Source organism: Apostichopus japonicus, chromosome 9 (genome assembly GCF_037975245.1).
Source record: "Apostichopus japonicus isolate 1M-3 chromosome 9, ASM3797524v1, whole genome shotgun sequence".
Lineage (NCBI taxonomy): Eukaryota > Metazoa > Echinodermata > Holothuroidea > Aspidochirotida > Stichopodidae > Apostichopus > Apostichopus japonicus.
In genome coordinates, this window is record NC_092569.1 from 15,872,209 (window position 1) to 15,944,297 (window position 72,089).

Here is a 72,089-nt window from a genome sequence, read left to right on the forward strand (position 1 = left end):
GGATAGCCTGTCATGTGATTTCCTCGAAACCATTGTGGAAAAATGAGTAGTAAAATGAATAGATAACTTTTTTTTATGAGAAACTCAAATCAACTGGATGAAACGAGCACTTGGTAGTATCTGAAAAAAAATATATGAAATTATGTACCATCCTCGAGGATTTTAACCTCTCAAGAAAACTTTAATGGGTTATAATAATTGGTCAAATGTGAGTCACAGATTGAGAAACAATAAATCTTCATAAATCTTCAGATACATTGTTGAAAATTCCTTTATTTGCAATAAGTATCTAAACTAATTAACCTTTCAAATGCAATGAATATGAATAAACAACTGGAACAGGATCATATATGTGTCTTTAATAGGTTCATTGTGTTTATATCCCTAAAGTATAGTAACCAGCGGGGCGAGTTTTGGAAGCTCGCCCCCCCCCCCTTCAGTCAAATGTCTCGCCCCCCCCCCCCCTCCAATGACATTGGTGGCCAAAGAAAATATTGGTCGAAAGTTACAAAGTGCATTTAAGACTCAGTTAAAACAGTTCGCGGTTGACGTTCATCCGTAATTGACCGGAATTCTCAAATTTATACAAGCCAATTGCGTCTAAAGTATTATCCTATCATTTTGCTTTCTGTTATCGCTACGGGGCCCTCGTCCCCTCCCTTCGTCACACACGTTTCCTCACAAGATAACCTGCAACCATGTTCGTTATACCATGTGTATGTTTATAACTTACTACCATCGTTAGTTATATCGACCGTACGCAGGTATTCCAATATTGTTACTTGGAAGCTGCAGCATGATATATTACGTAATTTCAACATCGCCCGTGTGAACTCACACAGACCGATCAGTCGTTAGAATACGCTCAATCAGATTTAATATATTAAAAAGGATGGACTATGGCGCTGAAAAACATGGGTTGGTTGCGCTTGCGTGACTATTGACGCCATAGGGCCAAAGTTCACAGATCTAATAACCTTCAACACATTACTGTGGCCATTACACTTATACCGAAATAACAAGCGTTTTGCAAACAACTCATGGACCATAAGAACGATAGACTTCAAACTTGGTGAGTGTGTGCCTTGAGATGGGTTGTAGTACATGTGGAACTAACGGAGTCGTCATGTAGTAAGTGGTCAGAGGTCAAATAATACACAACGCATATTCAATTAAAGTTAAATGCCAAATATCACGTGATCAAAGGAGGTAAAGGTTACCAACGGTCAAATTTTGCACGTAGCAAAATGACCTAGACTGTGTATTTCAAGTTTGAAGTCTAGGATATTTCGGTAGCTAAAGTTCATTGCTTAACACACTTGCTACAAATTCAGTAATAACAACCTGTTCCCTTTGGTTGCATGTACATTCCAAGCGTTAAGTAGCTCAAAGTGCTTTCCCAGTGAGGAAGGAATATATAAAAGAGTGCATTGTTTGAATGAACGTTTACATGTGTCTATATACCCAAATATGAGGATGAGATTTGCAACTCCACGAATTGCTTTCTTGCGTTGTCTGTACGATGGCGCTCTTGTAGATTTGAAACAACACTACTTTGGAAAGCGTACGGAGAAAATCATGAGGTCTTTGCGTTTCCAGATCAACCTTTCGTGCACTGTAGGGGCAAATGTTTTCAGCACACCTGACCGAGATAATGACACATTTGGTAATTTCCATCATAAGCATGAGACTGTCGGACTGGATTATTATTGTTCGCAGTGTGATGATCCTGGTGGTGTATGTGATCAGTTTAATATCAACACTTGGCTTTCACTTTGTACAAGCAATCGGAAACTACAATAGAGGCACTGCGGAGAAAATGTTCGCGGACTATGCAGCCAACATTCAATACATTGATATCAAAAATCACCCATCCACGTGAAAGATAAATATATCTTATTTGCTTATCGTCATTAGGATTACACTTATATTTAGAATGGAGTTCAATTAACCTACTGAGCAGACCTGAGCAGCAATGATGAACTTGATGATTTCTCTTTCACGTCAAACGTCTTCAAGTCGATCGATATGGACTGGTAACTTATACGACGGATTCTTAATTTTTTAATTCTTAATTTGGTTGAACCAACAATTTACAAAGGGTTACAATATTTTATTCATTTAATTTTAAACTTGTTAATTTTTTTGTATGATTCAGCATTGTTACGGACCTACCGCTTCTTATAAGTCACTCTAACCAAAGTTCTCCAGTCCACGTGAGAGTCTGTACAGGTTTAGTGCGCTTAAGTATTCCGTACCGGCGCGTAGCCAAGGGGGGGGGGGCGAAGGGGCGACCGCCCCCCTTGAGCATATTTTTTGTGGATGTTTTTATGATATCGCTAGTAATTTCAAAATAGAAAATCCTTAAATGTAACTTACAAGGCCTAGGAAGTGCCATTTCCAGCGATCTGGGAGGCATTTTCGGCCAAAATGTTCTTGTGCGCTTCGCGCCAACACATGGTGGCGCTACGCTTAGATAGTTTGCAGAGCCATATACACGGCTCTGATAGTTTGCCTACAGGTGCGCCCCTCCCTTGCCAAATTAATGGCTACGCGCCTGATTCCGCAATCGGGCAAACGGCCACGTGACTACTTTGGAAGTATCCGGTGCTTTCGTTGTTGTTCGTTGCGCACGTAGGCAGACATTATTTTGCTAGGGATGTAGGGACGGCTCAGTGCTCAGATGTATACTACACCCACTCATGGGAATTGCCATCATTTAGCAAAGCGTTAACTAAAACTGGCACGGTCACTCAAGTACCTTGTTGATTACATATCTCTCGTATAGAGTAATCTGCAAATTCTTCTTAATTATCTCAGCACGGCAAGGACTGTTCCTAAAGAAGCAAGGTAGGCGTAAATAAGTTATATTCATGCATGTACGAATTATGTGTACTGTGATGAGGAAATTCTGAATTGTTCATGTAAGGTAAAGCCATTCATATTCCAAAGTGATTGTCTCTGTAAGGTTGAGTAGGGGATAATAACGGCATATACATATGCAATCTCCTGTTCCGCTATACGGAAACTGGTTAGGCCTATGTGACCTCATGTTTTCTTTTGTTGCTTCCATTGTCTATTAATAAATGGCATATTTGATAGATATACCCATGATGTTGTAAAAATATAGTACTGTGTTGCTGCCGTAATGCGACAGTTTGATTTACGCAAACTAACGATTTACTGAACAGCTTATAAACCATATGATTGCTGTAACATGCAGGAATGTCTGTACTAAACCGACTGGCCGTGTACGTACTTGATAGGCTACATATACACATGTATGTTGATGTACTAAAGCTATGTGATGCACCAAACTGAGCCTCGTCCTTGTGGCACCGCAATGTCTACTCTCCTGGGATAGGCATACGTCATTCCCAAGTGTAAATTTATACAATAACTATTATGCATCCATGTATAATGTAATTATGATATGTAGGTTAAATTTTGGATCGTAAGAACTAAGTATGTAATGTTTGATTCGGTGCTAAAAGAACACAATCGTTTTTGTTGTTTTACAGTCTATAGATTCGAGGAAGCCAGTTTTAGAAAATATGTTAAACCAACTGAATACCTGATAATCTATAGGCTACGCCATGATGAATTTTTCGTAGAGTATCGATTCTTTGTCTACCAGTCTAAGTTCTATCAAGCCGCTTCATGTATCGGTCATGTCGAGTCGAGTCATTATCAGTGAAAGTCCTGACTCGAGTTTATTTCATGACTAAAGCCAACGTTGGCATACTATCTCTAGCTGCCAATGCTGAAGAAATGTATACTTCCAGTGCGCACTTCACCCTTGAAAATAGAAACATATCGAGTTCACCTAATTCTTACAGCGACCCGTATAGGCTACCTTACTCTCGACCCCCCCCTCCCTTACACCTCGCGCTAACAATGATACAAACAGTCTGACGGCAATGTTCTTCCAGGTGTACAATCAGAGGGAGGCTCAATTACTCTTTATTGTATAACATTAAGCTTCATTGTTAATATCTATTAATATAGCAAAATGAATTCCGAGACTTGCTTATTATCTACTTTTTTCTAAAGAAACATGATAGAGGTGTAATCCACACCTAATCTGTATTTTTTATGTGATGTTTTTCAACAATCATTTCTTCGTTTAAGTATTGGAATTGACAAGCATTAGTTGATTAACATTGATAATCAGGTGTGGACTGAGAAACTACCGTTATTAACTTAAGTCTGACAACAAAGGAACATTCTCAACAATTTCTGTAAGCTGAATATCTTTAACATTATAGAAATATGACAAGCATCGACATCTTTCATTTGTGATGATGCGCTATGACATATCGAAAATAACATAATGCTTGACAAAAGCCATTTTCTTTTTGCCGAATGTGTGCATCCTTCTTCCATAGAGCAAAGGAAATCAGCTTTACTTATTTCCATGTTTGTGTGAAACAAACTAAGAAGTTGCTAAATTTCAAATTCCTTTGTGATCTTTTCCACAGACTGATGAGATATATAAAGAAGTCCATAATTATGAACATTTTAGTGGTAATTTTGGTTATCTCAACACTCTCTGGCCACGCTACTGGTAAGTAAAACAAGTTCATGCACTCAGTGAGTTATTATGAAAACGTTAGGCCCCACGAGGATCGAAGGAATAAGTTGGAAAAGAGAAGGTCTAATTAATACTAAAATGCCTCATGGGCTCAAAATTCAGGAAGAACATGATTAAACTTTCATCTGCTCCCCCCCCCCCCCTTCATATACTTGTTCCCCTTCTGTCATCCCTCTTCTCCTAACGCGCTCACACCTCTTTACTAAACAGTTTCCTGTTTTTGTCCTTCTGCAGTTAATTCCCTACCCTTAAACCTCTTTTGTACCTCTAACATCAATCTCTTCTGTGTTCACCCTGCTATGTAACCTTTCTGTATTCTGTGCTTGTACTTTGTCCCTTGTTGTTTCTGTTGAAGATCCTGCTAGGATCGAAAAGTCAGACATTTACACATTCTCTTACACAGTCTCTTGAGTGGATAAGCAGTTTGCTAACAGTTTTCGTTTTATGTATATTTTATACTAAACATAACCTTCATTATTATTATAATTTGCAGTCAGATTTGATATTACAATCACACATTACACACATTAGATAATATATAGTCTTTTTTGGATTATATGCTGAGTATTAATATTTTTCTTTCAGGGGAACTTTTACTCACCGACTGTCTCGATGTTTACAATACCGGTTTCACCGAAAGCGGTGTCTTCTCGATTCAACCGCCTTGGTCCGATTCTTCGTTCAATGTTTTCTGTAATATGTCAGATGGAGGTGGCTGGACGGTAAATGCTTTCTCTTAAGTTGATAATAAGTTGTGATTAATGAATATTGACCTACGTATTGCAAAGGTTAATACACACCAATATGAATCTTAGAAAGGGAGGGTTAATATTAATAATGAAATTTTTTGATCATCGCTATTATTTGCTATACAAGCCCGTATCCTATATTCTATATATCCATGTTTAGACATAATTCTGTATTCTGTACTGCAGGAGAACTGTATCATATGACGAAAATTCTTCTACTATTTTTACCCCGAACTCTACAGTTTTTCGGATTTTCTTTGTCTCAGTTCATTTTCCTTCATTTTATGCTTAGTATATAAGGCTTTAATATTTTTTTTTTTTTTTGCACAAAGTCGTTTGCTAGCTATGAATCCTAAACACACCAGTGTGAAATCTACTAACTGCCACGCCCACCTCACATGATTTCTTTACCGCTTTGTTGCGCCTACCTGAACGTGATATTCGAACAGTCGACTTCCAAACTCAATACTACTTGCGCTTGCACCAATACCAAATTGTAGCCTACGTTCTTTCGACCATGGAGGCAAAAACTGTTTTTACCTCCATGGTTCGACGAGCTTCGAGTGGTAACAAGTGGTAAGTTGGTGAACGCACTCTTGAACGGAAATTCGCTTAGTGTGTCATAAGTCCTGATATCGACATATGTCAGTCAAATTAAATGATGATAGTCATGAACAACGTTTAGTATCAGATATATTTCAGTTCTTATGGTATACTATAAAAACTTAAGTTCAAAGTTAACGTGATTTGCTTTTCCAAATTATAACATCAGGTGTTTCAACGACGGATAGATGGATCAGTAAATTTCACTGTCAACTGGGAGGGTTACAAGGAAGGATTCGGCCAACTTGAACACGAGTTCTGGCTGGGTAATGAGAAACTGTACCGTTTGACTAACCATGGCGAGTATCAACTCCGCATCGATCTGGTGAGCAGTGAAGGGAAGCCTTACTACGCCAAGTACGACTTCTTCCGCATCAACAATGAAAGCGATTACTATCGGTTATCCGGTCTCGGTGAATACAACGGAAATGCAGGTTTGTCAAATTGCTAACGCTTGAGTAGATACTTGTTAAAGAAAAGCCACGAAAAAGATCACAGATTTGACAAAATGTTGATTTGGTAATTAAGCTCTGTAAAGATATAAACTGATTTTATTGTTCTTTATTGAATTTGTTTTGAGGTTAATGTACCTTGATATTGAAGCAACCTCACATAGGTTTCTGAAATTAAAATCAAAGAAAAGCTTGTGTCAATTCTCTATAATTGCCCAATTGTGTTTATTTGTTTTCTGTGTGCAAGGCGTAGGAAATATTTTGTTATCGACTTGGTACAATTTATAGTTGCACACATTCTTATGACGTCATGTGAATCAACACAGTTTTTCCAACTTTTGTCAGATATTGACATTTCTACAACTTCGATATAACAGATGATGCTTTAATATTGCGCGTAGGCTGTACAACTTTGTAAACATTGTAACAAGTTCAAATAGTTTTGAAAAGAAGCAGAAGACATAACTTTCTTTTTCAATAAGAAGTGTCATTTTTTTTACTCCAGCTTTTTATTTGTTTATTATTCCCATATTTTCAATACTTATAGTGAGTGGAATAGACCCTGATCAAGCGGGTTTGCGACCTCATCTGAACCAAACTTTTAAAGCTTATGATTTGGATGACAACAGCTTCCCTGTTCGTTATTGTGCGAAGATCTTCGAAGGTGCATGGTGGTTCAATGCGTACTGTGGCAACACAAACCTGAACAGTCTTTATCCTGAGTACATCTTCTGGAATCATCTCCCGGGAGAAGTGTTTACGACTAATAATATCTCATTCACACAGATGAGTATTAAACCTAGGGTACACCCATCTAATAATAAAACATAGTGATAAGAACAATATTCCGAATGTGATTGTCAAAGCAAACCAATTTTTTTGTCTTCTAGGTTTTGCTATGACTCAATGATTTTATATATTTGATTATTTTTCTATCTCGTGTTTCATAGAATATATTCTGATAAAGTCGTCAATGCTTAGGACCCAACCAGCTTTGTGCACTGAGCAACAAAGATATCATTGAGCTGTATGAAACACGCTTAAAGTCATTTTGTAAAAACATGGCAGTAACATAATCAAACCAATGTATCATTTTACTTTTGTTATTTTAAGATTTATGTTTATATTTTAATGATAAGCGAAAGAGATTACCATATAAATATTATGTGTAAAAGTAGGTTGGCCTGACGTTTCGATCCTAGCAGGATCTTCTTCAGAGTCTTCTTCAGAGGCCTTTAGCCTCTGAAGAAGATCCTGGTAGGATGGAAACGTCAGGCCAACTTACTTTTACACATTCTATTACACATGCAGGCTCTCTAGTGGATAAGCAGTTTGCTAACAGTTTTATTTTATTTTTACTAATAATGGGAAAATGACATTTATGATGTCTTACCCACACCTGCGTATAGTTATTGTTTATGAGGACATGTAGAAAAGAAACTAATTTTTTTTTTTTTTTTTTTTTTAAACTAGCAATGCCAGCAGACGTAAACAGGAACGGTGGCAATGTGAGAAAACATTTTCACGGATTACTAATAGAACTGTAACCTCAAAACGTGGAGATAAAAAATTCGGCCATCTTCTTGAGAATATTTCAACCTGTTATAGGGTAATAGTCACAGTATATATACCAATCTTCCCTCTGCACATCTGACCAGCAGTTATGAAACTATTTTGATTTTCCACGTTAGGTGCGGCGAACATTTTCAAGTTGCAGAAAAGTGACCGAAAAAGATGATTACACTAAATAAGTTGTTAAGTTACCAATATTTACCAAGTATAGGCCATTTGGTAGTCAACCCTTGGCAATATATGAATCATAAAACCTTCATTTTTTTTTTAAATGATACCCAACAACAGCCGTTTTGAATCTTTTTTTTAAATTCATGTGGGAACACCATTCAACTTCAGTGTGCATAATGGTAATTTCATCACAGTGGTGAAACATAACTAATAATGCGCTATATTTTAATATCTTCAATGTAAAATACGAACAGAAAACACAACAGCCCAGAGTTTGTGATTTCATGTCACGTGTTTTGCCAAGTTTTGATTGCATATGACCTTTGACTTTCTAATACAATTCTGATGCTCACTAAGGTGAATCCTATACGATATAGTTGCGTACTTTTGGAGTCAACATGTTCACTAAGGTTTTCAGAACTTGACCTCTGGTGACCTGAAATGACCTTTTAGCCCTATAAACACTAACATGTCCTTGTACTCAGTTTGGTGAATACACATCAAAATATGAACGTTACTCAAGCTCTTTTCTTCAATATTTATCTGATTTACAAGTTTTTTTCCCCTTCGGGTTGCCTCTTATGACCTCGAATTACTGTTGACCTGTACGAAAATCGCAAAGCTTCTCGTGCGAACCAAGGTAGATCCACATGTACATTACAGTGTAAACTGAACGATCACGTTTGGTGTTGGCCATGGGTTTTACCAATAATATTCTTGTATACTCACTAAGTATGGCAGGTCTTGCCAAGTTGGGGGGGGGGGGAAGGGAGGGGGAGGTGTTGCTGATCAGCTGACAACCCTCAAAAGGTTGAAAGATACATTTCAGCTCAATTGATAAATATTTTGTACAAACACAAGAGCACATCTATCGGAGCTTATATTTAGTCTTTTCAAGAAGCTAATACACGAAAATGATTTTTTTTTTATTATAATTTTCACATTTGCCAAATTATCAACACGAAATATTGAAATTGTATAACAGGTTTTTACGACATCAAATTCCTCGTGTTTTAAATTCAACTTAGTTAACATATAAACTGATTAAAGAAACCGCACTGCTTAAAACTTGTCTTAGCGTTTCGGTGATTGCTTTTAATTATAGAGATGGGAATTTACCAGGGGTAGCGTGGCCGGGTGGCGTCGGAGGTTTCATAACCAACCCTTTTCACGGATTAGAAATAAATCTTCCCATCGTTAACTCAAATTAAAACGTGTTTGTTATTAATCACGTGACATTTTGCTGAAAATTAAGGCATAAAAAGCCCCAGTTTTGTAGAAATGTACTTCAAAAGACAATCACCAGAGGCTAAATGATTCCTTGCCAAATTTATATGAAAACATTTAATGGAAATTGCATTACAAGATACGACCTCTACTGACCTCCAATGAAATGTGATCTCCACAGAAAGCTATCGCTCCTTGTATTATTTTACGGTGGATCCACCTACCTTCTTAGAAGTACAACCAGGCTTTATTATTTGAGTTGGTGTGTTTACAATGTATTTAGAATTTGACCTCGGTTGAACCCAAATGACATTTGTCCAATATGGTTCTTGTACTCACTACTGTGGTCCAACGTACCAACTAATTTATCCAAGCTTTAATTTTACAGTTATCGTGTTTACAAAGATCGTTGAACCTTGACCTATGTTGACCTCCAATTTCTATAAAGATCTTGTATTAACTTCAGTGGTCCCAAATAACACGTTTGTTGTTTCACTCAAGCTTCGCTTTGCAGTTATCATCTTTACGAGGCATTTCGGTTTTGATCTCAGATGACCTTTGACCTCCAGCAATTGCAATAGGGTTCTTGTATCTACCAAGCGAAATTTAAATACCAAGTATATCCAAACTATATCCAAACTTTTTTTTTTTGAGAGTTATAGGATTCTTGCACACAAGAAACGTGCATCTACAATATATATATATATATATATATATATATGTATATATATATATATCTATATATATATATATATATGGGTATGTGGTATGGGTATGGTCCAAAACTTCATAAAAGACAGCACGTATGACGTCACAGTCTTACAGTCTTCCCCAGTTTAAATTTTCCATCAAATACTATGTTGCACCGTAAAGAGCAGAAACGTAGAGAGAAACCACCGACATTTAGATATATTAACGTGTTTAACCGGAACGCGCGTGAACAAACATACATATTATATTCTAGAATGGCGCCATAGAAAACGTCTCGCTTTCTTATGCTGCCAGGAGAAATGTCTCTCTTTGCTCTGCTTTTCGCCACGAGTCGGAAAATGTAACTTCGAATTTCATATCTCACCAGCTCTAAACACATCTTTTTCCATAGTCATTTCAAGTAACGGAAACAAGTTGTATCAGGTATAGACACCTTCCATACGTAACAGCTGTCCTCGACGTCAGCACTATTCAGTTCTTGCAAAATAGTCAACATAAATAGCGCCATCATTTTGGTGAGACGGCTTGTCGTAAAGACGTCTCACATATCCAAGCCGAATGGTCTTTGTTGCACTCCGTTGTTTCTAAATAACATTATTTCGCATTGATTTTCAGGCCATTTGTCACATTGTGGAACATTTATGACAATGTGCTGCCATCAGATGGCGATGACGTAGAACCAGAATGACGTAATCCAGCTGCAAACGGCCATGTCTGTAACGAATGAGCATAAAGGGCATTGTTAATTGTTTATAAATAACAAGCAAACATGTATCGTATAATACTGTGTAAGTGACAATAATATACTAGGCTCAATGAAGGTTACTGTATGAGAAAAGTAATGTCTTGTGAGACGAATGTGGATCTACTGTGATGCATGTTATCTTTGTAAATAGCCTACTGTTCAATCTACGTGGATTTATTTCTTCTTAATCCTTTCCTATGTTCAATTTCAATCCCCAGACATCACCGCAATGGTCGTGAAAATTCTGATTGGTCGTTTTAATTTAAGTTTCTTAATAATTTAAATCAAATATTTTACGTGGGTAAATGCTTCTCTCTCATATTCCATAGGACATTCGATTAATATTTATCGTTGTTTTAATTTTATGATTACAGTGGAGAAACATACAAAGGATCCGTTTTTACTCTCATGGTCCCTATTCCCTTACTTACCGGAATACTACTTTATGCCTCCTACTCCCCCCTCACCTCTACCCCAGTCACTCAAGATATGTCATTACTCCATTCAAAACGTAGTAAGTGTGACAATTATATCCGATATGCCTACATGAATTGACTTGCTACTTGGATATTATCAACAGCGCAATAGCATCACATATTTAACTCATGTATCGTACGCGTACACAAGTCCCGGTTTCCCGGTAGTAGGCTACTCTGTACAGTGTGTGAATATACTACGTTCGACTCAAGGTTGGCAATGCTTTGAGCGCGTGGTGGCTGGTTCCCTTGAATTGTACGAGACGCCAAGACCAGAACTCATGAGCCCGTATATTGTAAAACAAAAACAAGGTCAATCACCGACCATTACCACTCATCGACGATTTCCGACACAAGTTCAATACAATGAATGATAAGCCTATGTACGTAATAGACGTCACAAGTTAAACGAAGGTCGCATCCTGTTTGATGATTGGTCGTAGAGATTCCAACGCTAGTTTAATTTATTTATTTATTCTCTTCTTATTTATTAGATGTGGGGGGTGGGGGTTAAATTTATGGCGGATACATTATCAGTCTGTGACAATCAATAGAAGCCACCCATGCATGACTACTGCAGACCCAGCCTAAACGAAACTTTTCTTATCTCCGATTCAGTATAATTAATATAGTTTTCATAACACAATGTGACAGGTTACGGTGAAAATCTGGCGAAATGTAAACAAAAATGAAACGAATTTCCTGCAACACTTGAGCGTCATTTTCCAAACATTCTGAACTAAATCAGCTGGCTGGCTATCATAGCATGCTTGATTACGACACCCTCAAATATTCACCTTCCGTCTTTAAACTGGTTTTATCAAGAGTATCAAATTGTAACGTTTTGGAGTTACGTAAACTTTCTCGTATTGTAAAGAAGAAAAAAAAAAGACTTGGTATGCAAAAGAAATCGAATTATTTATCGAAATAAATTATCGAAAGAATTGTGTTAGCAAAAAGCTATAAAATCTAAATTGTTATAGTTGATGTTTCATTTAGCCAGTAACACTGCAGAGACTTACTATCTTACCGAACGGTGACAAACAGTTTGGTTTCGATACACTGCAAATATTCCTCCCTCTTTAAATTGTTAACGCCCACCCGCTCCCTCCCCCACACACCCAACTATTAGAACTCATTGTTATGGGCCTCGTTTTTTTTTATCTTTTTTATCTATAGTCGATTTTATTATTGTCGACATTAACCCTTTGCGAAGTACTACCCATATTACAGTGGCGGAGCGTCCATACAGTCAGGGGGGCGGATGCCCCCACCCCCCCCCCCCCCCCTGACGGACTCAAATGGACTGCTGGCGCCCTTTTCAGCTGTTTACTTATTCGCGATTATTGACTTTTTTATTGCGCTCTCATCTACCTATTGACATTTGTCACATTTTGTTGGTGTAATTTTCTGACAAAATGCTCTAACATCTATTTATTCTTCGTTTATCTGTAAATTAGAAAGGCCCGGAAAGGGTCATTTCCGGCGATCTAGGGAGTATCTTTACTCAAAAAATTTCTGTACGCTCCGCGCCAACTTGTGGTGGCGCTCCGCTTAGATAGTGTTGAAAGCGCCCCTACAGAACATTCTCGCCCCCCCCCCCCGAACAATACCCCTAGCTCCGCCACTGCATATTTACATTTCAAATGATCAAACAAAGAAAATATACCATCATGTGATATTCTTTTTTCCCCTAAAATAATGTCTATACACTGAACTGTCGCATAATTGGGTGATTCCATTTGATGTGCAAAATGTTGTCGCATAGACATTTGTCATGATACTAAGTATTACTTACATACGAGAACCAGAACAGATTTGTTTGAAAGTTCGAGTGTTTTAGCCTTTTTCATTTACTTTTGTTTTCACTGTGTTAATTTACAATACCATAACATGTGATACGACAATAATTAGCCAAAACTAAAAATAATATCGAACAGAGAAAAACCTAATTTTACATGAAAAAATTATAACAATCCTTGATGTTGCATAATGTGGTGCTTTTCCTTGATTATAAATGATGAACATCCAAATTGAGAGCGAAAATTAAAATAAAATTCGTGAGAATTTTGGATTTTTTTTTTTAAATCTACAGGTATAAATATATTTTTTTGTCATGCACTTTTTTTTTTAAATCACAGGATTACCTTTCCTTTTTTCCATGTTTAATTAACTTGTGCTGCATTGTTATGGGGAATTTACTAAATAACCGTTCGGTTATTTACCAATAGTAACGCCAGAGTCCCAACATAAGGAAACGTTATGAAAACATTGATTACGACATAATTATTTTTACGTTTTGACTGAGATGTGTTTATCATTTATTTCAGTTATGCTGAAAATCGAAGGTCTCGAAATCATCTTTCCGAACAAAATCAATGAAAATACCAAACTTTATTTAATTAAAATTCATTGAATTTATCTATTGAATTTGTTCTGTATTTTCTCGCTAAAAGTACTCCGATGAATTACAATCTGACTTTGAGATGTACACAGTCAAACATTGAAAGTTAATGAATTAATTCTTAATTGTAGGGAAAATTATATAATATGGTAACACTCCCTTCTTAAATCACTTTTGAAACAAGCTGCGATTTTTCTGTTTAAAACGTGACACTGAAAGTTGTTAGTGTGAACCTGGGTGAATTACAACACAGCAATATTAATTGTGACACAATGAAAATATTATTAAACGATATCTGTAACGTAAATTGCATATTATGAAGACCATTCAGTATCACAGAAAATAAATATTGTTTCCACACGAAGTCTTTTCTGGACCGTCCAGTGATATAGTCGTAACTTCTATGTGTCAATTGACTGAATTATTTATGTAATTACAACTTATTATTTACGTATTATTTAATGTAATTGTATATGTTTATGACGGTCGCATGCTTCCATACTGCAGCAAAATTATGACGCAAAGTACATTTCTTTTGAAATGGTTTACTCGTGTACATTAGTGAGTCATGTCTTCGTTGAGCACAACACAACATGGGTAACGATTGTATGGTATGAACGTAACGCAATATTACTAAATGCCTGAAATGCGATCGTAAATCATGAAAGGCTGGAACCCCTTTCCCTCCGACTTCCCCATCCTCAAATGTATTATTTTCATTGGATAAAGTATTACAACTCTCTGTTATGGCGCTCTATTTGCGTTATCCTCTCATCTGTTTTGGTGTAATAATTGTTTCGCTAATATTTTCGACTACAGTCACGTGACAATGCTAAAAATGTTTCTTTGAGCAGTCAAGATTTTGTTGTCTGTTTCAAATATTAAATAGAAATATTGAACAGCATTAATGACAAATTTTGCAGATTGATAAAGCCTGCGATTTATGAATTGTGTTTGCGACGAAATAGTTAGGCTTTATTGAAATGAAGTATATTATCGTATCATATTATCGGTATTCCAATATAGGCAAATTTTAACATTTAATATCAGCAAAATCAACGCCATACGCTGTTATAAAAGGGGATTAATTGTTGTCTACCTTCTTGGCTGAAATCTACTAGCATTATACGTTCAATACAATAATTAATTTATTCATTCATAATTGTTTAGCTATCACGTTGGTAAGAGAAGTGGTATATATATATATATATATATATATATATATATATATATATATATATATATATATATATATATATAAGTCTGGCCGTATACCTCAGCTGGTAGCACTTCTATATGCTTAGAGTATAATATATATATATATATATATATATATATATATATATATATATATAAGTCTGGCCGTATACCTCAGCTGGTAGCACTTCTATATGCTTAGAGTATAACATATATATATATATATATATATATATATATATATATATATATATATATATATATATATATAAATATATATATATATATATATTATATATATATATATATTTATATATATATATATATATATATATATGTTATACTCTAAGCATATAGAAGTGCTACCAGCTGAGGTATACGGCCAGACTTCCTTGCTTGAGGCACAATAAAGTCTTGTAGCTGAGTCCATACTTCAAAGTGCTTAGATGACTATAGACGAACGGGATTTACATCATTTGCAATATTTAATGTTCATCATTATTACCCCCCCCCCCAAGAAAAAAACAATCTACAGGAAAGCACTTTGGAATATTTCTCGTAATATTTTAGCATTTTCAAATTTGGGACCAATGCTGATGACCTTTGAAAGGCACAGTCGTAATTGGTTAGAGAAGCGACGGTCTGACCATTTATCAGATAGGATTCGATATACATATATAAATATATATATATATATATATATATTAAATATATATATATATATATTTATATATATATATATATATATATATATATATATATGTTATACTCTAAGCATATAGAAGTGCTACCAGCTGAGGTATACGGCCAGACTTCCTTGCTTGAGGCACAATAAAGTCTTGTAGCTGAGTCCATACTTCAAAGTGCAGTTGTAGTAAGCTATAAGTCCATACTATTAGTACTTATTTTTATTTTCAAGTATATATATATAGTTACGTGTTGTACTCGTTTTCACTTTTCTCGTGCAGTTATTTCGCATAGTACTAGTAGTATCAATTCTGTTACGAGATTGAATACCCGTCCCCTCGTATTTTCAAATTATTATACTCTAGCCTGTCTGCTTAAAAGAGTCTGCAACATTTCCCCCTGCATAAATTATAACATAGGAGTGCAACCGGAATTTACGTCATTTACAATATTTAAAGAATATCAACATTGCCCCCAAAAATAGCAAAATATGTCAAATATTGGTCACCTCTGCTTAAACTCTTTACTAATATTTTAATAACACTCTATAACGTATAGTTATTCTGAGTGAGCCATTTAACTGTCTATTTAATAAAGTAATAACCATTTATCATCACTACATGGCGTAACTTATGCCTCTGCATAGGAATTGCTTAGATGACTATAGACGAACGGGATTTACATCATTTGCAATATTTAATGTTCATCATTATTACCCCCCCCCCCCCCAAGAAAAAAACAATCTACAGGAAAGCACTTTGGAATATTTCTCGTAATATTTTAGCATTTTCAAATTTGGGACCAATGCTGATGACCTTTGAAAGGCACAGTCGTAATTGGTTAGAGAAGCGACGGTCTGACCATTTATCAGATAGGATTCGATATACAGAGCAATACAGGTAGTCATTAAGATATTAAAGACGTAACAAACCGCAACAAGCCTACACCGAAGTTAGAATTTATCGAATTACAAAGGATCTCGTGCAGTATCTCAGCCAATCGTTGCATTTTAGATTTTTTTTTTTCGTTTTTCTTTTACCTTCGCTCTTTCTCACTAACATGGTTGACGAGAGGTTATTATGTCCTGATAGTTAATTAGTTGACGTTTGCCTATAATCATACCTTGAGCTCAACCCTCCCCCGCAGACTCCCCGGGTGAAATGCTTGTAGCACGAGATATGTAAACTTGTAAGGGGCATTGTACTACAAAGAAAACTTAACGGAGACACAAACCAGTAATTATTAGTCTCTTTGTGATAAAGATAACTTCAAAATACAGTTATGAAAAATCTGATTCAACTTAGGAGACAACAAATTCTAAAATATGACATCATGTGCTTAAACTATCTTTGTTTTCTAAGTCCATTGTTTGGTGTTTTTAGTTTCTATATTTGCAGATGGGTTTAGTAAACGCTGAACCTAAAATATGGAACCTCTTTATATAATATCTCATGATTAGAATGGTGCCAGGATCTACACTGTTTACATTCTATCTTAAAAATATGTAAAGAAAATATATAGATAAAATTAAAGGTTTCCGACTCTAGCGGTCGTATGACATCACATATTCACGAAACGACACTGTTCTCAGACGCGGCCTGTAAACCTAGATATCTTCTTAGCCGTTTGGGAGGGGCGGGAGCGAGGTGGGAGGGGGGCTTTCTCTTCACAAAGATCTCCGTCTTATACGCCAAAGTTGATGGTTGGGGCTGTGATCTCCTTTAAGATCCTTTTAGAGGGTTTGTATAAATGATACAGGCATTTGGCATTTGCGCCGGAATCCTTTTACTGTTGTTAGATTTTAAATGTTGTTACGTCACCCTGAGGTTCACGTTCCTTACCAACTAAATTCGAATCCGCAATATATACAAATTATCGCCATCCACCACGAATTAATAGTACTATTCAACACTGGTTATGAACACTGGGTATCAACATTTTGAGACTATACAGTATTTAAACTATTCAAAAAACATTTGTGTAAGGCACACCGATTCATGGCTTAAAGGTCTACGGACACTTGGCCAATTTGTTCCATAATCAGTATATTTGTTGTGTGTGATAAACTCATTCAAAACTTCTTTGAAAATATTCGAAAAGCTCTTTTCGTTTCAAGATATACACATTTGAAGTTTTGATTAATCTGGTAAAACTCATAAAATATGTGCAAAGTGGTACGCTCATTAGCATTTCTCTTATTTTAACCCCTTATTACAAGGCCACATATTTCATTTGAATAATGCGATGTTCCTCTTTTCAAAGAAGACAATAAAATATTTCAAAATATCGCCAAAAGGGTTCAAACTTGTGTTTCAGTGTTCCTTGTTGTAAAGTTGTAAATACATTACAGAAAATTAAGCAGTCATACCCTATAGTACATCATCAATGTGCATAATTAGCTATTTGTTTATTCATACATGAAACAAGAATTATGGTAAGACTAGTAAATGGTCATATCTTGATGGATTTTGATGGGAACTGCAGCTATTTCATGATTTCTAATGCCTTAATACAGTGATTAGGACAATGCTGTTCCTATACGTGTCCGTAGACTCTTAACAGCGAGTAAAAGAAGAGTGGGCAAAATTCGTCATTTCGGTTGTATCATTGTAAGACTGAAATACAGTCAATAAAATGTGCCACATACAATTCAGATTCAAACAAGATTTATATTATTTGAATATATAATTTGCAATGAATAATGTTGGCGTTTCTGTAATGTTTCATATTGTTTATTTTCGTTTTGTTTAATTGCAAATAATAACAACACAAACCTTCAATCACGGGAGACATAAAAAAAATATAATTTTTATATGGATTTATCGTCATTTTAAAGATGATGTGGGAGTTTAATTTCTTCCGAAAATTAGACAAATAAGAAATAAAGAATTTAAGTAAAGACCAATTACAATTAAAAAAATATTAACAATACTCAGAAAGCGGCCTGTGTTGATTTTTTAATTAGTAAATTGCCATATAAAAATTGAAAGCAACGAAAAGTATTTGGGATAACGTTATATTTGATTTGCAAAGGCGGCAAGAGAGTTTATTTGACGGATATGGGGGAGGGAAGGAGGCACAAAGTTGCCGGGACAAGTGACTTTCCTTTGCTGCATTTACAAAATCGAATCAAAGCTTTCCGACAAAATGGATCCGCTTTGTATATTAGGCCTATACTGCAAGTTTTAGTGATTAACTAATTTGAATTTAATTTTTCAACAAAAGGTCACTTTTTTTTAAGTAACAAAAGACACTGTTTATTTACAAGTAAAAAGAAGGGGGAGTACTTCTCATGAACAGAAAGGGACACTTGCGGAACATGAAAAATTGCATTTGTTATGTTCTTCGAAGAACTTTGGGAGTACATGCTTCATGTGGCGGTTCCCCACCCCACCTCCCCCCTCCTCCCGACCCGGTTCCGACGACCGACCCTGAAAGTTGTAGCTTTATAAAGAATGAGTTTTATATGGGCAGTTGACTTTATATACGCTCTCTACATGCAGTAGTACAGTTAATTCACAGATTTTTCTTCCTGTTTCCAATCACGATAGGCACAAATTCTGTGGTGTTTGTGTAGGCGACTATATATAGCTGCATCATACGTCCTAGATATTAGCAGACTTTTTCAAATTAATTGAGGTAGCTTAAGACACTTTACCCTTTCTTCCCACAAAACCCACAAATTCTCTGTTCGTAACCATACCATGCCGACGGTAAACATATTTAGTGAAGTGCCGTTTAAGTAACATCTGGTTTAACTCTGTTCTATAGTCTTGGCCGCGACACCAATATACAATTTATATTTTTGCCCAGACAGTTTAACATTTTCCCTCTTCCATCAAAATCTCAACAATCCGCGCCATTTATATAAAGATTCAACACAGGCGCGCTTGCTAACATGTTAAATCAGTAAACTTTACTTTTACGTTTATTCGTTTTCGGTATGTTCATTTTTGAAAACAAGATCACAGATGAATACAAAAAAAAAAAAAACATCACCTTAACTTTCATGTTTTCTAGAAAAGTAGAGAGACAAAAAAGAAAAAGAAGAAAAGCCCATTGTGTTACTGTTTTGGGATGTATTTTTTTTACTGCATTGAATTTCAATGATTTTTTTATCAACTACTCCGGCACTACATATAGGAGCAACACAATAGTAATCAACCTATTAAATCAATCTTCAATGAATATTTCCAAATGTGTTACGAAGTTATACCCTACTAACAATTGTCATGAGTGTAAGTCATTTGTTTTCTAGCTACTCATTGAAGTTATTTCATTAATACCCTACTGATGTATAGCCACAGAAATATCCTATCGTCATTATAACGACAGACATTAAGAACTATAAAATAATCCAATCAAACTTACCAGCTTTACTGGATGAACAGATTCCTGTTCGTTTTCATTCTGTAGTATTCGCTGAAGATGGGCAATGTAACAAGCAGCTAACCTTAAAGTATCCAATTTAGACAATTTGGTATCATCGGGTACCCACGGCAGACTTGTTTTCAGTTTTGTAAAAGCTTTGCTCAAAACTCTCATTCTACTACGCTCTCGTGCGTTAGCTGCGTTCCTCTGCGACGGCTTAATCGGCGCACGAGTTCGCGAACTCTTCTTCGAAACTCTGCCGCCGGTCAGTTTCTGTTTCCGCCTCCGTCGACGGGTCGTTTCTGTTTGCTCCCCTGTCTTCACTCCCTTCGGATGAACCTGATCCTTCTCCGTCCCACTTGTCTCCTCCGACGAACTTGTTGCAAAGTCTCCATCTTGTCTCTGAAAGTAATCGAGATCTATCTCGAACGCTACATCAATCGTATCATGGTCAACCGATAGCGAAGTTTTGAAACCATTGTAACCGAACTGTTCCGCTGTGAATGTGTGAGAATGTTGCGATAGAGGCTCGCCGAGCCCGTTCATGGGCATGGCGTAACAAGCTGCTAGCTCCGATGCCATTTCGGAGTGTAACTGCCTTCCTTCGCCTGTTTTCAATAATATAATAATAATAAAATAGAAACAACAACAACTAGGGTCTAGGCCAATAGGAAAACAGAATATTGTTTGATCAGTATTTCTATGCGTACATTTCGTGACTACTACCACAAGATAAAAACACAGTCAAACACAGACAAATTCCATGCGTCATATTTATAAAAATAAAAATAAAAAAATTGCACGATGATCCAGCAATCCGCAATACTTGTATCTTTCTCATAGATGAAGTGATATGTAAAGCAATCGTATTATTCCAGTGACAGTTCCCGGGTTGAACTAGGCGTAGTCATTTCAGCTACTGCCAGAAAACACTCCGTATATTATCTGTACGTAAATTGTTTCGATCTGTTTTCGTTTCAGATTCAAAAAAGTTAAAGTCAGAGACCGCTAAATAAACGACAAAATATGCAAAAGTCTCTAAATCGGTGAAGTGCCAGATTTTAAAGGAAGAAATTCATGCTCGTGTGTAATTGTTTGTGAACTGATCAATTGTTTTAAGTCGTTATCTTTATAACGATTAACCACGGCCCTATTGCGTACGGTCAAACACGTGACAAACACGAACAAATTCGTGTACAAGGTCAAATGCTAATTTCTCCTCTGTAGTTCGTAAAGGGCAAAAAATGTTGCATCAAAACAGTTCCTTTAACATTTTAGTATAAATTTTAACACCTTTCAATTCCATTTGCTCACTGAAATAATATTTGATGTTTTCTCCAACTCTAATCATTTAAATGTTACAGTTGACGAAGCGTTTAAACTGGCACTACTGTATTCAACATTCTTTAGTTAACACTTCCCAGTTGTATTGTTGCTGGTCCGTTTATTGCTAAGAAGGTAATTGTTACGCTTTGATGAAAAATACTGCATATTTGTCTCTCTACTTGCATTTAATACAATGAAGCTCGTAACTTGGATATCTGGATTTTTTTTATTTTAAACTATATTTTAATATCATTGTTTAAAAATTTGACAAACAATAAAAGATATTTGCTTGGAGATCGTCGTTTTGTAATTTAATAGCGGCGTTGGCCGTTTCGTAAAGAAACTTCATTGTTTCTCGATATGCAAAGGCTGCAGCTGTTACACATAATTAAATAGGAAAACAAATTTTCAAGAAAACTTGAGACAAAACAAAATTTCAAAGGAAAAACAATATAATGCACTTCAAGTCAGTCAATATGTTTGAGCAAGCCGTATTCCAGAAATTCATGGGCAGAAGTCGCTTGGCTAATTTATTTGTTTCGCTGCTGTAAGATAGAAATGACCTCTGAAATGTTTTCGGTCTGCGCTGATCAGCAAATAAACACGTGAAGGAAATTGTTTTAGGTAGTTTCTACTTGCCTTTAAAAACTATCTCTCTAACGTTTCCTTGTAACTTCCCTGTGTTTGCTCTTACGTAAAACGCTATTTCCTGTATTGTTCTATGACATAATCTTCTTGGTGTCATTGAGAAACATGGAGAATGGTTTCATTTCCAATACGAAAACAGAAAAAAAAACGAAGATTTAAAAAAAAAGAAGATTGGCATCCATTTAATAAATATCAAACCGCGGGATATCCAACATTGGGGAACAAGAATATAAAAGTTAAGTGTTTCGGTGACATTAAAAATAAGGATAATCCGTTCATATTTCGAAGAAATTGAAGAAAATTCGAAGAAATCGAAGAAAGTTCGAAGAAATCCACAAAAGGTCCAACTATTGACAAAACCATGGAATAGAAAACATAAGACTTTGTTAAGCTATAAGCTGAGGCATTTGATAAGGTAATGTTAACTGGTCGCCATAAAAGCGCAAATAAAACTGGGCGGTGCGGAATTTGAGAGTTTGCAACCGAGGGAGAAATGTATTTCCTCGTGCACCTTATAAAAAACCAGACATAAAAGAAGCAGTAAGAATTAGTATTTCAAAAATTTCTTGAGCAAAATCCTGAACTGAAGAATCACTGCCCGGCATTGAAAACAGGGCACAAATAGTTTTGATGAGCGAACGAGGTAGCTTATTTCGAGGTTATCCCGACTGGTCTAGTCTAACCTGGTCTAATCATTGCAATTCCGCATTACGCGTCGGAGAGCAAACGAGACCGGTTAAAGTTTTAAAAGAAAAGTTTGAACGCTTCAGCACTCAAAGTACGTGGTGATGGTGACCTTAAAGAAATAAAACCAGGGCAACGGGTGACATGCCCTGTCAGAATCTAGCCAATTGAACGTGAGTAATTTGGTAGATTTTAGGCGTTGGGGCGGGCATTCACCCGAGTGAAATGAGAGATTGACATACGGAAGTCTCTGAAGGAGCGAATGATAAATATATAAATATATATATATATATATATATATATATATATATATATATATATATATATATATATATATATATATATAATTCTAAATGTTGTCGTTGTGTGCAAAGTGCCGTTGCTATGGGGTTTTACTATTCTTCTACTACTTTATATGTGTCACCATATTTTGGTGGAGAAAAAAAGAACTATAAGAAACCAGATTCTCTAAACAGAAATGTTGTCTTCTGATATCAGAGATAAGGAACGTAAAGCCCGTTATAGGTACATTTAGAAGCGGATCCAGAGGGGCGGAAGTACACTCTACCCCTCCCCCACCTTTCAACACCACACATACAATAATAGTAAGTAGCATGTACTGTTTATTTAACTTTATAGTCATTTATAGCCTAAATATTCTTAGAATGCACGGTCCATCTTAAGCATCAAATTATATTTTTCCGTAATGTTGAATCCCGCCCCCAGTATCCTCTACCTTAAAGTCGGTCCAGCTTGTGGGAACTATTGCTCCCGAGCCGACCATGAAGCGACAGTCGGTCCACATCGTGACCAAATCGGGTCAAGTTTAATATTCATCGTGGCGACGGGGGCTGTCGCAGTTGATTCGGGTCGTGATTGTACTAGTGCGGCTGTCAACAACTCGACTCCGATCCGACTCTTATGTATAACCAACGAGGAAGCGTTGTCAAATCAGGTAATGGTTGCAGAAAGTCGAAATGGGCGGCCCCAAGTATGTGTGTATCTATTTTTAGATCCTCCTGTAAGCAGGAAATCGCGAAGAAGACACCATTGGCTTATCAAAGCCGCAAGCTGACCGAAGTCAGTCTCTTACATTCATATTTAACGTCCATGATTATGAATTGTCAATTGTCAACAACTCTGTAACTGGACGACATACTTTTAATCTTGAAGTGACTCGAACTCGGGACCTTATGATTGAAGGGCACCGGCGTTAACCACTGAGCTAACACTCGGGCCCTGTTGGACTAGTGTGCAGGAGATTAAACTGTTGCGTCGAGCTAGTGTGCGGCTAACCTACGATTCAACTGCGACCCGGCAACGACGACCCGACTTGGTGGCAACGAGTGTCTCCAACTCATCCCCGAACAGTGAGTTGCGTCGGGTCGCAGTTAGTGGGAATCCGGATCGCAATGACTCAGTATGTAAAGCTATATCCGGAGGTTAATTTCTACCAAACGTATGTAATTCGCCATATACCGAGGTGTATGTCTGCAATGTGTGTGAATGTGTGTATGTTTGTGTGCGTGTACATATGTATGTATATATGTAGGCTATGTGTCAATGCTGAAAGCATGGTTGATTTACCTCTGTATTCCGGTTTGCACTAAGTATATTATTACAGATTAAGTACTTACACATATTTAGTACTGTATATACTTTCCATATTGCATTTATTAACATATGAAAACAGACTTGACATTGACTGAGCTCTGACCATAACGATACGCCGATATGTACATAAACAAATATAACAGGCACATATTATGTTTTTATCTTTACCTTTATATATATATATATATAGACATATATATATATATATATATATATATAGAAGCGTTTGTTTAGTTAATTTAATATTGTGTCAAAGGTTGTGTTTTGGAGGAATATATATGAAAGGCACCAAATTTTGTAACATTTATTCATTTACATGTTACATATAATAGAATAAACGTTTTGCTATGTAATTCTTAATTGGAAACTAAACAATCACGCCTGAATTTCGGGTACCCGTAAACCCATACCTATAGATCAAGTCCATCGAGTTCATAATGTTTGCAGGTCGACTTTTGCAAAGATGAAGCTGCAAGCTTGACCGAAACATTTAACTCAGAGCAATAATGAAAGTAATGTGTTTATAAAAATCACAGAACATTCAGGTCGTTTGGAAGGGTGGAATACATGGCCGTCACCGGAAATGAACATTCACTTCTAAAGACGGATCACATTTTGTCCATCAGTATGGAGCAGGGCTATACCATTACTTGCGGTTCGTAAGGTGCTTTTATTTCCCCCCCCCCCCCCCCCCTTGTCTTGTCAATCACCATCAGTTACAAGATACCAGTGTTGTCCCTATCAGAACAATCAAAACACACAGTATCAACTTTATTTCCGCAAAGCAGACTTAATTGACAGACTTAATCAGCCGTAAAGTCGTTGCTTTGTAACTCAAAGCTTGTGTACATTCGGCCTAATCAGGTGAAAAAGTGCTGAACTGTTAGAGATGGGATGTGATGACAGCCAACTACACCATTTTGGATTAAGAATTGTGAAATTGAGAAATGTTGTTGTAATCCGCAACGACTTCAAAACTGAGCAAGGCCTCTTCGAAAGAAACTCAATGCCTTATCACTTGTTAGGGAAGAAAGCCTATATAGTTACATATACGTACGACCTTAAGTGTTTCCCACCCGATAATTCCTTAACAGGTGACAAACAATATTATGCTCAACGTCTTTTGATTATTAAAATGTTTAACATTTAGTTCTATGTATATATATATATACATATATATATATATATATATATATATATATATATATATATATATATATATATATATATATATAAATATATATATATATATATATCCGTACCACTCGAGCGAAGTGATTCCGTTTTGGCTACAGGTGTGTCAACGCCTATTAACTGGCAACTGGTGCTTTCGAATCATAAACGAAAAGCACTTCGACTTCACGGAACTGATCACTCTTAACGGACTTTTCACTATTTTCGCAAAGATATCAAGGAATTTATCAGTGTCAACGCACAAAATAGTGCCAAGCCTTGAGGTAGGCTAGCTGAACCCACGTGTATGGGAGGAGCCTAATTTGATGTTTAATCCCCGTGAATAGCCTATTCGTTATCGTGATAAGAGGTCATATTACCGTATAAAAAACAAAAACACACAAAAACATACCACTTTGACACAAACTTGACTCTGTTATTCATAACACTGTATGGGTTTCTAATGAACAATTCGAATGGCTTAAATTGGATGAAACGTTTTACAAAAAAAAGATAAGAAAAACACGGTTATTGAACAATTTCCAACACACCCTTGACGTGCGTTATATGATTCGCTTTTGTAAAATTCAATGGGCTATTTTAAATTTTAACCGATTGAGTTCTGAGTGCAAACATCTTGTACATTGATCATACGAAATATCCCCCGCCGCCCTTCACCTCTACCCCGTCATTCCAAAAAATGAGGTCTTTGATTTACCGAACCCTAGTGACTGAAGGAGATCACTTTTCAAGTGGTTTTATGACGATTCGATATTAACTGTCATTAGCCTCTTTATTTCACCTCGTTCACCTAGTTTTAAGTAATAGTTTATGCTCTTAAAACCGAGATTTTACTCTTCAACTGAAGTCAACAAGAATGATCTGGTATCTTTCAAAGTAGTTAAGGGTAAATCAAAGACAGCATTAGGTCTACTCAAGTGGCAGATACGTCAACAATCCGAATCGAGACTACAGATTTGACTTGACAATAGTCATTTAATCCATGGGAGTTGCTAACAACTTCCTGTTATTACTAGACTATAGCTAACAATAGTTATCGATCGTTATTATTAATATGTTGATTTTGTATGTTCTTCTCTGGTTATTGTCACAGTCGCAAATATAAAAAAAAAAGTATAAATCCGGTTAGTTCCAACGATTATCATCAAGACATGCGTTCTCCATATGCGGCACCCGAAAGCGTAATCGCCATACAATATTGCACTAGTCGGCTATTCCGATGAATTAAGGTGTATCTATTTATATATGATCTCTAGAGTAAGACAAAAATATGTCACCAAACAGGAATAACTTGGGCTATTTTTCGAAAATTATTCGCGTATAAATTCAACGTGGTTGTTGACCATTCCACATCATTACATTCCACACCCATTTAATGCACGCAATGCCACTTTTATACAAATTATAACATCTTTCTCCGATGTTCTCGTACGTTGTATAGACGGGTGCTTGTTGAGCTGGCCCTGTCTCTGCCCGGTTCCCTCCTGTCTGGTGTCACTCTGCTACATTCTGGGTTGATAAACGACGTTTCTTGTTTGTGTGAACCGATAAATAAAGTTTCAACTTTGACGAGGAAATCCCCGGTTTGTTGGGGTGAAAATTCTTACGGTGCATGGCCGAGCGATGTGAGTCACAGGCTGAGCACGGATATCGGAAAGGCTTTGTGGCATGTGGAATATGAGTGGATATTAACAACGACTGTCGCTAAAAATGAGATAATGCCAATGACTGAGTCTCTTAAAGAGATTGCATTTCATGGTGGTGACGAAAACAAAATAGGTTAAGAAAAGAAAAGTAAATGCATGACCGCGTGAACTATCATGCAAAGTGTGAAAATGTGAGTATTTGTTTTATAGATATGCATAACATAATCTGATTTACCCGGCTAAGCTATATACACAGGAAAATACTTTTTTTGGAGGTTTGTTTCTAGTTTCTCATGGTTAAATGTCTCCGTTTATTTATACTTATTATATTTGAATTATTATTATTATTTTTTTCAATTTATGTATTATTCCTTTGGCCATGCATCCGAAATTACTGGTGCGATTTGCTAAACTGTCATTTACAGACTACATTTCAATGTACCGTGTGTGTCATCTAAGGGTTATATGGTATCCATGCATTGTGACGCATGCACTGCAAACTACAGTTACGGTACACAGGGAGGGAAGTTGCACTGACAAGAACCTGAAAGTTCGTGACCTCCTTCTTACTAAACGGGGTCACTGGTCCATTCATTCTCAGATCAGTGACACTCGACCGTAATCACACAAAGCTAAATGGTCCCTTGAGCAACAGCTGGGGAGGGGGGGGTGGTGGAAATACTCCTGTATTCTAGGTATACGATCATAAATATACTCATAATCGGTAGAAACGAATCCATCAATTTGTAACTTGTCTGGAGTAATTTCTTGAATGAACAATCGATACAGGGAAATTAATGACTGAGCAAATACATGTGTAGGCTGGCTCCGATCGCCATCTCGCTGAACAATAACGCTTGGGCGCTTTGAGAACTAACTTATCTCTGTGTAGAGGTTCTTCTGCGAAGAAGTTACAACTACTAAGTCTGTCCTATAGGCATATCTGTGTTTTGCCGAGATCAAACGTTATGTTACTGCTGGCATTTACTGCAGGCCCGCGCTAATGCTAACAACATTTCTGTTATCCTACTCGTATAGCAATATAATTGATCCGAAGATATGACTGGTTGCTACATTTGGTTACAAAACAATTAATGATGTCATAATGTCCAATTCAGTTGCAAATGTTATGTTCTTCTTTCTCACATATTTACATCACATATATATCCGAAAATGCGGAGATATGGAATTTTCAAACTTTTGAGATTCTAAATACAGAAACATTCTACTGTTACATAGAATAGTAGTTAAGCAAACTTTCAAATGTTATGATATTTTTAAGAAACACAAGAGGTTTATTATAGTGAAGGAATGCTTTCTTAATAACATTTGTCATTATGAGATATCGCAGAACAAGTGTATTATGCATTTCCTGGAGGAGGGAGGGTCTAAGCCACATAATAGGTTATATTCAACGAAATATATATCTTCGAGTTAGGGACAAGTTATATTTTATGATTAGGTTTTCGAATAACAGGTTTGAATATGTTTTTCAACCTCCTTAACATTAGTGTAAGATAAGAATATGTTATGCACTGGTATACAGGGGCGGATCTGGGGGGGGGAGGTTGGGGCTTTAACCCCATCCTAGATCCGCCCCTGGGTATATATCCCTTTAGTTAACGGTATTAGTTTGAGTTTCCTTGCGTGTTGTTACAATCCCTAACATTTGTAAGGGTGTTGAAATCCCTATTAGCATTCAATCTCGATGGTGTAAACAATTCTTTAGTCAGTATTGTTGTACTCTATATAGTTACACAATCACACCATGACGATGACTGTGTAGAGATCGAGAGAATGAACAAATGAAACCCGACAAAGGTTTCCCATTCTTTGTTCTTTGTTATTGTTTTGGTCGAGATGAAAACGTTAATCCGACTCGCCCAAAACAATAACAGAGAACGGGATACTTTTTTTGGGGGGGGGGGGGGGGTGGGGGGGCTTAAATTTATCATATCTGGGAATAAGCCAACATTTTCTTGAATAAGAACAGATTGTGTGAATATTTACTATACAATTAGTACTGAATGCGATTTTTGACATTATCAGATTATCTTTTCTTTCAAAACTGGTTCGGAAACTCTCTATTTAAAGAAGAATTAAATATCAGTTAAAATTTTGAATTGTTGCTTGTCCATCGACACTGCAATTCGCAGAAAGCTGTAGAGGTTTCCAAGATAATTGGGAACGCGTTCCTTTGGGTACGATAAACTAAAACTTCCACGTAACGCTGTCGCCAAACTAGACAAGATTTGAATTCTGTGAGAAACGTGTCATCGTTCAGTAAAAGCAGGTCATATATAGTAAGGTCATTGACCAAGTAACGGCACCATCTTGCTCCTCTAACCTAGAAAGTAGTTTCGAAGTCAAATAGATATTCATAATTGATGGGGGTTTTTTTTTTCTTTTACAACTTTTCAACTTTTAACTAATCTGGTTGAACAAGACAAAGAGCAACAGAATGAAAATGTAACCAAAGTGACATTAAACCAACCCAGGAGTAGAAGAAGAACAATAAAAAATAGGAAGAAATAAATGTACTTGATTAAAGGAAAATATCTTGCAAACTTCGTATGATGCAATCACTATGAGTTGGCGACCTACACTGGTATATTCTTCTTTGGCAGAAGTTATTTGTATTTCATGTTTAATAGTTTTTAGTTTTTCTTTGTTCTTTTAAGGTTCTTTTCAAACACGCGCACTTACCCTGATGTTCTTCTAGTCAGTGGCGTGCGCAAAGAAGAAGAAGGGGGGGGGGAGGGGTGGAGGACACCACATCCCATCGTCTGTCGGAGGGAAAGTTTTCAGTCGATCGGGGGATTTTTTGCATTCACCGTAGGTTGAATAAGACTACATACTACGTGTGTGCACCCCCTCCTTTTTCAAACCCACCAACACAAATTACTTGATTAGCGCATCAAATAATTATTATCTATTCATACCTCATAATGCACCATTTAACGTCTATATAATTATGTACTTTCTTTCTGGGTGAGCCCCCCCCCCCCCCCCAGACACCTCTACATTTAAAAATCGACTTCATTGTAACCATAAGTATGTAGCGACTAGTTTATTTAACCAATCACTATTTGTCAATGAAGCTTATTGCGACGCCAGAATTTGAAGTATATTATACATTCCCCATTTTTTATAACTTGTTTATCTTGTTTCGATCCATACATCAATGACAAGTTTGTCTTTTACGAATGGATTGGATCCTTCTTCGTGTAAGACGACGTCCCAGTCTAACCTGTACTAACCTTTTGAGGTAATTTTTGCACTTATCAAGAAGTTGCTTATTTTAGAAACCTGTGTGGGCTTGAGTTCCATTTGAGAAGTTAGGAGGGGCCTCAGCATAAGAGTATCTCCTATATACGCGAATGAACTGAGCGAGCTATTTGTTTAACACGTACGTTATCTAAAGTCTCAAAGAACAAACTTTACGAACTTCCCAAACAAGAAGCTCTCCCGCTACGCAAATGTGGTACAAACGTAATCATATATGATGCATGCTTTATTAGTTTGGTAAGCAGCAGAAATATTTTTTTCTTGGACTCAATTTATATCAAGTCAGAGGAATATTTTGTACATGAACCTTTATATCAATGGAAAGGGTTTTTATTTCAAATCTGATAAGTTTCACTAATTTTGGTCTAATTATGTATGTAAATATGCATATTAGGCCCCGAAACTGCTTCATTTGGAATACATACTACCAATAGTAATAAACCTTTTGTTTTTGGTATATTTTATGGTACACTAGTAATAGCTAACATATTTCCTATCATTTGAGGCTAAAGTTGTGTAAATTCGTTGGCAAATGACCGAGATATAAGGATTTTCATAAGAACATGTATGTAAATTAGGCTCCTAAATAGCTTATTATGGAATACCAATAGTAATGAACTTTTTGTTTTGATGTATTTTATGTTGAAATATTATTATCTAAAATATTTCCTATCATTTGAGGGTACGATTATGGAAATTAGTTGGCAAATGACCGAGATATAAGGATTTTCATGAGAACATGTATGCAAATTAGGTTTCCAAATAGCTTATTTTGGAAAATATACTACCAGTAATAATAAACATTTTGCTTTTAGTGTATTTTATGTGAAATATATTATCTAAACTATTTCCTATCATTTGAGGCTAATATTGTGGAAATTGGTTGAAAATGACCGAAATATAAGGATTGTCATAAAAACTGGGGGACACCGCCTCCTCCAGGAGGGGGGTGTCCCCAAGTTCCCCCCAGGGGGTGTATACAATACATAAACAATACACGTATAAACAATACACGTATATACACGCACACGTTCACCGTACTGATTTCTGCAAATTGTTCTTACAATGATTGAGGGCGCTGTGCCGATATTCATTGCTTTACCTTTGTAAGGAAGCCTGTTAAGAACATAATATTTAATATAATTTTTTTTTTAAAGTCAATGGTTTGCGAGATATTATTTGTTTGTGAAAATGAAGATTCCGATGATGATTCAATTGTCCAATTCTCTATAGCCAGTGGCAACATCTTAAACACAAGTTACTACAAGAATTGCAAAATATTATTCATTTCATCATATAGAGAAATTTGACAAAGAGTAGGGGATTACCTCTTCCCGTGGGTAAACTTAATGAAGAGAGTTATCCGTTCTAAACGCTAGTAGAACAAAGGATGCAGAGTCCACTAACCCCCTTCCATCAAGTTATTTGGCCTACTCCTTACCACTGAATATGTCAACTTTCAGATTCAAATAATGAATCGAAGCAATACGAGTTTTTATCAGAATGTAGAATTTGGAGAGGCAATGATATTCTTTAGTGTTTTACAGTCTCCTTTCAACAGCTTTAGGTTTAGCATATACCGCACAGTGATCTATGATATCTATACATAGGTTTAGCATGTACCGTACAGTGTTCTATGATATATATATATATATATATATATATATATATATATATATATATATATATATATATATATATATACAAAGAATAACACACCAGAAAAATTCCACTTCACGACCGGTTTCGTCCTTTGGGACTCATCAGGCGAAGGTGGGAATCTAACCCCCGAATATTGTGTCACGATCCGAAGTCTGTACCACTCGACCACAGTGATTCTACTGGAACACAGTATAATCACAGTAGAATGCGCTGAAAACATTTCCCCTACAATGAATGAAAGGTTGATTCTGTAACCGCAAAGACGTAATGATTTTCTCCGTTCGCTTTCTAGAGTGGTGTTTACGGAATGCCAAATGTATCAAAAATGTCCAAAACTATATAAGCATGTCCAAAAAAATATAAGCATGTCCAAAAAAATATAAGCATGTCCAAAAAAATATAAGCATGTCCAAATTTATATAAACATATCGAAACTAATATAAGTATGTCCAAAAATAATATGATCATGCCCAAAATAATATGAGAGTGTCGAAAAATTATATGAACATGTCGAATGTAACTGCTAACTTCAACTTTTTAGTGAACATTTTGGCATCTGAATTCACGCCATCTGTTGCAAAATATCCAAAAAAATATAAGCATGTCCAAATTTATATAAACATGTCGAAACCAATATGAGTATGTCCAAAAATAATGAGAGCATGTCCAAAATAATATAAGAGTGTCGAAAGACTATATGAGCATGTCCAAAATATAAAAAAGTGTCGAAAAATAATACAAAAGTCTCGAGCGTAACTGCTCGATTCAACTTATAATGAACAGTCAGGCGTTTGAATTTTACGCCATATGTTCCAAATATCAAACTTTTTATTTTGGTATGCTGAAAACAAAAACACCATATCCAGCGTAACTTAAGACGATATACAGTTCATCCATTACCGTATTAGTGTGTGTGTTAATATTTTAATGATATTTCGATCAAGAACGATTTTATTTTCGAGGAAATATTAGTTGAGTTGTTTCGTAGCGCGAGTGATCAACCTGTCCCCAAGGTGCTGTAACTATCAGTGAGTTTAATACGAAGAACCACTGTGTCCAACATTCCACGCGGTTTAATCAATAATATGTAGTTGGCGAGTTCTTCCCACGTTTCCATCTTGAAATTTAGTTAAAAGGTGAGAGTGAAGATTAAACGTTGAATACCCCTAACCTAGGCTTATTTTTTTTTTAATTCTGGGCTAGTGTCCGACTTCGCCTGGTAACCGTAATTAAGTGTCACAATTTTCCGTTAAAAAAGTAACACATATAGTAGTTCATTTTCACTGTCAACGTACGCATGTGTGATAACTACTGTACGTTGTTAGCGCTTGTGCATGTTGTACGTACTTTCGCACGTGAACTTCTTTGCCTTCGCAACAATATATGAATAATCTCAGCACCTCTAGGCAGGGCGAAACCACTCACATTACGTAGGGATGTAAAAAGGAAAAATGTTAGGTGATGGTCTTGTTTTTACATATTTTGAATTATTTGCGTCACAAAAACAGAAGAATGTTTCAATAATATATTGTCATAATGATAACTATTGTGTCAGTTGATACAAATTACCTCCAAAGAAGGTATTGTAAGCTAATTTTTTTCGACATACCAATATAAAAGTTCGATATTTGAAACATTTGGCGTGACTTCAAACGCCAAAATGTTCATAACAAAGTTGAAGTTAGCAGTTACACACGAGACTTTTATATTATTATTCGACACTCTCATATAATTTTGGGCGTGCTCATATTATATTTTGACATACTTATATGTGTTTGGACATGCGCGTATTATTTTGGACATGCTCATATAGTTTTGACATGTCTATATAAATTTGGACATTCTCATATAAGTTTGGACATGCTTATATTTTTTTGGATATTTTGCAACATATGGCGTAACTTAAAACGCCAAAATGTTCAAAACAAAATTGAATTAGGCAGTTACATTTGTCCCTCTTGTATTATTTTTCGACATTCTTTTAATATGTTGGACATGCTCATATAGTCTTTCGACACTCTCATATTATTTTGGACATGCTCTTATTATTTTTGGACATACTCATATTAGTTTCGACATGTTTATATAAATTTGGACATGCTTATATTATTTTGGACATGCTTATATTGTTTTGGACATTTTTGAAACGTATGGCATGCCGTAGGTGTTGTTTTAAATCTACAAGAGCGCCATCGTAAATACAACACAAGAAAGCAATTCATGGAGTTGCAAATCTCATCCTCATATTTGGGTACGAACGTTCATTCAAACAATGTACTCTTAATAAAGTACTTCCTCGTTGGTAAAGCACTTTGAGCACTTTTAAGGTTTGGAATGTACATTGAACCAAAGGGACAAGTTTGTTATTATTGAATATGAATTTGTAGCAAGTTTGTTAAGCAATGAACTTAAGCCACCGAAGAAATATCATTAACTTGAAACTTGAAATAAGTTAACCACGCAGTCTACGTGATTTTGCTACGTGCAAAATTTGGCCAATGGTAACCTTTACCTCCTTTGATCACGTGATATTTGGCATTTAAACTTTAATTGAATATGTGTTGTTTGTTATTTGACCTCTGACCTCTTACTACATGACGACTCCATTAGTCACACATGTACTACAACCCATCTCAAAGCACACACTCACCAAGTTTGAAGTCCATCGGTCTAATGGTCCGTTTATGCAAAACGCTTATTTTGGTACACGTATAATGGCCGCAGTTCTATATGGGTAAGTAGACCTGTGACCTTTGTCCTTATTGCGTCAATATTCACGCAGGCGAAACAACCAATGCCTTAGCACGTACCCACTAATGTGTTATTACCTACTTGTGTATGAAGTATTGGTTCATATTGTTATTTTGGTGTACGTGTAATCGCCACAATGCTTTTGTGTGTGATTTGACCTTTGTCTTTCACTACCGGGCTCACGACCCGCACTTGTTTCGCTTCGCGACCCATGGTGAGAAAGCGTTGCTTCATCAAAATATGTGTATGATTGCATGTATGCTCGCCAGTAATAATCTTGACCAGAGTAACATTGGTGTAAGTTCCTTTCTTTTAGTTTAAGTTTTCGTTGATTGTATTACTATTTCTGCTGGGAATATTAAAGAAACGAGAGGTCAAAGCTATTTGGTCTTAAATCCACTCCGTGTTTAATATCCTATTGCTTTCTGACAGCATATTTGTTTATAAACACCAAGAAACTACGAGTAAAGAAATGACGCGAGTGTTGAAATGAATTTACGACATTAGTTATCTACGTGGATTCGTTTGAGCAGTCTCTGTCCACAATTATTCAGGTTGGAGAATCTTACTAGTAAATAATGCATAACTGAGTTCCTATTTGTTTTTAGTTTAGTGTCACAGTGATATATGATGTATCGATCATTCTCAAGAGCAAAAAAGCAGGTAAGTAGTCATAAATTCATAGCTTGTCAACTCAAAACACAAATACATTCAGAACATTAGATAAAAACAACATTGTTAAGTTATTCATTTAACATAGTTGATTAACAATCATGTATCTGCTCCATTGTAGTTTCCATTTAAGTTATCGTCGGTGCAGAGGGAGTGGCAGTTACTGCTATATCAATCGATTGCAGTGATAATGAGTATTTTTGCAAGTAGGACACCGATAATCCGAGTGCCACCAACCGCTACGGTGTCTCTCAGCACAGTTGAAATTACTGCAAGCGTCATTGTCACGGTCATGCGTGCTAAAGCGTTTGCCTCTAAACCCTGTGAAAGTATTCCCTGTGTTAAAAAAGGAGAAGAAAGGAATTGTATGCTTGAATATGCAACAATAAGAACATATGGTTTCCGACCCTTATGTTTACATAATGAATCCAGTGCTTAGAATTAGAGATACATGTTTGAGTTGAATAGCATATCCGTCATAATGTTATAGTAATTGCAAACTAACATCCCAACGTAATCTTATGGCGGAATTGAATAATAGAAGTTTAACTAAACTTATGCAAAGAACTTAAATATAGGAATTTCGTCATAACCCCTGGCTCATATATACACTTAACCATTCTTAACTATAGTTAAGAAAATGCTTTGGCTATGAACAGGCATATTTTGGTAGTGTGTCATTAGTCTAATGAGATGTGGATGTTAGCACCTGGCTTAAATCCTGACGAAGGATGTCCAAAAATATAAACCTCTTTAACTTCAGACTCACATGAAGGGCATCATTGTTTTAAAACCGCACTTTGAGCAGCAGTGCATTTTGTACTTCTTTTACCGTTCTGGATTTTGCAAAACTCTTACATTTCTAGTTCTGCTCATCTTGTGTCAGTACAGTTCATTACCTAGGTGATTTCAGGTTAGTATGTATTTATCGAATGAGGCAAGTAACATAAAAAAAACAATTGACACTAGATTTTATCGACAATGGAAGCACGATCTTACGTCGTTCTATTCCTTGTTTATACAACTGACTGGACCAATGCGCTTCCACCTCCCTGACTGCGCATACCATTTCATTGCTGCGGTAGCTTTCAAGTTTTCATAGCTGCCGGAAGGTTATCTATTTGATATCGTATATTGTTGAAACCGAGATGTTATTGACAACTTCACATTCCACATTACACAATAACTGTTAGTCGTATTTAGAAGTAGTGTAACTAGCATAGAATACGTTGCATGTGCCAAAATTATGGTATATTTGTTTTCATTTCATTAACTGGTCAGAATTGAGAAAAGTTACAAATATCTTATTTCGAGGAAATTGTAATACACTTGTGATTAGACGAGATTGGAGATACAAAAGTCAACTGTATATATCGCCAAGAATTCGATAAAATAGGCAAAAATAAATATAGTTTAGATAAATTCATCCTAAACTGTCACAGTTATAATGATGAAGAGAAGTAAACTTTTAAAGCTACAAGGGAGAAAATATTCCAAAATTTTGGTACGAAAATGGTTAGAAAAGTCGCCACTGTTCCGTCATTCATCAGAGTGCGAACATCGCTCTCTCTGCCTAAGGAGAATTCTCCATTAAAATATGATCATAAAAAAATTAATGGGCACACGCTTACTGTGGGAGAAAAATACACAATGAAGTAAGAAACAAACCTATATTTCCACTACGGGTGCCAAGTTTAGTTATCATGTAGTTGTTGGTCTGAGACTCTATTTCAAACTCTGTAAATTGAGCATACTTATGCGACCCATCAGCAAGAGAAATGTTGAAGCGAATGGTGTAGTCTCTCTGATTTGTCAAGTAATGAAGTTTGTCATTTTCAAGCCAGAAATTACTTTATAGATCGCCAAATCCTTGTTTATACGTAGTCCATGTTTGGACGAAGGGAATCGATCCATCATTACGACGTTGAAACACCTAAGGGTGCACAAAAAATTGAAGAAATCTGAACTAAAGATTACACAGTATCGGATAAGTGTGTGAAAAAGAAAAAAAAGGTTATTATCAATCAAAATAGAGACAGACTCTTTTCTGAGAAAAATTGTAGTAGAAAATATAGACTTACAAGTTGTTTTAATATTTCTAGCTTATAAATTTCTCTCCACCAAAAAAATGCATTCATATTTTCTCTATAGTTAAATATATTGCCAACGTTATAGTTAAATGTTGATTAAGATGTACGCATATTTGTTGATCGGTATTTAAAAAATGTCAACGTTTCTTTGTATATCTTAGTCCTGAAACAATTCCTAGTCCTAAAACCAAATACTTACAGTCCATCCTTCACCATGGTTCATCTTACATGTTACATTGAACGCAAAACCAAGCCATCCGGATTGCTGGATGATGTAAACACCGCCTTGTGTATAATGCAAGACGTCTAGCATACGTATCCGAGGATAGTCAAGTAAACGATGTGAGGAAGTCATTACGACTATATTAATGACGTGAAAGCCCTGCATAGAACATTTATGAACAAACTGGTATATTGTGTGTTAAACACTTTCAGTTTTTTTCAGCGGAAACTGTTTTTTTTGTGTATATATCTGGCTGAAATATGGACTTATTTGTAGGGTTAGTAAACGTTTGACACAATGGTCACTGAGATGAAAGTCTTTGTTACCATCTCACTGTTCAAAATTACTGGAGTTTGTAAAATTCAAGTTCAAAATGCACTGATCGGTGTAATTGCCTTAAATAGATTTCGAGACAATTTCAGTCTTTCTTTGCACACATGCATGTCAATCCAAAGAGGTGCAATTGGTTATAGTGTGGTTCAAAGTTTGGCCTAGTAATAAAAGCGTAATATGTTAAAAGCATCTTTCGTATGTAGTCTAATATCTCTTCGTAGAGGAAGGATATGTTGGTTTAAAGGTAGGGGTATACTGGTTATCAATCATTCAGCAAGTACCATAGCCGGCTTCAGACCGAATATTCAAATTGCCAGAACATACAGTGTTTTGGATTGTATTGTAGTTCGATATAAAGAACATGCGGGTTAGGGCTGGATGGGAATACAACCAATGTCTGCATGACGGAAGTATTCCAAGCACATAAAGACGTAATGTTCAAATACATCGTTGAAAAAGTTGGTTTGTTTACTTTTTATTACAATTTAGAGTTCTGAACAGTCTGTAGGATATATGTGTGGTTAGCACATCATTTGCACCTTCATAACTGACGACAGCGGACTGTCAAATTAACTGACTACGTTATACTTTACATGGTAAAGATTTCATCACTATGGTAGGCCCCAATGCTGTCTCGTGCTGTATAGCATACTGCAAAATGCTCTTAAAATATGCTCAAGATTTTTCTCTTTTGCTTTGGCGATATTTGCAAACTGTTAATACAACTCTAGATAGTAAATTTGTGGAGTGTTAGCTCAGTGGTTAACGACAGATTCTTTCAATCATGAGGTCGTGAGTTCGAGTAACTCTAAGATTAATGTATGTCGTCCAGTTACAGAGTTTTGACAAAGTGATAACTCATATACATGGACGTTAAATATGAATGTAAGAGACTGACTTCGGTCAGCTGGAGGGCTTTGAGGAGGATCTAAAATACATATATACATAAGTATCATTGACAATGCGCAGCAGAATACTATGCATAAGTTGCACGTTATTCTATTATGTACAGTGCATACACAAGCATTTTGACGTAATCGTTGTTTGCATCTGGAATATCAAACTTTGACCTCCTTAAAAGAATATCAAACAATACTGACGAACGGGTAATTCCATTAGCTTCGTTTTTAGATGTTTGTTGTATTTGTTTACTGTATTCATGTACGTGTATTACGTGTATTTGCAGCCCTACAGTCAGTGGAGTAACAGGTAATTTTAAGCTTAAAATTTATGTACAGGTTATAACAGGTTGAATCGTATGAGTTAGCTGATATTGTTTATTTGTAATATTCTTGCTTGTTCGTTATTTGGTGTAGCAGAATTGTACTGTGTACGCATTAACTCATATGAGACTACATCTGTTTGGCTCAGATACAATTCGAATGCGATTTGAAATATATGGGTTGTATTTCGGTAATTGTTGTTGCTAAAGTTGACGACGTTTACCATATTTCAACCAGGTGAAGACAGTTATTGTATGTATTTTCTATTATGGGTAATCTGTAAACAAAATAATGAAGTTGCAATGTATTTGAGTTGAGTTATAAATACGCTCTGATATCACTTTTATTAATCATAGACATGGCAACGACAGAAAACTGGTGGCAAAACTTACCTTGCCATTTTCATCCATCATGGCGTCTGGACGAGATAACGAATCTTGATCTCCTACAACTGAAACGCAAAGCTCAAAATAATGCAGAAGACTCGATGGTAGTGGAACACAAGATATATCAAGCCTTTCTCGAGTATCCGTGTGGGAAATTCTGCAACAATAAGAAACCTAGTCTTACTAAAGCCCTGAAATTTCTCGAGCAGGCGGACGAATATATAACAAATACTTTAAGGGAAAACAACGAAGCTAGGATTGGCTACGGAATCGTGATTAATTGTTTTCGCATGTGGAAAGATCCACATCGAGTTAAATATGAAGATACATTGAGAACTCTGAACGAAGAGAAGGAGAATTTCCCAAAACACGAACATTACATATTTGCTACACGTGCATACAGTCTTTCCCGTTTGGGGCCAAAATGGATCGAAGAATCACAAGTATTTTTTGATAAGGCATTGAAAGGATATCCCGATAACTGCCAGTGGCTGTTCGGAAAGGCCTTGATGTTCGGAAGAAGATCACGACTATCAATTGGTAGAGATGGTTGGACCAAAGATGCCATTAAGAAAAAGCAAGAAAACTTGAAATCGGAAAAGGATATATTGCAAACCATATTACAAAAAGAACCCGATAATAGTCTTGTCAAAGTTTATATCGGTGAAGTGTTATTACTCTTAGGTGAGTCCGAGGATGCAGAGTTATATATTGCAGAAGCTTTAGCATGTAGCCAAAATGATGCCAAAGTTGCTGAAAAGGCAGGTTCAGTTTATAGAAAACTTGGCAAAATTGATGTTGCGGAAGATATTTTTGAGGACCAACTTACATGGAAGGAAACATCTGAGGCGCATTTTCAGCTGGGCAAACTTAAGAAAGACCGCGTTAACACTAAAGACACAACTAAAAGTGAGGAATATCTTAGACAAGCCTTAGTTCATTTCACCAAAGGACATGAAATAGATCCTGCCCATAACCCTTGCTTGATAGGAAAAGCTGAGATGACAGCAAAAGTTGGATATTATGAAAAAGCTAAACATGTATTCACAGATATATTTGAACAAGAAATGAATGGTATGCTATCTGCTGGAGATAGTCTATATGTTTACACGGTTGCTGCAAACTTAGGCCAAAGGTTACTTGAGAAAGTCTTCGACATGGACGAAATTGTCAATATCTACTACAGATTCCTTACCCTTTGCACCATTCCTAAAAGAAGAAAACAAATCATTAAAAAATTAAAAAAAATAAGCGAAAACGTAAGCTCTGTACAATTTCAACTGTATGCAGTATTCAAAATGGCGGAACTGAAAAGACGTTTCGGTTCCTACTGCGAAGCAATACAACTTTACGAGCAGTTACTCGACCTCAAGAATGGTGACGGAGAGCTCGTTAAAGTAAGGGAGATCAGAACCGGATTGTCTCTTGCACAGGCGAAGAAAAGACTCAACGAAGGAATTGCAGACAATAAGGAAGACGTACTGGAAATATACTCATTGGTTTCCTCAACGATCGAGCAAGGAAGTCTCGAGGGTAGCTATCTATTTGCAAAGGCAGCTGAAAACCTACGTTCGATTTTTTTTCACATAAACTTAGGTATCCCTTGTACACTTGCACGGATAAAGTTAATCCTAGACGAGAAAGTCGACATATTGCATGCTGATTTTGAAGTAAAAGGTGACGACGATATCGCCGAAATGATTCATATAGACATGAAAAGGGATTTAATTAGAAATCTGGTGGAACAATTTTGCACTTACGATACTGGTCTTGCAGATAAAATGCAAACGAAAAACGACGGTTTCCTACTGAAGGTTTACGGCTCACTAGAGGGACTTCGAAGAAAACGCTTGGATTTTGAGTTGGAACTCTTCAAGGCCCACATCGATGGCAAATCATGGAATGATAATTGCGCGCATACGGCAACCGCAGTACTTCTACAATCAAGGGTAATACTGGACCATGCTATTCATTTATATCAGGTAAAAATGTCATGTTTTTTTTTTCTAAATGAAACAACTCGAAGAGAACTACATTTGTTGAAACAAATCTGCTTTATATTGGACCAAAAACCAAGATAAGCATATGAACGTAATGTACTTTAACCTCTAAATGTTAAGCCTCTACAACTCAATTTGTCAACACTTGTGCATGACAGCTAAATTAAATATTAAACGAGGTCCTACCAAACTGCTAAAAAGGCTGTTTCGTCATTTCAATATTGACGAGATATGACTGCACATACAAAAGAGGGTACGTGTTGTTTTTCGATTGAATATGGTTGTCCTAACAATATAAACTCCTACCTGAATGTAATCACATAATAAACAGTATATTTTTAATTCAAATCATATAATGTTCATTCACAAGAGGGAAGTATATTTATACTCCTAAATTAGATAGAAGTACTTCGAAAGGAACCAGGGCGTTCCATCTTTCCCATACATTTCGATTGGAAACAAGCATCTGTGGACAAGGAAACTACGAAGAAAAAGCTACGTGGATGGTGTGCGAGTGCATTTCCAGAATATAGTATGCCGCCAGACGTTTTTGAACATCTGCTCCAGGTAAACACTAATGTATAAAGAGAAAAGTTCACTGTATAAGAATTATCGCATATACTACAAAATGCTTAATGCTTGGAACGCTCCTTATCGCTAAATTGTCGACGAGGCCATTTTTCTCCTCAGTATACAGGCCTGAATGTTAATGTTACCACTGGACTAGCCTGAATGTTAATGTTACCATTGTACAGGCTTGAATGTTAATATTTACCATTATACAGGCCTGAATGTTAATGTTACCATTGGACAGGCCTGAATGTTCATGTTTACCATTATACAGGCCTGAATGTTAATGTTACCATTGCACAGGCATGAATTTTAAATGTTTACCATTGCACAAGCCTGTATGTTAATGTTACCATTGTAGAGGCCTGAATGTTCATGTTACCATTGTACAGGCCTTAATGATACTGTTACCATTGTTCATGCCTTAATGCTAATGTTACCATTGTACAGGTCCGAATGTTAATGTTACCATTGTACAGGCCTTAATGTAAATGTTACCATTGTACAGGCCTGAATGTTAATGTTACCATTGTACAGGCCTGAATGTTAATGTTACCATTGTTCATGCCTTAATGCTAATTTTGCCATTGTACAGGTCCGAATGTTAATGTTACCATTGTACAGGTCCGAATGTTCATGTTTACCATTGCACAGGCCTGAATGTTCATGTTTACCATTGTACAGGCCTGAATGTTAATGTTACCATTGTACAGGTCCGAATGTTAATGTTACCATTGTACAGGCCTTAATGTTAATGTTACTATTGTACAGGCCTGAATGTTAATGTTACCATTGTACAGGCCTGAAGTTAATGTTACCATTGTATAGGCCTTAATATTAACGTTACTATTGTTCAATACCATTGCACGACACTTATTATTGAAAGAAGAAAGGCTTCACCAACTTACTGAAAATAAAAGTTACTTTGAATGATTAACTATGTCGCATTTAAGCACAGTAAATTATACAATAATACGGTCCTACAGTCCATAACATCGATAACTCGCTAAAATAAGCTCGATCGAGTATGTAATTTCACTTTGAATTGCTAAAATGTTATTTCAGTATATAACAGTATGAAGTTTTGCTGTTGAGTATCATATCAATTTGTTTTGTCGCATTTCACGTACAACTGTGCCCGTCCCCCGCAAACGCAAATCCCGTTCGAACGAAAAATGTACAAATATGAACTTTGGAGCGCTCATTTGATGTCGTACATGACTGATATTATTTGATACATGGATTTTCATATACACCCAAGTGAACACTACTGATAGGGGTGGGGAAAATTAACCATGAAAGTTGTACATAGGGACCTGGATGGATTTCCAGGTCATGTTTTTTTCTGCAGTGAACAATATGGTTGGACTTTAGACCACGCGGTGTTTAATAGAAAATGTCTGGATTGAGATAATACATAGCTGACTGAGTACGTCATAGTGTAAACTAGCCAATGATGTCATTTTCTTTTACATTTCTGACACTCCCATATAGGGACTTAACCCAATGACAAACCCTTGCAATAAAAACGCCCAAAAATGAATATTCATAGTCACGCTCGTCTCGCCTTGAATACCCGTGCACAGTGCATGTGCATATATATATATATATATATATATATATATATATATATATATATATATATATATATATATATTTATATACAGCATTACAAGCCCCGCCCATTCAACCAATCGGGATATACAATGAGGCAATATATACATTATTCATTGCGTTGGCTGGACAATTGACAGCTGTGAAATTGACAGTGGAAATGCGACTCTTTCATTGAAGCAAATTTATATGTCAAGTTCCTGATTAAGATTTGACTTAATGATCTGTGTGTTAGACAAAGTATAGTCCTGGCAGCCAATTTATTTTGTGCACCTCAGTTGTTAAGAGGGCCGACTCCCAAAGCATTAAAGAGATGTAGATGTACAACCTTCCAATGGCCTATTGCATATAAAAATTATGTTGATATGTTGTACCTACAGATATCTTATAACTAGATTAGAATGATATAGAAGTGAAGCTGTAATTTGTGTTCAAAACGGATTCAACGTACGTTTGGTTTTCATTGTAGACTATCAATTTAATAAATAGTTGTTAATTCATTTGTTCAGGTTCAGCCGATGTACGATAGCAATAACATCTGGCTTGCTGCTCTTGGAAGTTTTTCATCGGCCGAGAAGCATAAATCTTATCAAACAAGCGAAACCTTCCTATTAAAACTAAAAGATGAAACCAAACCACCCATTTATATTGCGATTTCAGAAATAATTGAAAAAAGCAATCATGAAGTGGAAAGGCTGTCGCTTTTCTTTATGGAAAAGTGCAAAGGTATGTGAAATCCAACTTCCGATGAATATTCGTGATAGATTCATTCTTGGTAATGAAGCCATGATTGTGGCGTACAAGCTTACACGAATCATTTAGAGTACTGATTAGTTTTCTTGTCCGTTTATACCCAATGTATAATCTAGGCATCACTCACAAAGCACCATTTGGTATCTAAATATATATTTTGCTTATGGTGAACACTCTACGATGCACCTCCATCAAACATGTGAATCAGTTGTAACTACCCAAGGCCCTAAAAACCTCCTTGACGTCTTCATTCTCTCCTGACCGTAAGGTTCATACCCGCACCTAAGTCAGTATGGGGAAGGGGGGGGGGCTTGTTTAATTCCCCTGATGAAATATTGTACGTTACATACCTCACTAATTCTTATTGGGTTTTGAGTTGTTCACTACAAAACGGAAATCTTAACTGAGCTGTTGATTTTTTTGCTATCACTATATACTATAGATCTCTACCATCGCCGTCTTTCAATATTGGTTAAGACACGTCATGCAGATAGCTTTCCTTGATATGTTACATACCTTTTCTACTTGAGTCATTAACATACATCAAATTGATTTTGGACCTTGACATTTCATTTCTGGCACCTTATACGTTTGTCTGTGTGATCCCGTAGTACAGCCTCTGAAGTATAGGTAAAAATATCTTAACTTTGGCGATATTTCCAGTATGATGACTCCCGTAATAATCAAAATTCCACAATTCTTTAAACGAGTTTTATTTTTTGGGGGTGGGTGTTTGAACCGTAAAGCAAACTCCTAGATGACAGTATGTTTACGCCTAGACAGTCCCTTTGTCTTCCCTCCGCATTCATACCATACAATTTCTCTCTTTTCTTTATTTTTAGAAATCGAAAACTACACGGGAGAAACTACATGTTCATTACTGGAACCGGTTACCAATTTAACTCTCAACGAAAATGATTCTCCTGAATTACCACAAGGCACCCCTGCGAGCTTTCGTTGACTTATGGATGAGTTATACTAAAGCTCAACTACGCACTGTCTACCAATTGACTGTGTATTCATTTACCGTATCGATTAAGTGTTTGTTTACCTTCTTATATCTAGATTTCGATTTAGATCAACGGCCTTTGGATGCACAAGAACTATTGCGACCATTGTTGCTTAACACTATTTGATGTTTTTTTACAAATTCAATGCAAACTTTACACGCTTTGCACATTCATCATACTGAAATGTCATGTCGTGTTGTTTTGAAGTAGTTTATCAAGTGTAAAATAGACTTTGTCCTTTTAGAGTACCTGAACAACATTAATTACGTCTCATGTACAGAATATAGTAAAGGATATTATACAACGGAATTATTTTATCCGGTAGCATGTTTTAAATTAAACTATAATATCCCTCGGATAAAATAGTCAGAGGGAGATTATGCAAAGTCACACCTGTATTTTACTGAAAATACGATATATTTTGACAGTGTTAACCCTTATCAAAACTGTATTAATTAATAGTTTATATTTATTTATCTTATATTTGATACCCCTGACAAAAAAATAAAACAAATGAAAAAAATCTATTGATTTGAGTCGGTAGTGAGCACCTTTCCTTCCAATTGGATATTCTTCTGACATTACATGAATATATAGAGCAATGAGCTATCAATAACATACAAAGAAAGTACGAACGTTAATTAAATGAATTCAATATGTATTTCCTCCTTTTAATTTGTCTCTATAACGGATTATCAACAAAGTCTAACATTTGTCAATTTTACCAGTGATAAGTAATATTACTTACTAGTTTTTTGTTCTAGTGAAATTCTTTTTTGCTTCCCCTTATTGATGAAGGATGCATTTGGATAGGTGGTTAGTTGTGTTTTTATGATTTTGAATTATATTTATATTACTTTTAGTATAGCGCCATCTTTATCTTTGCGACCACTCAGATCAGTTAAATTGTTTTTGTTACAGTTTGTTTTTTCAATGCAGCAGCATCGCTTGGTTTAGTTGCGAAAATTTAGCCTTAATCTTGCTCATTTTCTAACCTTTGAGTGTGATTGTCTGTGAGTATTAGTATTTTTCCACTGCTTAGTTAGGATTACAAAATTGCCAATCACAGTTATTATTGGCCAGTTTGCGCTGTGATTTTGAGAGGTGCCCTTATGTTTTTATCCCCCATTTTATGTATTACTGTATACCAGTTCCGCTACGTTCCAGTATTACATTGTTGCTACGGTTTGTGGGAATTATGCAAACTTGGGCTTACACGTTACCTGGTTGTTAGGGGTTTGCTTCAGTCGTACAAGGTTGTTTATTGTGGTATTTCTTGGTATCTTTATTATTGCAAGTACTTCACATCTATGCTTGGGAATTCTATTTACCATCACAACTCATTCAGTATGTGTCTTTACCTTGGGCTTCCAATTGCGTGATATTTAAACATCGTTATACGTAACATTCCCTACTTTGGTTCGTTATTCTCGAATTGAACAAGACAGGTAACATTTGAACGCAATCGAGTTAACAACATCCTGCAAAAAGTTGCAAGCAAGAAATGTTAATCGTATTTATCCGCAACAAAGGCACTTATAACGTTATTATTGGGGCATGGAATTAGTATATGCTATGGCCGTGTATGGCATATATTAGGTGTTTTAGATTATGATAAACCAGGGCCAGGAAATCGACTAAGCAGGTTTTAATAGACCGGATGGAGTTACATTTTCTATGATAGACTATAGGCCTATATATATTCATTATATTAATCGTTCACGAGGCCTTCGGTGCAAATCACTGTATGTTCGTATAATTTCGCTAACCAGGCGAGGATACCGTAACGTTAACATGTAGTTCAATTGACCCATCACTGTCCATGACTCTGTGAATTCTCTGTCACGTCCGAAACAGGCGTGGCTCGTGATTGACAGCTTAGTTGTGATGGTTTTAGTCATCATTTAATATTTGATATTGCAGACACATATGCGTGTTAGAGTTTTCTTTATTAACATTACACAATGTAGCCTAGCCTTGGTCTACGTTAAGGGACCAAACGCCGAACTGGCTTCTTCGTGAAAGATAAAGGGGGTTCCAGCAACAAAGACCCCTCCATTGAATATGAACAACTAAATAACGTTGACCTTCACCACGAACTATAATTACATGTGTTTGTATACAAATACAGCTTTGTTTTGGGGTTGGAGGAAAAATCGGTTACATGGCTGTATAGCGCCCTCAGTTTTTAGCGTGAGGAGAGCACAGGTGGTGTTTACATAATTTCGTTATTGACCAGTAAGTAAGTGATAAACATTATTATTATATTTCTTCGGAGCATTAGCTACCAACAACATTGTTAGGCTATCCACTGTACATTAGTTGATGAATAATCATGTAAATTATGGAATCGATCATGAAATTAAAAAAACACTATTTGATGTCTAAGCTTTAACTGGCGGTTGGCCCTCTTGTTTTTCACTAACACTATTCAAGATAATGATGAACGAATCTTCACCTCATTGAATCTGAGATTACACCACATACTAGACTAGTCATAGCTGAACATGCTCTCTAGAGGCTTCTCCATTGTAAGTTTCCATTTAGACTGTCAGTGTTACATAAAGACTAACAGGTCCTGCTGTACTGGAACCGATTGTACTAGCAATCAAAATCACAATTAAAACATAGTTCATGTGCCACCAGCCGATGCTCATAGCTAGTAAAGTAACTACTGTTGCCACCTGTTACACAAGTTACCGTGTTACGAACATAAAGCAGTAATTACTGATGCACGGTTGTGGGACAGGAACAGTAGTAACATGTGTTACAGGTGGCACCGGTAGTTACTGTACTAACTATGTGTTTGATGTAAAGGAGGTACGGTACCGCTTCATTCCAGTTCACACTTCTCTTTAAATCACGCCAATTATTCATGTCGAGAACGAAGAAAGGCCATGTTCGGGTTTATCCATATGTCTACCTATGACATAAAACGACTTGATACGACTTCATTTTAGAATAGCGTATTAAAGAACTCGCATTCAATGAAAACGATATCTTTGGGGGAAAAATTGCTTATTTAAAAAACGCATATCGACACCAAGGATAACATTTGCAGTTACGTAGCAGTCCCAATAAAAGGTGCTCGATTGACTCTTCGTCAATGTTGCAAAAGGAACACAGTAGAGATTCTGACTTCCCCTTTGGAAACAAAAGTCTATTGGTACCTAAAATCCTGTGATGGAATCTGAACTGAGAAAAATGGAAGCTTGGATTCAGAAAGGGTGCTCCAAGGAATATTAAAGATGCGACGCCAGTCGTGCTCGGTAATGTCAAACAAAACTATGTTGCCACTTGTGAATGGCGGTAGGCGGCCTATAGTTTCTTTTATGCAGGCGTCACACTGTCGCGAAGTTGACACCAGATGGCCATACGAATATGGAATTTGAACTTCGCACGAAGATGGCCCCGAACTTGGTCAACAGCCAATCAACAGCCGAAGCAAGTACGATGCCTACAGAAGGTCACACGATGGCACCCGAACCACACACGAAGGCAACACGAAGATGTGCATTTCTATTTAAGTAGTTTACCCGCAGGACACACGAATGCCACACGAAGGCCACACGATGGCTACAAGACGACGTATTGATAAGTACATTGTCGAATGCTAGAAAGGCAAATAGCAAGAAATGACAAAGTGAAATAAAATAATGCTTTCTTATTGTAAGAGGAGGTGCTGGGCCTGTAAGAAGTGCTCATCATGTTCTCTGAGGTACATCAAAAGAAGCAATGCTGCTGCTTTCTTTTTCCTGGTTGTCTCATCACCAAAGTATGCCATTCTGCAGGAACTGAATTGTGGTTAGTTGTAATTGTGATTGTAGCTTTGGGAGTTACACACGCCTCTACTGTAGAGTTGCTTAGGACTGTCTGTGGAAGATTCTTTGAGGCTGGCCTTTATATGTCCACGTTACCATGACACCTGGGAAACGCTTGAGGTTCACAAATTCGGCTGTCTTCGCCGACACCGTGGTCCCATCTCGATGTCATCGTAATATAATACGATGGTTACTCGACGGCATTGCGAGGGCTTCACGTATTCGTGTTACCTTCATAAGACAACCGGGCAGCTTCTTGTTTCCTTCGTATTGTCTTCGTGAGGCGAAAATGCCCGATGGCACCGATGATCACACGAATTAAAAACGAAGATGACACGATTTGATAAGATGCCCTCACGATGGCCTTACGAAGGGCAAAATGGTCACACGAATTCAACACGAAAACGAACCTTCGCAAGGTCTTCGGGCAATTTTTTGGCATGCCAAAGATTTGGCCACCACTCACGAAGTTGCTGCCGGAGCCTGAAAAACTCCACCGGCGGTCATACGATGGCTTAAGATGCCCTCACGAATGGCCCGATGTTTTTACGATCAGAGCCGAATTTGAACATTTTCTTTATCGTGTGTCCATCTGATGTCAACTTCGGGACAGTGTGACGCCAGCATTAAGATAGAGTGGGTAGCAGAATTGAGAGGCTGATTAAGAACGAATACACCTTTCAAACAATTCAGAAGATGGATTTGAAAAGTTAACATTACTACAACCAGACCTCCTCCATTCAATTGGAATGACATTAATTAAGCCCCAATAAGTTGTAACCGGGAAAGCACTTTATTTGCAAAAGCTTTACAAAACAGAGGAGCTCCGTTCACGTCGAAGAGATCGCCCACAAATAAAATCCCTTCTCTATACAAAATACTGTTAAAACCTACATTTACATTCATGCGTAAGTGAGAGTTATTCCACATATATTCATATCCGAAAGAGTCCGTGGGTGGCATATACGTGATGTCACACCACGCCACATATATTTGTTTAATAAAACCTTTCGAATGTTTTTGACATCGGATTTCTGACAATTGCATTAGAAAAAAAAAAACAGTGTTTAACCAAAAGGTAGTAGGTATAGATCGAAGAAAACTTTCCACGGTCCATCCATATCATTTGTTTAACGGCGGACCCAGGTGCAATTCAGACTTTTAACAAAACATTCAATGTGAGGGGAACTTTTAATCCCCCCTCACCTAAACAATCTATTATCGATCGATTAATCGATCGTGTCTAGATTGCCATATGACTACACTCCCAAAGTGTTTGATTTCTGAAATGACTCCATACCAGAAGGACCAGAAGGACCCATGAACGATTCTGAATGATTTAAGAGAGGGTATGAACGGTAATTTCACGATTTTGGTGGTTCTTCATAGTGAGCTAGTGTGATTTCTATGGAAAAAATGACAGATTGAGTTTCGTAATTGTTTGTCTTGTGGCGCAACTAATAAAAACACAATTTTGTCATACAAAGGTGATAGTAGAGTACTGCATGAGAGCCCGTATCGTTTTACGTAGTGCAATTGGTACTATTAGTATTACGTATGCTACGTATTAATAACAATCCTAGGGCGATACAGACAGTGTTGAATATGCTTGTGTGGCGGGTTTTACATCCAATTCAAAGGAGGTATACCTGGCGGCGAAACAAATCCAGTTAAACAGAGCCGCTTAGATTTTGTCTTGGTTTCATCCGGATTACTTAATACTGTCAGTGTCAAATTCATTATTAACAGCAAGCCATAGGACTGATCATTCATTAATTAGCACATTTTTTAATTTAAATAAGGTCACAACAGGAAGAGGATTGTGGAAATTTAATAACTCTTTACTGAAAGATGACTACTATTTTACGATTGTTAAAGACACAATTGCCACAACTAATGATGAATATGCATGTTTTCCGTATGTTCGAGAGAATATTAATATAATTCCCAGAAAGGATATTCAGTGCGTTAATAATGATCAGCTGTTCTTCGAGATGCTTCTTTTAAATATTAGAGGGAAAACAATTTCATACTCTTCATACAAGAAAAAGGTACAAGATTGCATGGAAAAAAAATAACTCAAACATGAAATTGACCGAATACATTCGTATTGTAATGAAAGTGAGGATACAAGAAACTATATTGATGAGTTAAATCGTAAGCTTCAGTCTATTCGTGAGAAAAGACTCCAAGGATGTATGGTAAGGGCCCGTGTGGAATGTTCTGAAGAAGGAGAGAAACCTTCAAAATTATTTCTCAATTTAGAAAAAGAAACCATGTTAGTAAACTCATTAGTCACTTGAAAATATTAATAATCAAGATATTTATGACCATGATCATATACAGAGAGTAATTTTTAATTTTTATCAACATTTATATAGTTCTCAGGATGCTTATTTAAGAAATGAAGATCTACAAGAGAAGTTTGGTCAAAGTGTTATAAAATTATCAGTCAATGAGTCTAGTAACCTTGAAGGTCTTTTGACTTATGAGGAAGTTACTTGTGTTTTATATGAAGAACAACAAATCTCTTGGCTCTGATGGTTTTACTGTTAAGTTTTTAACAAATTTCTGGAATGATCTTGGTCATATTTTGTTACGGTCATTGAATTTCAGCTATGAAAATTTGTTATCGGTTACACAAAGGCACGGTGTCATCACCCTAATTCCTGAAGGTGATAAACCTCGTTTTTGTTTGAAGAATTGGAGACCAATTTCACTGCTTAATGTGTCTTATAAAATTGCATCTTCCTGCATTGCAAATCGTATGAAGGCAGTTCTTCCTAATATTATTATTCTTTCAACCAAAGTGGCTTCCTCAAGGGTCGGTATATTGGTGATAGAATTCGTACAGTGTATGACAATATTAATAGCCTTGAAGAAGACCAAACGCCAGGGATTTTATTTGGGATTGATTTTGAAAAGGCTTTTGATAGTACTCCGCCTTTTTATGTTCGGTCTTTCCATTATCCAGTGGTTTGATACTTTTTATAGTGATATGTATTCCTCTGTTCTTGTAAATGGCTTTTCATTTCTATTGATAGTGGTTGCAGACAAGGAGACTCTTTGTCTCCATATCTCTTTATTTTAAGTGTAGAATTATTGAGCATTCTTATTAATAATGATAATTCTATCCAGGGTATTGATATTGGAGGAAGCTGTTATAAATTTGTTCAGTATGCTGATTATACAACCTTTTTCATGCACGGGGATGAAATATCTTTTAAAATGTATTATGAAACAGCTCGATGATTTTGGTTCTTTGTCTGGGCTAAAAATAAAGCCTAGCAAGTCTCTTCTTGTTAGGTTGAGGAGTTTGAAAGGGTCTTCGTTTCCTTTTAATGAAAAATATAATATATGTTGGAATAAAGGTGATGAATTTACACTATTGGGGATTGTTTTTAATACTAATCTAAGTAGTATGATTGATAAGAACTATGATAATGCACTGACTAAAGTGTTAATATTTTAAAGATGTGGGAGAAACGTAATTTTACAGTGCTGGGTCGCATTACCATTGTTAAATCTTTATTATTGCCTTGTTTTAATTACTATATTATGACGCTCCCATTACCCAGTCCAGAGTATATTGAAAGATTACACTCCATGTTTTTTGTTTTCCATTTTGTGTGAAAAAATAAACCAGACCGTATAAGTCGGTAACAATTAATACAAAGATACCCCGATGGGGGATTGGAAATGATAGATGTTTGTAAACATTGTATTGCTCTTACGATATTTACGTTTGAACATTTGTTGAAGAGCAAGAGCTCTAGTTTTGTCTTCTGTATTTTACGTAGGTGCAATAAAAGTATTAAATCTTTCTTTGATCATAGGGATTTTTATTTGAAGTTAGTGAGTTCAAAAATCTGTAATCCTTTTTGGAAGAACCTTTTTGAAACTACCCATAATTTAATTCATGATGTTTTCTCTACTATTGACCATGATATTCACTATATTAAGATTGATAATTTGGAATAGCAGTTTATTTAAAGTTGGAAATAGCCCAGTATATATTACAAGCGTTGCTATGACAAGGCGATTTGATTAGTTATGGTACTTTTTATACTTTTGATAATTTAACTCAAGATTTCATAACATATCAACCAATTTTTTGGAGTATTATGATATTATCAGCTATATTTAAAAAAATGGAAAGGTTTATCCAATGATACAATTTTAAGGGTTATTTTTCCTAATAATAGTTATATAAATATAATATAAATACTCTGCATGCAAGTGCTTCTTTATTTCTCTAAACAGTTTACAATAGATTGCTGGAGTTCTCAGGTTATGAGCACAAATCCTATATTAAGTGGTGCCAGACTATTGATATCAGTTAAAAGGATTGGTCTCTTTATTGTTTCGTCCCTTTTCGGTGTTCGAGTGACGTTAAAATTAGATGGTTTCAACATAGTCTGTTGCATAGGATTATTCCAACTAACAAGTATTTGCATCTAATAAAAGTTATCACTTCTGATAATTGTGATTTTTGTCAATCGAAATAGATCGTCGCCGTTATTAGTAAAGACAATGCCTAAGAAATGTTATGGACCTTGAGTAAGTTTAATACCGAAATCATTAATGAACATTGGACTACGGTGAATAAGAGGACCCAACGGAAACATATATATAAGACTTGCTCAAATTCACGTCACGATCAGACGAACGAGAGCTTAACGTTATTAAGAACACAAAGAATTTCCTTAAGAAAATGTCTGTTATGATCAATTAAAAAGACCGAATGTAATCCGCGTATTGAAGCAATCCTGTTTCATCTCCAGCAATATAAATGTTATCAAAATGACAATTAAACAGTTGTATACTTGTTGTGTTGTTTTGTTGTATTGTTTTTTTGTTTTTTTTTTATTTACTGGCTATTATACCCAGTGAAACTGCCTGATCCAGAGGGAGATTATATTTTACGGTGGAGATTTTCATAAAAATTGTTTTAGTTTTATTTTTATTTGCGTTCTTGTGTTCGTGTCCCCAGCGGCACTACAGACGGATATGGTCAAGACTTTTATTGGAGGCTGGGTAAGGGCTTGGCTACCATTATGTTATTTCAGGTTAATATATACAATTAACTTGATTTTCTGTTAATCAGATCAGATAATATCACTTGAACACCGGCTTTATAATCACCCCATGCATTACCACACAAACACACACTACACGTTTCAATTCCTGTGTCGTGACATAAAACACATGCAGTACTTCTTGCCCTCATAGGAGTGTATATGGTTGATGGATACCTTTTTGAACCAATATCGATTTAGAAAAGGACAGAATGGTAAATAAAAACTATAACAAAGTAGAACAAAGTGAGGTGGCCGACGTCGACAGTGTTTTCCACAACTTTGAAACGCCAACATAGAGATAACATGGCTTGATTCTGATTTGTAAGGTCAGCACCATCGATATCGTTACGGTACTGTACCTGTACCATCATTACCAATACAAGGTTTACTGAAACATGAGTATGTTGGAAGTTCTGGCCATTGTTTGGGAGCCCTGGGTCAATCTACAAGTGGTAACACCTCCTTAGCGAGAGCCTGTAGGGCAAAACCAACCGTAGCAGCAAAACGTATGATCGTGTGCATTTGTTTATTACAGTTAACCTTCCGTCCTTTTTTAACCTCAGTTTAAGTACATATCCGCTTCTCCGCGTGTACCTTGAAGCTGATTTACTGGAGCCAAGACATGATATTGCTCTTCTATATAAGTGTTTGTTCTCATCAAAGTACAGTTTCTCTTGAACAAATAAATAAAGCCTAGCTGTGAGTAAAACAATTAGTCAGTTCTCACAGCCATTAATGAATAAACTAACTGGTGTATTGAACACAATTGAAGCTTTATTAAAGACAATATGTTTCCTTCGATTTTTGGTTACCATGGAGAGGCATGACTATCGTGAGATTAAGAATGGTTTTGTTAATATATCTTTGTTGCAGTTGCCAATGAATTAATTTTAAATGGGTTCAGATGAGAATCACACCTTATTAAAGACTTTGATTTTCTTCAATTTTATTGAAAGTGAATAACCGAAAATATCATTTCATTTATTACGTTGTTGAAATCTGATTGGATGATATATTTCAATCTTTACTGCTGTCTGTTCACAAGAGTTTGAGCAATAATTAATCAACGCCATTCATGAATATTCTGAATGGTATATTGAACACAAAAGAAGATGTATCTCAATACAATATTTTCCCTTCGATTTTAGCTATCATGGAAGGGAAGGCTTCTGAAAATATGATTTAAGATCAGCATACTCCAGAAAAGTTTTTAACACTAAGCTACGGTGGTATGTAAATATATATATATATATATATATATATATATATATATATATATATATATATATATATGTATATATATATATATATAAATATATATATTTGTTGTACACAATAAACCCTAACAAAGAGGAAATTTCGACCTGCACAAAAGCACTCAAAGCGAAACGTGCCGAAAACCACGCTAAGGAAAAATTGGCTGAATTGATGCAGCTAAGCTTGACCAGCAGTTATCTGCTGGTTGGCAGCAAACACTACCTCCAAATTCATGGCACTGCAATGGTTCCAAGATGACACCGTCTTTTGCCAACATCTTTATGGGAATCCTCGAAAAAGAATTTCGATCTCGACAAAACTTGAAACCACACACGTGGTTACGTTTCATTGACGATATCTTCATAATATGGACCCATGGCGAGGCAAATCTAAAACTCTAAAGATTTCTCTGGACACGACGTTCACTTCCTGGACACAACTGTGGCCCTACAAAATGGTTCACTCAAAACAGGCATGTTCAATAAAGTCACGAACAAGCTTGAACATAAAGTTACTTCAAGTTGCAAAATATTGCACCAGATTGCACCTAAGGACCCTTAATTAATCTAAAATTTCTTAGGAGGAACCATATTCCTCATAGACCCCTCCCCATTGATGGCATTCATTCAAATAAACATCGTGCCTTCAAATTAAGTGTTGTTTCTTCCTGTGCCCCCAAGTTTGAAATGTCTGGCGACGCCACTGCCTCACTCCCTCCTTCCCACAGTATGTCTTTCTTGAATGTAACTGTTCTTTGTAAATTGTAAATGATCACACAATTTTTAAATTTCAGCATCCTTACTTTTTAGTGGAGTGGATCAAAATGGGGAGGAGACATCCCTTCACGTGAAACCCTGATCACTTGGTGCCTGGTTTTCAGACAGTGATATGAAATAAATATTTTCAAGAAATCGCAACCAATAAAATTGACTAAGGCAAGAATATTACTGAACCACACTAGTTTAGTAGAGTGAGATAACACGTTATTTATACTGATTGACCGTGATAACCGAAATGATTGGTATTGCTTGAATCTGTGCAGAACACATCTTACTTTTTATTGTAAATATTAATATTGAAGCAAATTAAAAATATAACAGTAGAATGAAACGAGGAGTTACCAGGACGTCGATGCTGTTGAGGGGCGAATTCAGCACTTAACAATCATCCTTATATATGAGAGATATAAAACTAAAATTTTCAAGTAACTTTCAACATATAGTGTATAGATCCGACATGCTTTCTCCACGTCCTTTAAACACGTAATGGAGTGTGCCATGAAGCTTCCTTAACATCACATCCGATCTTTGCAAATCGCTCACACACGATGCCATTAAGCGTAAATGTATCAATTTCATAAATGTTTAAATTTATTTTTTTAAACGGATATGGTCGGGACTTTTTATTGGAGAATTAAGTGAGGTGGCTGTACGTCAACACTATTTCTAAACTTTGAAACGCCAACATAGAGACAACATGGCTTGATTCTGGTGTGTATGGTCAGCACCATCGACATTTCATTTATTACGTTGTTGATATCTGATTGGATGATATGTATATCAACCTTTACTGCTGTCTCTTCACAAGAGTTTAAGCGATAATTAATCAACGCCATTTAATGAATATTCTGAATGGTACATTGAACACAAAAAAAGCTGTATATCAATACAATATTTTCCATTCGATTTTAGTTATCATGGACAGGCACTGTGGCTTCAGAATAAATTATTAAAGATCAACACACTCCAGAAAAGTTTGTACCACTTAGCTACGGTGGTATGTATATATATATATATATATATATATATATATATATATATGTATGAATTGTTCGATACAGGTGATAAACGCCGACAGTGGAATTACGACCTTCCTTACCGGTTTAGAACCTCTGGACATACAATCAGCGTCCATGGCCTAGTTGGTTAGGGTGTCCGCGTGAGGGAATTTTGGCCTGCACAAAGGCATTCAAACCGAAACGTGGCAAATCACCCACGAAGGAAGAATTGGCTGAATTGATGCAACTAATCTGGTATTTGGCAACAAACCGACTAGCTCCAAATTCATGGCACCGCAATGGGTACCAAAATCACACCGTCTTGTGCAATTTTTTTGATGGAAACCCTCTTGAAGGAATTTCTATCCCGACAAAACTTCAAACCACACACGTGGTTTCGTTTCATTGACGATATCTCCATGATATGGACCCATGGCTAGGCAAATCTTAAACTCTTCATTGATTACATAAACTCGTTTCATCACACAATCAAATTTACTGCAGATTTTTCTGAATGTGACGTTCACTTCCTGGACACCACTGTGACCCTCAAAAATGGTTCACTAAAAACACATGCATATAAATGCAATTATTATATAGTAAACATTTTACTGATTTAACTTTGGACACTCCCTCACCTCTTCTACTCCTCGTGCACCACCCCACCCCCTTCTTCCCCTCTTACATCCCTTCACCTCCTTCTCACCCTATTACATCACCCTCTTCCTTGAACTCGATAATCTTGTTCATTTAGTTACTTTAATTTTGAAGCCGTGGTTGCTTCTATCAAGATTGATTATTTGAACACAATGATCAGTTTAAAGACACACTTGACGATAAGCAACCCTTTGTCGTTCATTTTAATTGTCATTCATGGTGTTTTGAGATAATCGGTTTCAAACTCGTGTGGGCGGCCATTGTACTCTCAGTAGGATATATCTATTGAGACAGAAAGGTTCCTTTAAATTGGCCATTGAAGTGATTCAACAAGCAATATATAAACTCAACATAATACGGTATAAACTAGGAAGGTTTCTGTATCTCTTTAGATTATTACATTTTTTTTTAAATTATTATTATTACCACAAGCATGGTAAATCTACTTTGAGGTAAATATATCTAATCTTAAAATTTTCTTATAAAGTTTCCATATTGATATTGTTGTGGTTATATGGCCTTATTACTGCTTTGCATATAATGAGCAAGGTTCGGTCGTGTTAATTAGCCAGATGTGCAGTGGCCTTAAAACAAATATCGTTATCGCAGTGAATTGGCAGTTTAATAATTAATCATAGGAAGCGCGTGTCACGTACGATTGCCAGCTTAGCTTCATAATATGTTGTTCGTGCAACAACAAATGACGAATCATAGAAAGGATGAGAACGCAGGTTGTCGTCGTCGTTGTGCATACGTTTCGTGACACTCCATCGAGTGCGGTTAATTAGGCTATATATATTTTTTATTACGCAGTGGCCAACTATAGGCTTGTAATAGGCTATAGGCTAAAACTAGCTAATTGTATCTGCCAAACTAAGTAGCTGAATTAGTAGGCCTGAATGTTACAACAATTATAATCGAGTTAACGGAGCTGACGAGTATTCAAGATCAAAAGAGCACTGACAAAATACCATAAAAAATACAACATTTTTAAACTTTTTCTATTTACACTGAAAGGGAAGGAGCAGTTGCTCCCTCCCCCACCACCGGCTACGACCCTGAGTTGAAAACTTTTATCTATGCTTTTGCGGTCTTGGAAAGTGGCGAATTTAGGGTGCACGTTATACAAGGGTAATTAATTGTGGTACGAGACCTGCAGAATTTGATAATGTACGCGATTTTGCGGTTACTGGCTATATTTGTCATTTTGATGAGTGCTGACCTCAGACGTCTGACGTTTTACCTTATTACGTAATTGGTAAGGAATAGTTTGCGAAACGCATCTACGCACACATATGACCATGTTTGACGTTTACCAGTATATGAAATACACATCACGGGATAATTTGGTGGGCTAGGTAATGCGTCCTACCTAACCGCATACACGCCATCACCATCTTATATATTCCCTTTGCCTTCGGAAAGGGATAAGTAAAAACGACTCATGTTAATAGATTGTTCCTAACTATATATAGATACTAGATACCAAGAGCTTAAAAGAAAAGGTTGTGCTTACAAAAGAAAAAACATAATCTAACAGTTTTTGTAGTTTCATATCTCCAAAGTTTCGAAGGGTCTGCCTAAGTTTATTGTTCCTGTTGCGATTACAATGAAATCATGTACGACATGAGTTTTGATGATCATCATAATTTCTTCGTTGATGGCATGCACAACTAGTCAACCACCATATTCAAACATTCACCACGTCTTCGTGTTCTTTTTGTTTATTTATTGTATTCTATATGCAGCTTGTATTGATATGTAAATTAAATTTCCAATCAAAATGGGTCTTTACATCTTTTATCACGTCGGTTGATTGAGAAAGAGTCGACAATGCCGGTGAAGTTTGCATTAATTTCCATGTATAACTAGAACACAGTAGGAAAACGTTTTTATGGGCATATTTTATCGATCTTATAATCGATATTTGACAATATTGCTAGGAAATGTATACAAACGACACTTCTTTCTTTGTAAAAAAAAATGGATGATATTATATGAAACCAAGTACAAAATGATGTTCAAATGAATCCGGTAGAGTAACTTTTTATTAATACGAAAGCGTATATTGAGCTTAAAAGACAAAGCATATTACCATTAACAATGGAATATGAAAGTAAAAGATGGAGATATAGAATTAATCATAATGATCGGTACACGCTAATATGATATGTAGGAGTTGATTGCTAAATACAAATGCTGGAGTTTTTGCATCTTGAGGTCAAAACAAAATCCTGATAGAATTTTGTTTGGTACACATTTTAAGTTTTCAAATTCGGTTGTATTTGTTAATGTACAGTAAAGTGAATGATGTCATCACGGCAATTGAACTGAACAATCTTCTTGTTTTTACATATAATATTAAACTTGCATATGCACAGAGAAAAATAACATTTCCACAAAATGGAAACTTGCATTTTGATGAAAGTTTAAATGCTGACAACGTCGACAGCCAAGCAAATGTTTAGACTGTGGCCTATCGGGTTTATGGATAAATCGAACAGGATATTTTAATAGATACAGCAAAGGTCTCGATTTGTTTTCCATTATGTGATTACTGCAGACCACGTATTGTAGACCACCCTGGAAAAAATGAAGGGTTTAGCAAGTCAAAACAGGCATATTCATTCAATCAGCAATATATATATATATATATATATATATATATATATATATATATATATATATATATATATATATATATATAAATTATCAACCATGTTTGCTGTCTTTGCATTTAAAAACTGTTTGCTAAATAAAACCGGTCGAAAGGAACTAAGCACTCATTGCTTTAGGATGTTCACTAAATTCCAATAATGAAGAGATGGTATTTTCTTCCCGACATTTAGTTGAAAATATGTTACACCTGTAAGAGTGGTAAATATTCTATATTCCCTTTAATTAGGAAAAATCATGCATACATTGGCTATGAGATTTATATCAATTTACCTACTCTATTGGGTTAAGACAATTCTACGACGTTTGTTAAAAATGAGATACAAATCCATGTGTGCTATGAACGAAGCGCCATTATATCAAAAAGTTAATTGTTACTTTTTTAATAATGTAAGCTCATATTTTTTATTTAAGGAACATAATACTGCAGTGGCTTTGCTCAGGTCTGTTGACACTTCTGTAAACAGAGGCTTCGCCGTTACCATCTATTGCCCACAATTGGGATAAAAAAAATGAATCGTAGGTTCAATTCAGATTTGTTTTGTCATAAAGGCTTCAATGATGAATAAATGAAGCGCTTTGCCTTGGGCACTCAAAATGTAACTTTCGCCTCAGTATAGACATAGTTATCAAAGTAAATATCAATTCAGTGTACCAGCTCACTCTGTATGTATTTAGTACTTTGGGCAGGTATTATGTCGGTAATCATTCTATCTGCTGAACATTTGCAATGTGATTCTTCCCAGGCACAAATTATATTCCTAATCGACAGGGTTAGCACCAGAACTCGTTACATGTCTTGTAGGGCGTAACTTTCTGTTATTCAGTCGATATATGTACCTTATATGCTAAATGAGACTAGTTACTAGGTACAGCACATTGTTTTTGACAGTAGGTTATTAAGTCAAGTTTATTTTTTCGCTGTGTCTGAGGTCTACAAAATATTACTAACTTAACGATCTAAACAAGATAAGACCTCTAAAACTGTTGGCAATTCCTTATGTATATTGAATATAGGTTATTTTCATAAATGTTATTTATATAGAACGTCTATTACAATAACATTACGTTTTGACAAACATGATCAGGATTTCAATTAAATATGATGTTTTTTATATGTGATTTATTCTTTGAAAATATAAACTCAGAGCCAGGAGAGCCTGGTCGTAGTAATACCATGTAACATCATATACAGTTAGAACGAAGTTTGCCCCAACTTTTAATTTGCCAATATGTAATTCTTCACTTGATATCAGAGAGGAATAAGTCATTTGCGTTTCCAGGTTTACAAAAATTGCCTTTTGATCGTCATTTTTTACTTACTAATTTTTCAGCTAGTTGGGTCTTAGAAAAAGATGTCAAACGTTCACCTTTTACAAGGACAACTCACCTATTGTAAGTGCACGACTGGTTTTAGATGGGCTAGTATTTCAGTAGCGTGTGTCAGAAGGGGGCGGGAGGGAGCGTAGGCTCACATTTCATAGTTATTCGGGGAATTTCGTACATCCAGGAGAAGAATGAATTCATTGGGTGGACAACCCCCACAATTTTTAATTTTAAACGAAAAAGGAAATATTTTTCAGTACATGCTTGTGTTTAGGGAGTATCACCCATATGTAAAGATACCCCAGTCCTAGAAGTGTTAAGCCCATCGTCGAGTGTGGTGAGTAAAGCAAACGTTTAGTTGGTTCTGTTCATGCAAAGTAATAATTTTCATAAAAAAAAATATTTGCTACTTTCTCTTTGGTATCGAATCAAATTGGTTTTGCGTTGTGTTGGTTAGTTCAGTATATAGAGCACAAGGCTTGTAGTCGAATCATCTTTTGCAAAAATGATGATGATGATGATGATGATGATGATGATGATGATGATGATGATGATGATGATGATGATGATGATGATGATGATGATGATGATGATGATGATGATGATGATGATGATGATGATGATGATGATGATGATGATGATGATGATGATGATGATGATGATGATGATGATGATGATGATGATGATGATGATGATGATGATGATGATGATGATGATGATGATGATGATGATGATGATGATGATGATGATGATGATGATGATGATGATGATGATGATGATGACCAATTATCTGAAAGTTACTCAGAGAAAGATACCCTACAAAATACCCCACAGTCTTAAACAGTAGGCATAATATATTCAAATAGCACAAACTTTAGCATTATCAAATGAAATTTCGAAAGAATGAAACTATAGAAAAACTAACGATAGAGATAGATATATATTCACAGTTACTGCACTACTTTATTAATACATGTCATTTGACATATAAGCATTTTCAAAGTTTATAACCACTTTTGAACCAAATTTTTTTATCTACATTATATTGGTATACTGATATTTGTTTAAGAACAAAGGTGATTCTGTAAAGAAAAAAATGGATGCTCATTGAAAAATTGTCATTATACCTCTAAGTCAGTCGTCTTTTTTTCGATTTTTTTTTTCATAGACGTATTAGTTGCACCCATGGTTTTCCCAATCTGTTGGCAATGTCTCCCATTCCGCTACCATCTTTGTCATTGTCGCACCCAAGTATACAAATCTGCCCACCCCTTGCAAATCTGGATTATATTGGTATACTGATATTTGTTTAAGAACAAAGGTGAATGTCGAAAGAAAAAAAATTGATGCTCATTGAAAAAGTTTCATTAAATCTTTAAGTCAGTTCTCTTATTAATGATTTGCTTCAATCTGTTTATTAATATATCTGCTGTAAAGTAGGTTATTAACTAGTCCATCTATTCAGGGTCATTACAATGCTTACACTTCAACTCCATTCATTGCTTCAAATAACGAGCATATGCGTTTTCAGTGATATTTTGTTACATTCAACTTCTTTTTTAATATCTTTTCGAATTCATAAAGAGCCCCTCTAGTAACAATAGCGCCTCTGTTTTAGCTGGGAATAAATAAAAGGTTATAAAATATATCTACTGAATAGACCGGGAGTCGCGCTTTATCTCCTGTATAAGTATACGTTACATATTGCTGGAAGATTCATTTATTGTCTAATTCTAATGAAGATAACTAAATGTAAACCTAAGTGACAAAAGCTGACCATCCGCCAATGACGTAATCACAGTATCGTTGTACAATTCGTGCTCTGATATTGATACTTATTCGATTCGTCCAATCAGCTTTAAGTTAATACATTTACATATTTGTTGAGACTAGGTTATTTAGTCTATATTAAAGACATCACATCATCCAACTCAGTCATTTAAAACTTCACGGAGAACATCAAAGACAAGTAGAGCGGTCAACTTAGAACACAATGGAGAGAAAGAAATTTTTTCAGCTTTTCCATTTGGCACTTATCCTCATCGATATGACGGATGCCGGAAGTAAGTGTATATTTTAAGATGATAATAAGAGTTATGGGTTCCATTTTCTTTCTATTTTACCAATAACAATATGTTGAGTCTTTTAGAGTCTCCTGTGGGTTTGTCAGGCTGTCTTGGTTGAGGGGTTTGGGCATACATAAAGTACATCCTGTTTTTATTTTTCTAATGGCTTATTTTGGCAACCTTGTGAATTTAAAGCAACGTGAGCAAGGCAACTTTCAGCAAATTTCGAGCAAGGGTTCTTCAAGAGTAATTCACTTTTATGAGTACTCGAGCTGCTTGAATATTAACATAACTACCCCTCCCTACATATATCTCCGTCTAGATTACAGAAAATTGATTGGAAAATATAAACGGGCTTACCTATATTCTATTAACTTCTGCATGTCTAATTGGAGTTTTCTTGTGATATTATAGTCACATCAGTTGGTATCTAGAAATATGTTGTTTATAGTTCGTAGGGCTATTGATATATGAAAATCCTATGTCATTTAATGGCTGAGTTCTGAGTGTTTTATCACCCTTTCATCTATACGATATATAAAACCGAGAATACTGTATTATTCTTCACTCTCAGTACAGTCAACATGTACAGAAACATATACGAGTACGAGAACTGCTACCAGTAACTTCATTTATGTTTTGATGTTTTTAATATTGGTTATCTATACCATCCATTTTATTTAAATTATGCTGATTTACTTCTTTTATAAAGAATTCCATATTTATAACCATTACTTCACACTTCACATAAATCTTAAGCATTTGTTTGTTCCGTTCTTTTCTGTTCTGCTTCTGTTTTTTTTTTTTTTGCGTTTCGTCTGTTTCGTTTTGTCTTGTCTTATGTTGTCTTGTTTTAATCATAACTTAATTTTGTGGCTGAGTATTTTTTTTTACTCTTGTACATGTAGCTGTTTCTGAGGTTAGTTTCTTCTTGTTTTCTTATTCATAGAGTTGTGTGATTTTGCTGAGAAATTTCCATGTAAAGGAAGCCACTGTTTACCTTCACCTTGTAAAGGTAAGTAAAATGTAAACAGAACACAGAATTTTGTCAAATTATTATTTATATATTTTTAAGAAGTTTAACATGCCACAAAAATGATGTTTTCCTTGTGCCTGTGAATTAGGTGGTTTTCCAACTTGACGTCTTCTTAACTGGTTTAATTTTTCATTTAAACCAAAAATACTAATACAAAATACCATTGTTTGAGAGACAGCATTTAATATCGGTGTGTTTGGTTCGTTATAGAAATTGACAGTATTATCTCTTTATGAACTGCGTGCATTATTTCAATTCAATTTGAAAATATTCGTTTGAATAAAAAAAAAATCTTTTTTGGGGGGGGATTGCAAATACAATTAATAAGTCTATGAGATATCACCCAATCAACTTGCTAGTATGATTTTACAATTTTCGCATTATTAACAACATTCTGTCTATGAGGACAGCCATTTTAAACATCCGCTTACATTCATTTTGGTCTGTTAAAGTAACATCATAACGAAAAGAAGACCACTAGATTTGTAAATTATGATTCAATGATATATTATTTTCTGGTTAGAGTGGAATACGTTATCTATTTAGCTGTTAATATATTTGTGTTGTTAATGATATTCTTATTTTCCACCATCTAATACCACTTTCTAACGAAACAAGAGATGTCTATGGTCCAAACTGTAGTGCAAAATAAATAGAAAGAGGAATTCTATTTCCATGTAATTGAACCTACTTTAAAGCATTAATATATTTATACAACATTGTCCATAAACATCCTTCCTATACTGTTTTCTAGGTAAGACAATGCAAGAATCAAAGGAACCATCTACTGCAGTCATTACTGAACCACAAGGCACGACTCTAGGTAAGTCCCGTAGCATACCAAGCGCACTACTCATATCATGTGATAATAGAATAAATCACATTAATTTTGCATTAATGTGCATTTTGATTTAATTTACATGCTTTCTTGAAAGTCGCAATCAGCTTTCGGTCGTTAAGTTCATATTAGGATGTTACTACATGGAGAAATGAAACAAACCATAATAATCATGATATTTCAAAGCTAAAACTGCTCTTATCTCCATTCAGGTTCTTCGATATATACGTGTCCTCCGAACATGATCTATGGAAACTGCACTTGTGAAGCAACATGTGAAGATCCCAAAGGAGAGTTTGCTTGTAACAGTACCTGTTTAGGTAGCACGGGCTGTATCTGCAAAGCTGGATTAATGCTGAATGGAAGTGACTGTATCAGTGCGAGTAAATGCAGCTGTTTCGTTACAGAGGCCAACTTGGTTATATCGGTGAGTTTTTGTGACATCTATTTAAATTTCAGATGACATTTCTAAAGGATATTTGATCACAGAATTAAATTTTATCTGACAACAATTTTGTTCTTCTAACCTAAAATTTTACATTTGATCTGTTTTAGAATGGAAAAACATACGTTAACGATAACTGCACCCAGAAGTGTTCCTGTACCAATAACCGACTGATCTGTGAAGACGAGTACAACTGTAGTACCAATGCTGTGTGTGATGTCAAGAATGAAGTACGACAGTGTTATTGTAATGAGGGATACGAAGGTGATGGTGAAACTTGTGTATCCTTGCCGTATAGAGACTGCCAGGATGTTTATGACGCTGACCATAGGCAAGATGGCGTTCATACAATCAAGCCTACTGGATGGCCTGGTTTACCATTCAACGTATCTTGCAAAATGGAAAACGGTGGAGGATGGACCGTAAGTCTTGATTGAAACAATATGAATATTTCAAGTATGTTTCTGTGAGTTTTGTTGATTAAGTCTATTGTAGACGGTATTGCAAGTCCGAGTTCCTGTTTTCGGTTTGGTTTCACTTTATAATTCCTTCCCAAGTATTGAGTGTATCAAAATTACTTTAGTAGAAGCAAAGTGTGATAATCCTAAAAATAGCCCACCCCCTAAAGAAAACAAAAACAAAGAAAAATCCTACATTTGTCTTACTGAAATAGTATTCTATAAATATATATTCGTGCGGTGTTTCTTAAATTAAGTTTTTCTGTTAGCATGCTTCACGACTCTCATCATTATCTTTCTTTTATTATATTTACTCGCTATCTTTTCAGGTGTTTCAACGTCGTACTGATGGTTCTACGAGTTTTTATCAAAACTGGACTGCGTACAAAGAAGGGTTTGGTGACAGCAGGAACTTATGGCTAGGAAATGAAAAGCTTCATTACTTGACGAACCAGAGAAACTACAAGCTTCGCTTTGACATCACTACTTCTAGTGGATCGGCTAAATATGCTGAGTATACAAAATTTCAAGTCGAGTCTGAGAGCAGCAACTACACAATGAATAAACTGGGCACTCGCAGCGGAAATACAGGTTTGTTGCATGTTTGATATTTGCGCCTTGCCTTAGATAATAGGTCAAGGTATAGTTACTAGTATGATGACAATAAACTTCATGAGAAAATGTTCGTCACGGTTTCAACACATCTTGATTTTAAATATAACCTACAAAATCTGCTTTAAGTACACTGGATCAGAAACCCTTAAACAGAGGGTTGGGTGTAACACCCCCAACCCCTCCCCCTTCCTTTCACAATTCACGCACACAGTTTCGAAGGTTGTATATACGAGATCATTATCAAGTCTTTAATGCATTTCTGGGTATGTGTTTGAAAACTGTCACGCATTAATTAAAACAAAATACAGATAGAAACAGACAAAAAAGTGAAGAAATAATACCACGAATATTCATCCATCTTAATTAGTTGCAATTGATGTGAAGAACCATCCTAACATTCGCCAGTTTTGGTGTTGTAATATTGGAATAGGAAAGAAGGTTTTTTCTCGAACGATATTTGAGCCAGTGATCTTAACCATTTGCAAACAATTCTCGTCCCATCTGGATTCGTTACTTTAAAGAAACAGTAATGTGTTAGATAGTTACCGTATCATCGTATCAATTGGATACCGGTGGTATCATTTACAAAATATTGAACTAGTCTGAATAGCCGATGAAAGAGAATGTATGCTGTTTGAGAAAGCATCAGTCTAAGAAAGGGACACATCATGGAAAAGAAATACGACCATATATCTTCACAGAACCATTAACAGAGAATAAATATTGAGGGTTTCCAGTGGACACATACTACTAACAGAATAATGTTCTTACAAGATCTGCGAAACAATTACACCAAGAAGAGTCACACACCATCTTTGAAGACAAAGAGACATAGATAAAATTACAATGTGAAAATAATAACTAAAATATAGTTAATGAAACGCCCAGTGGTTAGTTTCCCTGTAAAACCAAGTACAATATTTACTAATTTAATCATAATATTGAATATCATCAGACAATAATTTCTTGTAGACAAGCTTAATTTGTATGTTACTATTCATCAGTTAATTTTAATCCAGATCACCTCCATTAGTAAGAAAACCTAATTAAAATAAAGCACTATAAAGAATAAATCAGCACATGAAATATAAAATGATTACGGAATTATTACATTAACAATGAATTCTGAATCTCTCTAAATAAAATCACCCCCCCCCCCACCCACAACCCTTCCTTTTCCAGTATACTGGAAAATTCATTTAATGTCCTAACAAAAATTTGCAATATATCAGGATACTAACGCTAATGTTTAATGACTAAGTATTAACCACTGAAGGTTCTTGCTGTTTTGCTTCGCAGGTAAAAAATTGTCTATTGGCAGAGGAAAACAATTCAGCACGCATGACCGAGACAATGACCAATGTGGTAATATCAATTGTGCAGAGAAGTACAGAAGCGGCTGGTGGCACTCGAATGTTTGGTGCAATTTTTGTGATAGTATTGACTCTTGCTATTTTGTCCAGGACGTCAATGGCTGCAAGTTTGCTTGTACGACCGAAAACCTCAATGGTGTCTACAATGGAGGAAATGGGGAAATGATCTTCTCTGATTATTTTAAGAACTGCAATGTCCAATATGTTGAGATGAAAATTCGACCATCCTCTTGAGTTGATGAACAAGATTATTGTGAAACTGAGCATTTTACGAAACATTTTACGATATAATTCAGAATTTAATTAAGTCTGACCAAACGGAGCGTGGTTGGAATATACTTTATGGATAACAACATAAGAAAACATTAAACCTTAAGACTGAAACATTCACTAGAAAGTTGATTGTTCGAAATGGAATGAAAACTGAAAAAATCGGATCAAAGACAAATATAACATTCATTGCTCTACTGGTGAGTCATTCATCACTGCAAATAATTACGAGACATTAGCATTACTTAAAATACAATAAATAAAGTAATACGAAATAAAAAAACGTTTCGAGTTTTTATTTAAATTGTAAAAGTTTGTTAAAAGGGAACCAGAGGCATTAGTCGTTCACATTATACACACCGAAATTCATAAATAGTGATTAGCATAACATTACGTGTAGAACTTATACTATTGACATAATGTGTAGTCTGAATGTGTCACAGAACTCACCTTTTCCCGCATATTTGATAAACCAGAACCAACCCCCCCCCCACCCCTGTACATGATTTAATGAATTAAAAATTTAACTTAAAATTTGAAACATTACTCGACAACGTCTTAAACAGAATAAAGAGGAAAGTGTCTGAATTAAAGGAATGGAACTGTTGTGTTTCTATATCAAAATTCATTCGAAATGCAGTTTACCAAGTAAACATGTCTGTATATATATATATATATATATGTGTGTGTGTGTGTGTGTGTATATATATATATATATATATATATATATATATATATATATATATATATAATCTCCATATCTCCCTCCCCCCCCCTTCCCTCGATCGGTAAAGACGAATATTTCGTTCTATATCAATACCAGCGTAAATAATAGTGAACATATTTGTACCAATATAATAACAAATATAATTACCAATCAAAATATAAATTAAATTCAACCAATACTGAGGCCTTTATATATATATATATATATATATATATATATATATAATATATCCTAATACCTCTATCTCCCTGTATAAAATGAATGATCAGCAAGTGTTATTACAGATATATATCAAATCAATAAGAATAAGCACACCAGAGAAGTTCTTTTTCACGACCGGTTTCGTCTTTTTGGCTCTTATCAGGCGAAGGCTGGAATCGAACATCGGGTATCGTGTGACAGACCATACCATTCGATGGGATACTACTGGCTATGAAGGCGTGATTTAATGGCTTTGTATAACTGCCAATGAGAGAGTATAACGCAAGTGTTTTATGATGTATATGTCCAACTGAAGGCATCATTGAAGACTTTTATGACACCACAAATCTGACATTGAACCTACTTTTCAAAAATCGATATTTTTACTTTATCTCAATTGTGTGCAATTGACGGTACCAGGCGAAGCGTCTGTCTTACAAGTTGTCAACAGATGTGAGAAAAGTCACCGCACTATTATATTCTTTAATAAATAAATAAATATATGAGCTTACATTATTCAAAATTGAACCTTTCATTTTTGTTTGTATCAAATGGCGCTTCGTTCAGAGCAAACACGTATTTAATAATCGTTTCATTATTGTCTGAACACAATGGAGAAGTAAATTTGATATACATCTTACAGCCTATGTATGCATAATTTTTCTTGATATATTTTTTTTATATGATTAATATTTTTGCTATATATATCAAACGATGAGCTAAGTCAACTTCAATTTCCTGAAATAGCGGGTGAATTTACATCATATTGCATTAGGCACGAGTGACAAGGGCTGGAAAACCTTGCGAACCGTCCGAACCAGGTTCGCGGGAAATCCGCGACGCTCGCGGGAAATCCAGCCCTGCTGGCGAAAAAAAAAATCGGAAAAAAAAAATAGAAAAAAACGGGACGAAAAACTAAAAAAAGACACAAAGGACAAATAAGTACATCTATAAAAAAAAAATAAAAAAAAAAGTAAAATTTCACAAGAAAAGTTTCAGAAACAAAAGGAAAATGTTCAGAGAGCGTGCTCGCAATTTTAGTCACAATACCAACGAGTAATGATGTGTCCCTAACCCACTTACAATGGCTATTTCGAAAGCTTCAGGGTATACGTGTCACACGGAAACCCACGGCCTAGCGCGGGAAGGTTGCTGTAATAAATCAGCCTCGCGGGAAATGTTTTGAACAATATTGCCATTCCACGTTCTTTTATATTTGTATTGTATGTTGGTTAGTAAACGTTTTCTTTCGTATGAATTTGACTTCAGTTCAGTGTTCCCACTAAGGTGCGGGATTCCCTTCAACTGACTCAGTAATCCCGCAAAGAAAACATTTGTCTGCTGGAAATCCCCGCATCGTTTTTTGCATTCGCGATGAGGTTATACTCAATGTACAACTTATTCACTTGACCGCATAGAGAAAAAAACTGAAAATCAATTGTGTACCAATTGTGTAAGGAAAGGTGGTAGGCTACACCTTTCAAATTTTACGAAAGATCGAGCAAAGCACTTTCGAAAAATTAACGCCAAACTTGCATATCGTACTAAATGCAACTAATGTCATGTAAACAAGGCTCTAGTGCATCCATTTATGAATATACCATCAAAAATTATCATCTCAGCCTGAATGATTTATTTAATAGGCACCACATCTGGTGTTAAGCGGGGGGGGGGGGGGAAAGAAAGTATTTTCTAGCATTTCCAAAAGTACCGAAAAAATAATATCATACCATAGTTAAGTGTATAGCAAATAGCCTAACCACCTCGGCGGTTATGACGGATCTCACGTAACTACAAAATCACAACTAATTGTATTTTG

At 35.8% G+C, this 72,089-nt stretch overlaps 3 protein-coding genes across 4 annotated transcripts; 2 read left to right on the forward strand and 1 right to left on the reverse strand.

The window, feature by feature from the left end:
- Positions 1 to 2,566: 2,566 nt before the first annotated feature.
- On the forward strand, positions 2,567 to 8,658 carry LOC139973590 (fibrinogen-like protein 1). Its single transcript, XM_071980392.1, has 5 exons — positions 2,567 to 2,850; positions 4,482 to 4,567; positions 5,180 to 5,316; positions 6,116 to 6,380; positions 6,946 to 8,658. Exons 2-5 carry the CDS (start codon positions 4,486 to 4,488, stop codon positions 7,227 to 7,229), a joined length of 768 nt encoding a protein of 255 aa, XP_071836493.1. The 5' UTR covers positions 2,567 to 2,850; positions 4,482 to 4,485; the 3' UTR covers positions 7,230 to 8,658.
- A 398-nt stretch (positions 8,659 to 9,056) lies between these two features.
- On the reverse strand, positions 9,057 to 21,615 carry LOC139973591 (uncharacterized). The gene is made up of 2 exons (XM_071980393.1): positions 19,960 to 21,615; positions 9,057 to 10,793 (listed from the first exon to the last, which is right to left on the reverse strand). Exons 1-2 carry the CDS (start codon positions 20,539 to 20,541, stop codon positions 10,719 to 10,721), a joined length of 657 nt encoding a protein of 218 aa, XP_071836494.1. The 5' UTR covers positions 20,542 to 21,615; the 3' UTR covers positions 9,057 to 10,718.
- Positions 21,616 to 39,331: 17,716 nt separating this feature from the next.
- Positions 39,332 to 48,485, forward strand: LOC139973962 (interferon-induced protein with tetratricopeptide repeats 1-like). 2 transcript variants are annotated; one of them, XM_071980856.1, is made up of 5 exons: positions 39,332 to 39,550; positions 39,670 to 41,681; positions 42,099 to 42,266; positions 44,393 to 44,609; positions 45,479 to 48,485. In XM_071980856.1, the coding sequence occupies exons 2-5, from the start codon at positions 39,672 to 39,674 to the stop codon at positions 45,595 to 45,597; spliced, it is 2,514 nt and encodes an 837-aa protein (XP_071836957.1). In that variant the 5' UTR covers positions 39,332 to 39,550; positions 39,670 to 39,671; the 3' UTR covers positions 45,598 to 48,485. The 2 variants fall into 2 exon arrangements, with proteins under 2 accessions (XP_071836957.1, XP_071836956.1); XM_071980855.1 differs by lacking the exon at positions 39,332 to 39,550 and having other exon boundaries at positions 39,564 to 41,681.
- Positions 48,486 to 72,089: the final 23,604 nt, after the last annotated feature.

Bases quoted from the DNA above. Each gene is read 5' to 3' on its own strand.
- LOC139973590 (XM_071980392.1), top strand. From the start codon at position 4,486: ATGAGATATATAAAGAAGTCCATAATTATGAACATTTTAGTGGTAATT. The intron at 5,317-6,115 runs GTAAATGCTTTC...TTATAACATCAG, and splicing joins CAGATGGAGGTGGCTGGACG to GTGTTTCAACGACGGATAGA. The intron at 6,381-6,945 runs GTTTGTCAAATT...CAATACTTATAG, and splicing joins TGAATACAACGGAAATGCAG to TGAGTGGAATAGACCCTGAT.
- LOC139973591 (XM_071980393.1), bottom strand. From the start codon at position 20,541: ATGGCATCGGAGCTAGCAGCTTGTTACGCCATGCCCATGAACGGGCTC. The intron at 10,794-19,959 runs GTAAGTTTGATT...CATTCGTTACAG, and splicing joins CTGTTCATCCAGTAAAGCTG to ACATGGCCGTTTGCAGCTGG.
- LOC139973962 (XM_071980856.1), top strand. From the start codon at position 39,672: ATGGCAACGACAGAAAACTGGTGGCAAAACTTACCTTGCCATTTTCAT. The intron at 42,267-44,392 runs GTAAACACTAAT...TCATTTGTTCAG, and splicing joins TTTTTGAACATCTGCTCCAG to GTTCAGCCGATGTACGATAG. The intron at 44,610-45,478 runs GTATGTGAAATC...CTTTATTTTTAG, and splicing joins CTTTATGGAAAAGTGCAAAG to AAATCGAAAACTACACGGGA.